This window comes from Hylobates moloch, unplaced genomic scaffold (genome assembly GCF_009828535.3).
Source record: "Hylobates moloch isolate HMO894 unplaced genomic scaffold, HMol_V3 SCAFFOLD_23, whole genome shotgun sequence".
Lineage (NCBI taxonomy): Eukaryota > Metazoa > Chordata > Mammalia > Primates > Hylobatidae > Hylobates > Hylobates moloch.
In genome coordinates, this window is record NW_026652298.1 from 6,827,542 (window position 1) to 6,899,630 (window position 72,089).

Sequence of the window (72,089 nt, forward strand, 5' to 3'; positions counted from 1 at the left end):
TAACAGAATAGGCCTTAAAATATAATTCTAGAAAGAAATTAGGGGGCAATCAAGTAACAATTCAGTGGAGAGGAACATTCAACCCAGGGTATTACTGCTGTTTTCTTCCAAGCTTTCAATGCAAGACCACCTGTGTCTTGTGGCCCTGCTGGGTAAGCTGGGGAGGGAATTACCAATAAGGCTGCCCCTCAGACCCAGGCTGCAGATTCAAAGCACTTTATTTAGGAAGAGTTGAAGGTACTTACACACACCTATTTCCCCAAATGGCAAGAAATATGATCTTTTTGAAAGTATTTGAAATACCTCTTTTGAAAATACCCCTTTTCAAATATGATCTTCCCGAGGGCCATATGCTGATGGAAAAATGACTTGAGTGTGGAGTGAATTTGTGAGATGTCTTTAGACCTCTGTCCTCAACATTGAAAAAATAAAAAAAGCAGAATAAACTTAGTACTTAACTCTAAAAGTCTGCTAACAGGTCATATACATAAAGGTGGGAAAGAGATTCAGAGACAGATGAAGAAATTCAAGAGGGACAGATTCTGTTCTAAAGATAGTTCAACTGCTGTGCCAGCCTCCTTTTGCCCCTGGTCCCTCCATCTCCCCTCCCCATTCTCCACCTTTTTGCATCTGTCTTTCTGCTCAGAAAAACTGGCCCATATGGACCCACAAAGGGTTTCCATGTCTTCATCCTCTGGGTTTGTCCAGTGAAGAAGGAATTCCAGGAGGAGATGAGAAGGAAGGGATGAATGAGGTCAAATATTGGTTCCCCTGGCTTCCTGCCTGCTAGGTTGCCTGGAACTGCTGTGTGCATCTATGGAAGGTCACAGCTCTTCTCAAGGTGTGGTCTCTGCATAGTCTCTTCTTTGGTAACTTCTCCTGTTCTTTTTAGGCCTAGTCAGTCACAGTTCTACTAACTATTAAACTGCACTATCTCTGTGGCTCCTCTATGCCTACAGCTTTGTAAGTATATCCTCCTGAGAGTATGCTATTTCAAGGGTGCCATCTGCTTCTCAGTGGAACCCTGATGTTCGGGGACCAGATACTCCCATTTTCATGGAAGATGTTATCTGCTATAGGGTTTGAGAGATTGGAATTACCCTGGTTCAGTTCCTTTAGCCCTGAATTTCAGGAGGTAAATGCAAAGCCCTGACAATGATGACCTAATTCCCTGACTTCTTCTGGGTGTCAGAGATTTGGATGAGTTTAGAACATTGATTTTTGGACTGGGCGCGGTGGCTCACGCCTGTAATCCCAGCACTTTGGGAGGCCGAGGTGGGCAGATCACCTGAGGTCAGGAGTTTGAGACCAGCCTGGCCAACATGGCAAAACCCCGTCTCTACTAAAAATACAAAAATTAGCCAGGTGTGGTGGCACATGACTGTAATCCCAGCTACTCAGGAGGCTGAGGCAGGAGAATTGCTTGAACCCAAGAGACAGAGGTTGCAGTGAGCCGAGATCACGCCACTGCACTCCAGCCTGGGTGACAGAGTGAGACTCTGTCCCAAAACAAAACAAACAACAACAAGAAAAAATACTGATTTGATTTTTGGGAATTTGGAGCGCTAGGTCTGGGACAAGGACTGTGATTTGTTTGTAAAGTGATGTGTTGGGCTTCAGTGTTCATTTGAATAAGTGACTTAGTAATGGTCGTTTCTATATCTCTTATTAGTCAGCCTCTCCAACTTACCTAAAATAACAAAATCACAGATAATTTGTAGGCTAAAATTAGTCTTAAAAACTATTTTTCGCTGGGAGTGGTGGCTTATGCCTGTAATCCCTACACTTTGGGAGGCTGAAGCAGGTGGATCACCTGAGGTCAGGAGTTTGGGACCAGCTTGGCCAATATGATGAAACCCTGTCTCTACTAAAAATACAAAAGATTAGCTGGGCATGGCAGCGCACGCCTGTAGTCCCAGCTACTCAGGAGGCCGAGGCAAGATAATTGCTTGAACCCGGGAAGCAGAGGTTGCAGTGAGCCGAGATGGTGCCATTGCACTCCAGCCTGGGCAACAAGAGCAAAACTCCACAGTTTTTTTTGTCTCCCCCAACATACTGTAAATAACAGTGCAAATTCGCTGAATGTAGAGTTTGGTGAGTTTATCTTTCCAAACAGAATTAAACTTTGACATTTCGTAGTCACAATTGCAAGTGATACCTAAAGGGAAGTTGGACTGCTGCAGACAGTTGTTGAGGATGTGCACTGATACCTGTAGGGGGCACCATTCATTTATACTGTGAATTGGCATGCAACCTGCACAACTGTGTGCAGTGACCCTAGGAGGGGCCATAATCACCTCCAGTACTGATGGGCAGAAAAAGGTGGAGTTTAACCATTGCCCACACTGCCTCTGGTTACCTGCATTTTAAGCTTATGCCTTAACCTCAAATATCTGATTCATGGTGTGAATTTTGCTTTTACTGTAGCTCTTCGTATATTGCAGCTAAATATTTCACATATGATGTCTCAATGTTTGAGAATATTCTATGGCAAATTTAATTTTGGGAGTACCAAGACGAAGAGAAGAAGCACTGGATCTAGTGCTGGGTACCTGGATTCAAACCTTGGCAGAACAATCATGAAGCAGTTCCGTCGGGACTCTCAGAATCTCAGGCTTCTTAACTGTAAAATAGGGTGAATAGTAGCTTTCTTATAGGTTTTGATGAATAAACAAAATTACATATTTGAAAGAGCCTTACACACAATAAATGCTGAGTAAATATTGGTTTACTCTTACAAGGCAAAACCTGTAAAAGTGACATTTTCAGAAAAGATTAATAGGTGAGCCTCTCAAGCACCAGCTTACAATAGATTTTTTTAATGCAGCAGAAACTGTTTGGGAGGCTGGAGAGAGTTGGTTAGCTGGGCTTGAGGCTAATTGCACATGACATTCAGTTCCAGGGGCACAGGCCTGATCCCCAGAGGGTTCAAAACTATTCTTGGCTTTTGCCCCTTTCTCTGACATCTTGAGTTTTCCTATTTATCGACAGGGCCAACTGGCAAAGAGGTATTCTTCTTTGCCTTTGAATGTTTGCACAGCATCCTCTTCTGATTAGAGAAATCAGATAGACCTGGGATCTTTCACCTCTATTCTAATTGGTACACAGCACATTGTGACATTGCATCTATTGGTGTTGAATATGTTGGGGGAGGATTAGGATTTAGACCAAAGTTTTTTTTTTTTCCAGAGTCATACTTTGTCTGGGACTACAAGTGCACACCACCATGGCCAGCTAATTTTTAAAATTTTTTGTAGAGATGAGGTCTCATCATGTTGCTCAGGCAGCTTCTGGGCTCAAGCAAGCCTCCTACCTTGGCCTTCCACCTTGGCCTCCCAAATAGCTAGGATTCCAGGTTTGAGCCACCGTGCCCAGCCTAGACATTATTTTCTATGGTGATGGGATTAGGGAGTGGAAGTGAAGGATGTTATAATGTGGGCTTTAACTTGAAAAGGGATATAATCTACTCCCTCTATTAGGTGACTCCTGATTCTTGAAGTCAAATTTTTCAGTCTTCTTTTGTGATTCCAGGAGCCAAAACAAGCAAGGAAGACCTGGTTCCAGTAATAATAGTGATATCTTATATTTGTATAATGCTTTGTACTTTGGAAAGCAGCTCTATAATCTCATTTGACCCTCACATAAACCCAGTGAGGTGGCTTGGGAGGCATTCGTTCCTTTATTTTACAGCTACGAAATCCCAGAAGATATTAAGTGTCTCGCCATGATCTCATAACATGTAAGTGATAGAGTCCAGGTCTCCTGGGTACTGGTCGAGCATTTTTTACTTTACACTGCATCATCTTGAGCATTCACATTCTTTAAAAAAATTTTATTAATAAATATATAATGTGTATTCATGGTTTCAAATTTAAAAAGGTACGAAAGGATATATAGCCAAAATTAAGCACTCTTCCTTCTTTTCTACTCTCTTAAGAATGTATTGCCCTTTCTGGATATGACCACAATTCCCTGTTTCTCATGTCTTCTTGGGGATATTCTCGGCATTTTAAAGCATAAATATATATTGTCCCCTTCCCGGATGGACTTAAAAAAATATAAGACAGTGGAAATACCCTAGAGAAGTGGGCTTGGAGAAGTTGGTAAGTAATTCCACTTGGGGTTTTGTGAGAAATATACCTAATCTTTGTGGCTTTGCTTTTGGGAATCTAAATGGTATATTTTAGCTTTTTTTTTTTTTTTTCTTGATGGAGTCTCACTCTGTCACTCAGGCTGGAGTGCAGTGGTGCGATCTTGGCTCATCACAACCTCCACCTCCTGGGTTCAAGCGATTCTCTTGCCTTAGCCTCCCAAGTAGCTGGGATTACAGGTGCCCGCCTCCAGGCCTGGCTAATTTTTGTATTTTTAGTAGAAATGAGGTTTCACCATGTTGGCCAGGCTGGTCTCAAACTTCTGACCTTAGGTGGTCCACCTTCCTTGGCCTCCCAAAGTGTTGGGATTACAGGTGTGCACCACGGCACCCAGCCTATTTTAGCTTTTTAAATATAAAAGACAATCTCTTTGCACTTTAGATCTTAAAAGTAACACAGGTGTTTTAAAAAAGTTCTTACTATAGGATTTTTTTCTAATAATAATAGATAATAGTTATTTAGTGATTTACTAAATGCCAGTTACCATTCTAAGTACTTTTTGTGTAATGTTTCATTAATTCTCACAATAAAGCTATGATAGAGGTTTTTTTTTTTTTTTTTTTGAGACGGAGTCTTGCTCTGTCGCCCAGGCTGGAGTGCAGTGGCGCGATCTCGGCTCACTGCAAGCTCCGCCTCCCGGGTTCATGCCATTCTCCTGCCTCAGCCTCCCGAGTAGCTGGGACTACAGGCGCCCGCCAACACGCCCAGCTAATTTTTTTGTATTTTTAGTAAAGACGGGGTTTCACCGTGTTAGCCAGGATGGTCTCGATCTCCTGACCTTGTGATCCGCCCGCCTCGGCCTCCCAAAGTCCTGGGATTACAGGCTTGAGCCACCGCGCCCGGCCATAGAGGTATTATTATTATCCATTTTTTATAGCTGAGAAAACTAAGTCTCAGAAGGGTTAAGTAATTTACCCACAAGCACACATAGAGTACATGTCCAAGCTGGGATTTGAAGCAAGGCAGCTAAGCTTACCCAAGAGCCACATTCTTAACCTTTGTATCAATGTGACAAAAATAATTCATGCAGGTTAAATTACTCCTGAGAATGACTTCACTAAGGAAGCAGGGATTTTGGATAGCTCGCCCTTTCATTTCTGGTTTACTTCTGGTGTTAAAGTTGTCACTTAATCTTGATCTGCTTTTGCTTTCTATCTATGGTCTTTCTCTCCGTTTTTTTTTTTTTTTTTTTTTTTTTTTGAGACAGAGTCTTGCTCTGTCACTCAGGCTGGAGTGCAGTGGAGCTATCTCGGCTCACTGCAACCTCTGCCTCCCAGGCTCAAGCAATTTTAATGTCTCAGCCTCTCAAGCAGTAACTTGGATTATAGATGCGCACAACCACGCCCAGATAATTTTTATATTTTTAGTAGAGATGGAATTTTGCCTTGTTGGTCAGGCTGGTCTTGAACTCCTGGCCTCAAGTGATCTGCCTGCCTTGGCCTCCCAAAATTGCTGGGATTACAGGCATGAGCCACCGTGCATGGCCCCTAAGTCTTTCCCTTCTTCTGCCTAACATTATGCTTGAGGATTAGGAATTTGCTTTCTGGATCATAAGGTTATTTCCCATCTTCCCCCATAATTCCTAAACCAGGGCCATGAGAGCTTTCTCTCTTGTAAGTATCAGATGTTGTTTTCTGGAACATGAAATCATCAAGATAATACTTGAGAATTGGAAGTTGGAGAAAACCACCATGTATAATAGAAATGTGAGTCCCTACATTCCTAGTCTTTAGCTCCTCTGATAGTGCCTCACTATTTCACAACATCACAACGCCTCAGCTCTTCTGATACCGTGTGTTATTTATGGCTCTGCTAGAGGACCAGGTTGGTTTTTCCCAATCTGTCACACACCAATGCTAATACTCAGTTCACCCTACCTGAAACTCACCAAGAAAGCTCCACACCTGAACTGGCCTATACATTTTTCAACAAGATGAATGTGCTGGAGTTTGTACTTGGGTATTGTGTCACGGTCTAGTTGCTGTAGACATTTCTAAGCACTGCCATTTTGCAGATCACTAGTGGGGACTGGCAGTGGTGTGAGAACAACACTTTAGGTAGCCCCATGTACAAAATGCTGTGAACTGTTTAGCCAAGTAAATGAATGCTGGCACTGGCTGCTTAATTAGGAGAATAAAGCTAGTGCTTTCATTTTATTTCTTCATAGCTTTTGATGAGCTGTTGCTCTCCTATTTATTATCCCTCTTTTTACTGTTTTTTCTTTTTCTTTTCTTTTTTTTTTTTGAGACAAGGTCTTGCTCTGTTGCCTAGACTGCAGTGTAATGGTGTGAATACAGCTCACTCCTGCAGCCTAAACTCCTGGGCTCAACTAATCCCCCCACATCAGCTTCTCAATTAGCTGGGACTGCAGGTGAGCACCACCATGCCTGACTAATTTATTTTTTATTTTTTGTTTCATAGAGACAGGGTCTCACTATGTTGCCCAGGCTGGTCTTGAACTCCTGGGCTCAAGTGATCCTCCTGCCTAGGCCTCCCAAAGCACTGGGATTACAGTCGTGAGCCACTGTGCCTGACTCATTTTACTTTTCTTCTTTTGGGATGGATTGGCGGACATAACTCGTACCTGAATCTACCAGAACAAGAAATCCTACTACAAAGATGAAACTAAGTTGCCTGTGTTTTGAAGCAAACAGTTTTCACCCTTATGCGCTGCCACATTGGAAAAAATTCCTATGTGGCAGATGGGGAAGACCAAATAGACACATAGCAAAGGAGAAGTCTACACACTAAAGAGAGACACCCAGTCGTTGTTCACCTGAGAGCTGTGGCAGGCTCAATCTGCTGCGTACTTGTTATTCATCTTGAGTTGGCCACCCTGTTGCCAACCACCAGGAAGAGAACCTGCCATTTAGTTAACAATCTAGAATCCAGTTCCTGGGTACTTAGACTCTAGGTTATTCCGTTAAAAAAGTGACATCCGCAACTGAAATTTCTTTCCCATGGGTCAGTGAAAGAATTTCCAGAAATACTGTTGATCATTTCTGAGCATCATTAACTGATCCATAGATACCAGAGACTTTTTTGCTCTGTGAGGAAGAAAGTCCTTGTGATACTTTATCGTAAGCTTGGACCACTTAGGCTATGCAAGAGATTCTGAGACCCAACTCTCTACTACTGTGAATGTTGTTGCAAATTTCCTTCTTCTCCATCAGTACATAGGGATAAGTTGAAAACCTCATCAGAATTAACAGGGGGCCTGGAACTGCTTTTGATGAAAGGCCAAGAAGAGAAAGCTCTCAAAGTACTGAGTATTGTCCAGTCCAGATCACCTGGTGCTTGTAAAAAATGCAGACACTGGAGCCCCTGAGTGGGCCTCTCTAGAGGTGGGATTGTGGAATCTAAAATGTTAACAACCTCCCTGTGGAGTCTTAAGCATGCTAAAGTTTAATAACCACTAGGTTAGGGGTCCTCATTTTAACTTAATCCTTAGCGTCTGCCTACATACTTCCAGGTGTTTCTCCAGACTCCATCATCCCAAGTGTGCTAAAACGGAGGAATCTGTGTCAAAATAACACTAGCGGCAATGAAGAGGCCTTATCTTCCCAAATGTCCGAAGTGTCCCCTCTGAAGCTGTCATTGTTGTTGATGGCTCCCAGCTCTGGCTCCCCTCACTGTCTGCTTCCTCATCTGCATGGTGCAGCTTTGCCCCTAGCCCAGGCTACCAGAACTTTCTTGTGAGTGCATCACTAGCTGGGTTGCTGGCAGCATGTAATAGCTCAGATTTGGTGGTCTGACAGACTTGGGGTAGATCCTGCCTCTCTTGCTTGCCAAGTGACTTTGCTGGTTAAATTCTCAGGCTCAGGTTCCTTATTTCTAAAAAGAGAAAATAGTTTATACCTTATAGGACTGTGTTAAGATTTAATAAGATAATTAATGTGTCTAACATATAATGAACACTCAGTACATTTTAGCTGCTTTCACATTAATATTAAATATGAAACCACAGCATTTGTCATGATTCTAGCCAACATCCCTAGCTACAGGACTCTATCTTTGAGCTTGAGCCTCAGTTCAGGTGCGGACCTCTCAGCCCAGTCCAAGGGCAGAGCAGTTCTTGCCACATGGACATTGCGTGACTTGGTTAGAACACTGCTCATGGACACACAAGTCCACTGATTATTCAACTGGCTACTCAACATCTTTTGTCTGGAGCTCCTAAAGGATGCTCAAACTCAAATGTCCAACAGTAAGCTTAGCATCTTCCTCTCCCAAGCTGTCCCCTGCCAGCTTTCCTTTCTTAGAGAAGAGTACCATGGTTTCTATGGTTGCATAAAACAAAAAAATCTGAAAGCCATCCTCGACACCACTTTGGAATCTATCACCAAGGCCAGTCAGCTATACTTTATAAATTTATCTCCAACCCATCTATTTCTCTCATGTCCACTGCCAATGCTCTGATTCAAGTGGTTATATATATATCTCTCTCTTTTAAAACACACACACACATATATACATACGTATTTTTTTAAACTGGGCCACCACAACAATCTCTTAACTAGTTTTCTGATCTCACTAGTATACCCTGTGCTATACAGAACAATTAAAACACAAATCTAATTATAGCATTATCCACCCCTCTCTAGTCATTGATTCTAGCACATTCTTTTTGATATTTATTTTGCTTGACAGACTTGACAAATATATTAGTTGACATTATGTTGCATATTTTTTGGTTATGGTCTGGCTTTCCCACTGGAATATAAGCTCCATGAGGGCAGGAACTTTATTTTATTCACTGTAGATGAGTGTCTGGTGCTGGTAGGCATGCAGTGAGCATTTGTTCCATGAAAGGTCTTACTCCCTTTCCGTGCTTTCCCACTGGTCTCAGGATACGGAGCAAATCTGTAGCACAACCCATGAGGCCCTGTACACGCTGGCCCATATAATCTCTCTAGCTTTAGCTCCTCTCCTCTTCTCCTGCTTGAGCACTGGGCAAAAGCCAGCTTGACCTTTCTTGAATAGGTTAGGCCTCCTCTGCTTCAGGGCCTTTGCACATGCTGCTCACTCTTCCAGGAAACCTGCCTGACAACTACTCCTCAATTGCATCTTAGCTTTGTGGGGATGTCTATGCCAGTTTTTTCAACCCTATAATTTTTTTGTAGCACTCATCACAGTATGCAATTATATACCTGTTTCATGGATTATTTAATTAATATTTAATTTAATATTTAATTATTTAATTAATATCTCTGTTCTGGTAGAACAGAGATTGGCAAACTATGGCCATATGCCATACTGGGCATCCCATCTACTTTGTGTGATCTGCAAATATATCCATGCTTGTTCATCTATGTATTGTCTATGGATGCTTTCATGTTACAGTGACAGAGTATGTGACCTCATGGACTGCAAAGCTTAGATATTTACTAACTGGCTCTTTATAGAAAAATTATGCTGACTCTTCTCTAGATTGTAAACTCCATGACGGCAGGGGATATTTTTGTTTTATTCATTAGAGCATATATTATGTGTTCAATAAATATTACTTAGATGAACAAATGATTTCGAGTAGGCCAACATTATTTTCCTACTGCTTCTCTAGAAAGTAATAATAGCCTCCATTACAGGTATATTCCTAGACTTTTGATAATTGGCTTACATTAGTAATTGCAAAAGGTAAAATTATGACTCTCAGGCCTTCATTGTGATTAATATTGCTTAAAAGTGGTAAATTGTGGGGCTGGGTGTAGTGCATGTTCCACAGTGGCTAGTAGGATGGGTATGTGAGCAGAACTGTGAACAGTATTTACATATGGAGATCAACCAAAGACAATAGAATAAATATCTATTGTCATTTATTTCTAATGAAAGTCTCATATAACTTTAAGATAAATGTTTTAGGTAAAGTAGAAGGGAGTGTTTGAATGAGAGGCAAAGGAAAAAAAAGATATGTTGTCTGAATACTTAAAATTCTATTCCATTAGTTCTTTGCTTACCTTGCTTTGTGACACCGAACTCTTCAGTAATGGCTCCAGGCTATAGAAAACACCACTTATTGGAAAATGAAGTATCCAGTGGCCAAATACTAGAAAGTTTTTTGGGTCAAACTAATGTTTTTTTTTTCTTTTCTTTCTTTTTCTACCTATTTTTATAGAGAACAATGACATCTAGTAAATTCTACTTGGGTGATTTCCTGGGATTACATAGAATAGTATATATGATGTTCATTTTACCAATTAGAATACAATGGGCTACAAGTAACACAGTATCTTTATTCAAGTCGAGTGCTTTGATAAAGACAGGTATGACTTCACAAATGAGAAGTTCAGAGGTGAGGCAGTTCTAGGCATGGGACATTTGCTTATTAAACAAATATATCTACTATGAGCCAGGCATTGTAGAAACATGGCTAGAAACATGGAAATAGATAAAATAGATAAAACTGACAAAAATCTCTGCTTTCTCAGAGATCATATTCTAGTGGGGTGAGGGAAGATCATTACTGGCCTCAGTAGGCCATTGTAAGACTTTGGGTTTTACTCTGAGTGAAATCGGGAGCCACTGAAGGGCTTTGAGTGGATGATGAACATAATGAACTGATTTAGTTTCTAGGGGACAAAATGACAAGGGTAGAAGCAGGGAGATGAGTCAGATGGCTATTGCAGCAATTTAGGTGAGAGATAACCAGGGCTTGGACCAGGGTGGGAGTGGTGGAAGTGGGAGGAGGTAGTTGGAATCCACATACTTCAAGATAAAATACACTCACATTTCAAGGGCTAGAGATGACCCTACGGCTTTGAGGATAGTGAAATGAGCCTGGGAGAAATGTTTGGCAATGAAAATCTTTGTAGACATAGAAAGGTTTTCATTAAAACAACAATAACAACAGAAACATGAAAAAGAGACTCAAATTCTACAAACCTCTGAAGGGTGTTGGTGGAAGTTATCAACTTATTGCTTCTCAGTTCCATATGAGCCCTTCATTACCTGCTCTGAGATAATGAACCTGGACCCTTTTTAGCATTTCTCCCCTGCAGCAAACATGATGATGCTGAGCCCTGGAGGGGCATTGCTGGAGGAAGGGGGTTTCTCTTGCTGGTTCCAGTATACTTGGCTCATCAGGCTTCCACCCTGACAATAGCTGATGAGTATTGATACTGTGTGCCTGAAATGACGTTTTGGCAAGTTCACCTGACATAGGGACCATAGGCAGCACGGTGGATGATAAGGTAATGTCCATTCTACTCCTAATGATTAGAATATGCCAGAAAACAACCATATGTTCACCTTATTTGGCTCAGTCATGATGATGATCTGGATGCTATGACCCACTGGCCCACATCAAATGGTCTCTACCCCAGTCCTAGCCTTTTCTTGTTGTTCAGAATGAACGCCAACTGTATTTGCTCTGCCCTTTTCTCAGAACAAGTAGAGGGCAAATGAGCAGGTATTCGCAGTGGTGATTGTGGATTTAAAAATATTTATTCTTTTTTACTCTTTTGTGTTAAATTTTCTACAATACATATACATTACTTTTGTTATAAGAAAAAAAGTTGTTTTCATTTTTTTTTAATAAAGAAAAGATTCATTTTTTACAGTTTTGGAGGCTGGAAATTCCAGGGTCAAGGGGCTGCATCTGGAGGGTCTCTTGTTGGTGGGGACCTTCTGAAGAGTCCTGAGATGGTGCAGTGCATCACATGGTGAGGGGACTTATGATAGGCAGCCACACTGGCTTTACAGCGGACTCACCCTCTTGATAACCAGTCCACTCCTTTGATAACCCCTTCACATGTCAACCCACTAATCCATTAATTCATGAATGGATCAATCAACTGGTGAAGACAGAGTCCACATAATCCAATCATCTCCCGAGTGTTCCACCTCTCAACACTGCTGCATTGGGGATCAAGCTTCCAACACATGAACTTTTGGGGGACACATTATTTATTTAAAAAATATTTTTACTTTTATTTTAGTTTCAGAGGTACATGGGCAGGTTTATTGTATGGGTAAACTCGTGACTCAAGGGTTTGTGATGAAATAATCTGTACGGAAAGTTATTTTTAGTTAAAAAAAATGTGTAGCAACTCTTCCTTTTCTACAATGAGAAACAATGGCATGCATTCCTGATTCTTTTTTTATTTTTTTGAGATGGAATCTCGCTTGGCTAGAGCGCAGTGGTGTGATCTTGGTTCACTGCAACCTCCACCTCCTGGGTTCAAGTGATCCTCCTCCCTCAGCCTCCTGAGTAGCTGGGACTACAGGCAAGCACCACCATGTCAGACTAATTTTTGTATTTTTAGTAGAGACAGTGTATCACCATATTGGTCAGGCTGGTCTCGAACTCCTGACCTCAGGTGATCTGCCCACCTTGGTCTCCCAAAGTGCTGGGATTACAGGTGTGAGCCACCGCGCCCGGCCACATTCCTGATTCTTAATGTTACAATTTCCATAACACAGAAATAATTTGGAGATAATGTCATTTAGCTACAATTAGGGAAGGGAAAACTTTTCAAGCTCTCTAAAGGAGGTAAATCTTATTTTTATAATTTTGCCTTGTTTAATTTTCATTGCCATGTGCATAGTTCCAGGGAAAAGTTATCTTTTTTGGACGTTTGAACTTCCTGAATACAGCCTAGTTGGAATAAATGGCTTTCATTGTTAGAGGGACCTCAGGGACTAAGTGTTACTGAGAATTTGAATATGTCCTCCAGTTTGGAAGACAGGCTATAATAAGGACAAGCCTACAGTCGTCTTGGGATCTCATTTGCAACACTTTCTTAGCATGCTTGCAGTTTGGACAGGGTTCATGTGCCAAGGTGTAGGAAGAAAGATAACCAGACCCAAAATAAACCAGGCAGTAGGACAAGTTTTGAATTTTAATGAGTATTAAAAATGTTGCCCTATCCTGGGGCTGCATTTCAAAGAAAGGTATAAAGATAAATGTAGGTATTTGAAGGTCTGTTTTACTAGGAGATGTTATAGTGCAATGAAAGTTGACAACAGCTGCGCTGGACACAGCTACTTAGAGACTCAGTCACCATGAGTTTAGTTCTAAATTCGTGGAATTCAGGGGTTAAGAGCATGGATTCTGAAACTAAACTGCCCGGATTTGACTCTATCACTTATCAGCTGAGTGACTTTGGGAAAGCTACTTACCTTATCTGTGCCTGTTTCTTCTTCTGTAAGTTAGGAATAGTAATAGACTCCATCTATCCAGTTAGGAGGATTATTCTTTGGTGAGCTCGGTGGATGAAGAATTGCTGGGGACTACAATATGGCAGAGGTTCTTTGGCTACACTGGCAGTCATTCTCCATCCCTTTCTTTCCTCAAGCTTTTCACCACAGAGGCAAGACAAGCTAACATTTACCCATTTGTTTGCCCTTGCAGCTGGTGATGGCTATTTACACAGCCAATGAAACATAAGTGAAACTCTCCCCATAAAAGGGACAGTTGCAAGCTGCACTGCTTGCTCCTCTTCTTGCCTTGAACATGATGTGATGTCTGGAACTATGGCAGGCATTTATCAACCATGAGATGACAAGCAAACAAGAAGCCAAGATAATCTCAGAGATGCCAATCCTAACATCCATGAACTGCTGAACCAGTGCCAAAACCTAAATATTACATACTCCTTGCTTCAGTAGGTCAGGCTTTCTGTTACTTACAGCGGAAAGCATGCTTCTTAACTGATGTGTATGGTAGATACTCCAGAGTTACCACTCTTTTTGTCCTAGTCCTGTGTTTCTCAAAATGTGGTTTTTAGAACACCTGCCTTAAAATCACTTTGGGCTCCAGCCAGTGACTCAGAAATCTCTGGGAGTGGGGTCTTTGAATCTGTATGTGAAAGAAGTTCCCTAGGTGATTCTGATGCACGTTCCAATTTGAGAATTCTTAATCGGGTGTTGGCTCACCGAGTTCGTTTTTGTTGGGCAATCACTGAGCATTTACTAAAGGCTAAGCACTGCATTAGGCATTGTGGATGCAAAGATGAATAAAACCACTTTGCTCTTGAGGTGCTTACATTCTGATGGCAATTTCAGCACAAGGTGGTAATTGCTTTAAAAATAAAAAAAGCTTAGCGAAGCAGTAGGCCAGTCTGAGAGATCAAGAAACTCTACCTGGAAGGGAAGGCTATGTGAGTTACACAGTTTCAATCGAATATATGTTTTTATCCCGCTAATTTGACTTCATAGATGTTCCTTTTCTGTATTTGTGAATGTAAACTTTTAAACAGCATTACACCAATTTTGATAACATTTCGTGACCACATACTTTGTGGAGCTAATTCTGTAAAGCTACCTCAATGCCTTAATCAATTTAATTTTCTGGACAGTTAAAATTATCCATTATTTTCAATTTTTATTATGATTTTACCAGCATTATTTTTCATGGGAAATTCACAAGGACAATTTACCAGTTTATAGTTATTGTCATATTGTTTCATTTTGTGGTTATTATGACAACGAAGCCCAATGTGCCCACTTAAAATGTTACAGATCCAAATTTAGTCAAGAAGGACTTGTCTGTCAACTGTTTACCATATGAAGTTTTAGTTGTGGCTAGTTTCATATTCTTTTGATGAATATTTCCCCATGTCAGTTTTTAGTTATTAAGAAAATGTGATTATTCAACCAAGCTTAAAAATAAATCTGTTCTCTTGCTCTCCGCGCCGCCGCCGCCGCCATGTTGGGTTTGGAGCTGCAGTGAGGCCGCCGCCGCCGCCGCGGGTGAGGGAGGCCGAGAGCGGAGCCCGCCCCGCCCCGGGGCCCAGGGAGCGGGGCCGCCTCGGAGCCCGGCCTCTCCCCGCCAGCCGCCTTCCCGGCCCGCCGTGCAGCCAGTGAGCCAGCGAGCGAGCAAGCACCGGACTCCGGCCGCGCCTTCAGCTACGGCCCGAGCGAGCCCGCCGCCGCCGGGCCCGGCCACAGCCTGCAGCGGAGCCCACGAGAGGCAGCGCCATGACGGAGCAGACCTACTCGTAAGTAAGAAATGAAGAATTCCAGCACTTTGGAGCACTTTGGGAGCCTGAGGCGGGCGGATCACCTGAGGTTGGGAGTTCGAGACCAGCCTGGCCAGCATGGAGAAACCTTGTCTCTACTAAGAAGATACAAAATTAGTCAGGCATGGTGGCGCATGCCTGTAGTCTCGGCTACTCGGGAGGCTGAGGCAGGAGAATCACTTGAACTTGGGAGGCCGAGGTTGCGGTGAGCCAAGATTGCACTCCAGCCTGGGCAACAAGAGCGACACTCTGTCTCAAAAATATAATAAACATTCTCCCTCCCTCCCTTCCTCCCTTCCTTCCTTCTTCCTTTTCTTCCCTCTGTTGCCCAGGCTGGAGTGTAGTCGGCTCGCTGCAGACTCCCTACCTCCGGCTCCCGTGATTCTCCTGCCTCGGCCTGGCGGCTGCGGCTCCCATGATTCTCCTGCCTCGGCCTGGCGGCTGGCTGGGATTGCGGCCGCGCGCCACCACCTCTGGCTGGTTTTTGTACTTTTGGTGGAGGCAGGGTTTCGCCATGTTGGCCGGGCTGGTCTCCAGCTCCTGACCTCGAGTGGTCTGCCTGCCTCGGCCTCCTGAGGTGCTGGGACTGCAGACTGAGTCTCGCTCACTCGGTGCTCGGTGTTGCCCGGGCTGGAGTGCGGTGGCGTGGTCTCGGCTCGCTGCAGCCTCCGCCTCCCAGCCGCCTGCCTTGGCCTCCCAGAGTGCTAGGATTGCAGCCTCTGCCCGGCCGCCGCCCCGTCTGGGAGGTGGGGAGCGTCTCTGCCTGGCCACCCATAGTCTGGGATGTGAGGAGCACCTCTGCCCGGCCGCCCTGTCTGGAAGTGAGGAGCGTCTCTGCCTCGCCGCCCATCGTCTGGGATGTGAGGAGCTCCTCTGCCCGGCCGCCACCCCATCTAGGAAGTGAGGGGCATCTCTGCCTGCCCGCCCCGTCTGGGAAGTGAGGAGCGCCTCTGCCCGGCCGCCCATTGTCTGGGAAGTGAGGAGCGCCTCTGCCTGGCCGCCCTGTCTGGGATGTGAGGAGCGCCTCTGCCCGGCCACCCCATCTGGGAAGTGAGGAGCACCTCTGCCCGGCCGCCCATCATCTGGGATGTGAGGAGCGCCTCTGCCCGGCCGCCACCCCGTCTGGGAAGTGAGGAGCGCCTCTGCCCAGCCCCCCCGTCTGGGAAGTGAGGAGCACCTCTGCCCGGCTGCCCCGTCTGGGAAGAAGTGAGGAGCATTTCTGCCCGGCTGCCCTGTCTAGGAAGTGAGGAGCGTCTCTGCCCGGCCGCCCATCGTCTGGGAAGTGAGGAGCACCTCTGCCCGGCCGCCCCGTCTGGGAAGTGAGGAGCGCATCTGCCCGGCCGCCCATCGTCTGGGAAGAAGTGAGGAGCGCCTCTGCCCGGCTGCCCATCGTCTGGGAAGTGAGGAGCGCCTCTGCCCGGCCGCCCCGTCTGGGAAGTGAGGAGCACCTCTGCCCGGCCGCCCCGTCTGGGATGTGGGGAGCACCTCTGCCCGGCCTTCCCGTCTGGGAGGTCTACCACGGAGGCCAGACGCAGTGTGGGGGCTGGACGTGGTGGCTTGCGCCTGTAGTCCCAGCACTCTGGGAGGCAGAGGCGAGTTGATCACTTGAGGCTAGGAGTTCGAGACCAGCCTGGCCAACATGGCGAAACATATGAAAAATACAACAAACCAACCAACCAACCAAGCGACAACAAAACAGGTCTACCCTGGAGTCATACTCTAATTTTTTCTATTTTCCTCCCTTTCTGATCCTTTATCCCACTTTCTTTTTCTTCCTCTTCCTTCTCCTTCTTTGTCAAAGACATAGAGGATTGAGTTATTATCATTGATCCATACAAAGTCCCTCTCTTATTTATTTTCTTTAATTCCCACCCCCCATTTCTATTCCCCGTCTTCCCATGTGCAACCTTCCTAATATGTTTGATATGCATCTTTTTGTTTGTATGTATTTTTAGAAAATGTTTATTGTTTTGTGTGCAAAAAAAAAATTAAAAAAATCTGTTAAAAATTCTCTATGTACATTTTTAGTTTGTCAGTTATGTTGAGTTTACTATTTCTAGTGGTCATATTTATTATAAATTTAATGCAAATTAAGAGTTTATATGATATTTTTCTCAGCTAATCCATGAAGACACTGGAGCAATACTTCTCAGCTATTCCAAGGCTGACCTATTAGGCTGATTGGCCTATTATTTTGAGAATCCAATCATTCTGTTCATTTTGAATGACTTTATGTGCTGGATACCAAAGGTCCACACTTGATGGAGAGAAGAGAAAGTGGTAATGCCAAAATGGTGTGGGTATTAGAGAAGGTGGGTTGAGAGTGGAGAAGTGCTTTGCGTGATTCAAGTCCCTGGAAGCAGATGGGCAGTGGTTACAGAAGCCAGTTTGCTCTGACATTGCGGGTACAATGAGAAGCAAGTGCAGAGAGTAAGGATTGTACCTCGAAGAAGCCTGACAGAGAAGAGGAGAGTAAATACACACAAGAGCTAGATGTTTGAAACTTTTTAGGATGGTGCAGATTTGACATGTTTGTGGGCTAGCAGGAGAGCATCAGCTGGGAGAAAAGACGAAAATGCAGGAAAGGGAGATTACCAACAGAGCAGTACCAATGAAGAAAAATGAAGGAACAAGAGCAAGTGCTCAGGTGGAGAGTTGGCTTCGAGTTGGAGGAAAGGAGATTAAAACTGATGCAGGTGTAGGTAAAATAGTCTTAATTTTCTCAGTGAGCCAGGAGGAAAAAGTGGCCTGCTGAGTGATGGGCTTGACAACTCTTGCTTTTGGTTTGCCCTGCAGACTTTCCCATCTCCCTTCTGGTAACAACATCCTCTTTCATTGGGGGAGCTCTCCCCTGTGGATCACAGGATTTGGTATGTGACCCAAACTGGGTCATTTGCTGAGTGGAGGAAGCCTGCTGTAAGAGTAAGTGAATAGAATCAGAAGGTCAGTTTGGGTCCTATTAGATTTAAGATGTCTGTCACACATCCAAAAGGAAATGTTAAGTAGGAAGTTGGATATATAAGTTCAGAGCTCAGGGGAGAGGTTAGATGTCATCTGAGTAAATGGCATGACCTAGAACTGGATGAGATCATCTATAGGGTTAGTCTCTGTTAGCTGGAGGGAGGGCCAAACAAGAAGTCCCGGGGAGTTCAAGGCTGCAGTGAACTGTGATTGTGCCACTACACTCCAGCTTGGGTAACAGAGCCAGATGCTGTCTCTAATAAATAAATAAAATTTAAAATGAAGGAAAAAATAAGTCCTGGTGCATCATTCAGCACTAAAAGATGAGGAAGAGGAGAAAAATATTCTGAGCTAGGAATAAACCTGGAGAGTAGGTTGGGTGTGGTGGCTCAAGCCTGCAATCTCAACACTTTGGGAGGTCAAGGTGGTAGGCTTGCTTGAGCCCAGGAGTTAGAGACCAGCCTGGTCAATGTAATGAGAATTCGTCTCTACAAAAAACAAACAAAAAATTAGCAGGGCACAGTGGTGCATGCTTATAGTCCCGGCTACTCAGCTACTCTGGAGGATGAGGTGTGAGGTTTGCTTCTGCCCAAGAGATTGAAGCTGCAGTGAGCTGGACAGCACCACCGTACTCCAGCTTGGGTGACAGTGTGAGACCCTGCCTCGGTGAAAAACAAACAAGCTTGGGTGACAGTGTGAGACCCTGTCTTAGTGAAAAACAAACAAAATAGCCTGGAGAATATGGATTTTATTGAAGGCATGTGAAGAAATCAAAGAGGGAGGTCAAGGGGAGAGGATAGCTTGAAGCCAGGAGTTGGAGACCAGCCTGGGTAATACAGCAAGACCCCCATCTCTAAAAAAAAAGCAAAAAGAAAATTAGCTCAGTATGGTGGCACATGGCTGGAATCCTAGCTACTTGGGAGGCTGAGATGGGAGGAGCCCCCCAGAAGTTGGAAGTTACACTGAGCAGATTGTGCCATGCCTCTGTACTCCAGCCTGGTGGAGGGATCAGCTGTGAAAATGTTGCTGGAGGTCAAGTGAATTGAGGACTGTATTAATGATTGGATTTGGCAAGGTGGAAGTCATTGGCTTCAATAAGAGCAATTTTGGTGGAGAGGTGGAAATTAAAAGCCTCCCTAGAGTGGATTGAGAGAGTGGGTTGAAGAAGAGGAGGCAGGAAGCATAGTTATCTTTTAAGGAGTTTTGCTCCAAAGGGGAGCAGAGAAATGGAGCAGTAATTGGAAGAGGAATGAACACAAAGGAGAGGTTTTGTTTTGTTTTGTTTTGCTTTTTAATAAGGAGGTATTACAGTATGCATATATGCTGCTAGTAATGATCCCATAGGAAGGGGGAAAATTGAAGATGTAGGGCAGAGAGGGAATAACTGTTATAGTAAAGAGAGGATGGAATCAGTATCAAGTGGAGAGTTTGGGCTTAGGTAGGATTAAGTATGGCTTATTTTTTGTCACTGGGATGTGTCACAGTATACACTACAGTTGAAGCCAGGTTGATAAATTTGCTGATAAGAAAATGAGGCAATTTTGTATTAATTGCTTTTAGTTTCTTAGTGGAATAAGAAATAAGATCACTGGCTGTGGGATTAGCTGTGGTGCTTTCCTAGGGTAAGGTAGACAGTCAGTTTGGATAATGTGAGGAGCGTAAATAGACCACTGGATTTGGAAAAGTGGAGGTCATTGGTGATGTTGGCCAGAGACTTCTCTGAGGCAGTTTGTAGGGGTGAGGCAGGTAGTGTTGAGGCTGGGGAAGGAACTATCCCTCCAGGAGCAGGGGCTCTGTGCACTTCTCTAATATGTTGATGGTAGAATTAAGGCTGGAAGAGGGGGCAGGTGCTGGTGGTGACAGCAGTGGTTGAGGATATTACCAATGAGAGAAACTGGCAGAGGAGAGTTCTTTTTCTGATCTGGTTCTTAAGTTGTAAGATGTAAGTCTGGTACTTTGCACACCTACTTGGAAGAAAGCAGACTCTAGAAGGGGAGAATAGCACTGATACTCAGAGGCAAGCAATGGAGAGAAAGAGTTTTGGGGGCCTCACTTGAACTGCTGGATCCAGGGGAACCCTAGCTTCATCCTTCCATCGATTTCAAGCTGTGGGAATAAAGACTACTCAAATGAGAACAAGCAAAGACTGTTCAGTGCTTGCAAAGGAGTCAGCTACCATCATTTGTGTTTGGCAGAGACTCACAGGCAGGCAGAGGAGTGGGAAAGCTTTACAATGGAAAAATGACTTCCTGATTGGAAGTTGCTGGCATGGGGAAATTGGAGGCAGGCTAACTAGAAGTGGGGCCTCCTTTGAGGTTGGCTAGGGGAACATATATATACACATATTTTTTTTCCTTGTTGGTCCTAAGTTGGAAGCAGGGTGAAAGAAGGAAAGCTGGAAGTTATTGAACAAATGTTGAATGTTTTGGGCTGATTGCTGCAGAGGTTGTGGTTTGGCTTTCTAGGACGGTTGCTGCAGAGGTTGTAAATCAGAGTTCATCTTTTATGTATGATCTGTTTGTATATTCAGTCTTTTACAGCTGTATGTTCTTTTTTTTTTTGCTTAAGTTACTCTGTGTTGAGTATCTGTTGTTTGCAATTGAAGGAGTCCTGTCCTTCAATAGAGAGACAGAGTTTGAGCATAATTTGAAAATGAGTCTGCAGATGGAAGCCTGGGTGAGTAAGCAAAAGAAACCCCACAGAGGATAATCAGCACATTTGAACACCTACTTTCTGCCAGAACCCTACATAAACCATCTCATTTAATTCTCAACAACCTATGGTTTAAACCTCTTCACTTTCAGATGGAGAAAGGGACTCACAGTGGGCAAGTATGTTGCCTCATGTGGCAAAGACAAGGATTCAGTCTTGTGTTTTGAGGTTGAGTATCTGCTCTCAGGTTGTGCCACTTTGGATCAAACAGGAAATGGATTTTCCTCCTTCAAGGTCACCCATGACACCTACATATTATCTTTATGTTTACTGCATTCTATATACGGGGTCCCCACGAACATGTGTTCACACATCCCTTGAGGCTGATTCACTGGACTGATGTCTGCTTTGTGATCATGCCTTTTAAAAGAGTAGTTGTGATTTGGATGAAAACTTAATTTTGAATCCAGAGATTTTTTCATCCTCATAATATTATTTTGAAAATCACACAGTGTTCAAAAATGAGTTAATGATGTTAACAATGATTATGATGGATAATTAATTCTGCTATGCAAGTTGATCAATAAAACTCACATCTTGTGGCCCAAAAGAGATCATGTCTTGATGTTGGTAGGTATATATTAAAATAAATAAACAAACAATAAGAAAACAAATGATCTCTGCATTATTGAAGGAATGTTTGTTTGGTGGGAAAGTTATTTTCAAATGTCCAGAAAAAGTCAATGGGGCGTTGGGGCTTAGGCCTGTAATCCCAGCAGTTTGGGAGGCCAAGGCAGGCAGATAGCTTGAGCCAGGAGTTTGAGACCAGCCTGGCAACATAGTAAGATCTCGTCTCTATGAAAAAGAAGCAAAATTAGCCAGGTGTGGTGGTGTATACCAGTAGTCTCAGCTACACAGGAGGCTGAGGTGGGAGGATCGCCTGAGCCCAGGAGGCAGAGGCTACAGTGAGCCAAAATTGCTCCAATACACTCCAGCCTGGGTGACAGAGTGAGACCCTGTCTCAAAAAAAAAAAAAAAAAAAAGTATGTCCCTTTGGATGGCTGTGGGGTAGTGAGAGAAACAATCTTTATGAGGGTGGGAGAGTTCAGTAGAACCAATTAGAAATTGCTTGGTCTGATTTGAGGGCCCTTCTCTCCACTAGAGCCAGATTGCTTTGGCTTAGCAAAAAAGAGTCTGCTTTTTTCCCCCGCTATGGATGGCTAGGAAAGTTCACTGCTTTCTGGATCTGGATGGAATAAATAAAACAAATTCACCTTTCCTCTTATGTAAGATCCTTGTTCAGAACTCAATTTTTCACTTATTTAATATTTCCCCCTTTCTATCATTCTCCCTTAGAAACTTGTTGCAAAGCTAACATGCTTATTATGTGCAGGTGATAAAATTATTGATGTCCCTAATGAGGCACTCTTAGTCTATAAGACATACAGGACATTTCTTTTAAGATTTGTATGCATAATAGATTTTGGTCGTTTGGCACATCAAAACATTATAGGAGGGGGAGAAGAGACACACCTGGATGGTTATAATCGTCTGCAGGGTGGTCCAGATTCTCAGACCTTGTGAATTTGTTGTGGTCTATCATGTGTGAATTTGGTTAGCACCTCATTAATTTATTAAAGCCAAAGAACAAAAAACCAAATAAAATAATGGCTGTGTTCCCGGAAAAATTTTCCACAGATGGCTAAGTGAGTCTAGTAAACAAAATAAAACAAAACAAAAATCAAGGGTATCATTTGGCTTGTCTGTTGATAGTAGCCTCTAAAATTTTATATTTCCTCTTTAATGCTTTGGAGATAGAATGAATAACCAGCCAACGTTTTGGTAGTGCTCAGTATTGGTTTTAGCAGTCGTCAAAGTAGCCGTTTTGTGATAATGGACAACCAGGAGCCTTTACTGGGTTTTGTCTGCTCAAAGCCACAGTGGCTTCTTTTGGGGAGATTTTACCTGATGACCATCTGGGTAGAAGTGGTTTCAAGATGGTGACATGTAAGCTTCCGTGTAAAGGGTAAATATTGATATTTTTCTTGCAGTGAACAACTTAGTGGCTTGTTTTAAAAATTATGAATTTTTTGTACATACAAGCAAATATTGACAATATAAAGACTAGCAAAATAGCACTCATGTATTCAATATTCAGCATAAAAACTAGAACATTACTGATAAGAATTAGTTCCTTCCATGTCAATTTTTCACCCCAATCTCATTTCTTTTCCATTCCACACACCTCCGCAGGAAACCACTATCCTCAATTCTGTATTTATCATTACATCGATTTTCTTTGTATTTTCCCACATATGTATCATTTGTAAACAATATATTATTTAGTTTTGCATTTAAAAAGTTTTATACAACAATATCTCTTTTCTATAATTTTCTTTTCCACCTCTCGATATAATATTTTTCAGATGGTGTTTGTGGGTCATTCTGGGATGTGTACATCAAGGGCTATGAACTCCATGGAGAGGGCCAGAAGCAGATACACAGATGACTGAAGTTTTGGAAAACAGAATCTAGGAGAAAAGAATAAAGGTATTGGACTGATATATATACAAACTAAAAGGTGGTTGGCAAGATATGTGTGTGTGTGTCTATACATAACAAGTGCTTTTATAATGGATTGTTTTAGTTTTAAAATGATTTTACTCTTGATCTGTATTAAATCAAGTCAACTCATGTGGTATCCTAGCAAATACTCTATCTCAAGTAATAGTCAAGACTATAGATCTTCTGAATCACACTCAAGAAGCTGATGATATGCATTTGGTAGTTTCCAAGAAACAGTGGTCAAACTGTAATAAAATTTCAATGTATCAGTTAATATTTACCAAGCACCCCTCTTGCAGCTAGCATTGGACTAGGTGCTTAAGGACAAGTAGTTTGATTCAATAAATTTAAAAAATACACACTTAAGGCTTATTCTTTGCAGATTCATGGTAGTTTTACTTAAGTTTCTACTGCTGAGAAATGTGAGGTTTTGTTGTTGCTCTTTCAGTCCCCAAAACTCCATTTTGAGTTCTCCAGGCTTTGGTGGAATTTCAGGTATTATCAGATCTGGCGGGTGGGACCTGTAATTCAGCCCCTTGTGCACATGGCCCGGAGGCTGGCTGCAAGCATTTTCAGATGGACAGAGACATGCCTCAGGCATTGTCAGTGGGTGTGAAATGCACAGGAGCTGGGCAGCAGGCCAGAGGGCGGGTGGAAGTCTGTAACTGATTATTATAAGACTGAATTCAAGCAGACCTAGATTCAAATCCTACTTTCACCACTGCAGGGGAATTCTAAATATATATATATACGTATATATATATATATGTGTATATATATATATATACGTATATATATGTGTACATATATGTATATATACACATATATATATATATATATAATTTTGCCTTTGGAAAAAGTAGGGTGAAAATCATTCTGAAAAAGTTTAGGTTAAGATATTGAATATGGTTTGGATTTGAGTGGTTTATTTTGAATAAATAAAATCTCACCTACCTCACAGAATCTGTCGTGGAAAGATTGTTCAGAATGAAAGTATTTTGTCCTGGGGTCCTGGTAGGATGTTTGGGGCGAGGTGAGGTGGGCACAAGTGGTGGGATGAAACACTAAATACATTTCTTTCCCTTTTTCTCCTTTGACCTCTTTCTTTTTTGAATGTGTCTAGTAATAAGAGCTCGATTCAGCTGGCCTTGGTGATGAGTTAGGGAAAATCTGGATGTGCCCCAGTTCATGTTTCTCTGGCTAGTTCACTGATTTCATTTAGAAGAACCACATACTCGCCATGTGATCCTTGTCAAGTGTCTTGCCTTTTCAAAGACTTAGTTTTCTCATCTGTAACATGGAGATCTTATCTGAATTGTTACCGTGACAAATGAGATGATACATGTGAAAATGCTTTGTCCATAGTTGGGCTATTATTACTATTATTATTATTTCTATGACTTATTTTAAAGACTCAATTCAGGAGTCATTGAACTATGGAAGTCTTCCCTGACTTTTCTCTGTCCCCCATTGGGACAGATTGTCTTCCCAAATCTTTTATGTGATGTGTCTTTTAAGCACTTAGTTTTTTTTTTTTTTTTTTTTTTTTTTTGCATTCATTGTTTATGCCATTTGTAGTGCAAAGCTTGCTTACTGGTTGTCTTTCTCACTAGACTGTGAGTTCCTTGAAGGGAGCAATAGTACCCAATGCCATATCCAGGATATCAAGTTACTCAATAATTTTTGCTGCATGAATGATAAAAATTAATATTCTTCAAGATATGAATATTTACTAAATATGAACTCAAAAGATGCTCTCATTTTCAAACAATTTATGAGTGACAGTTTGTTAACATTTATTTAGGGTCTATGTGGTTATTTATTTATTTTTAGATATAGGGTCTCACTATGCTGTCCAGGCTAGCCTCAAACTCCTGGGCTCAAGTTATCCTCCCACCTCAGCCTCCAGAGTAGCTGGGATTACTGGTGCATGCCACCAATCCTGGCTTATGAGCTGTTAACTCTCCTCAACACTGGAACCAGAGAGCATCAGGCAACATAGTAGCCTTGTATCATCATGAATAGGGAGTCAAAATAAGACAAAGAATACAACACTGGGACAATATATATTACCCTCAAAGAGTGGCTAACGCACAACAATGAAAACAACAAATTAGGGCTCAAAACACACTCTTCAAGTGAAAACATCTATCTGCATTTTCTAAAAGTCTGAAAGTTTTAAAACTTGTATTATTAGTTTAATTGAGAATCTGTTAAACAAATCGGGGGGAATCATCCTCATCTCTGATGAATTGCTTCTATGATCCCCAATCCAACAGGATAGCTGTAGATAGGAGGAAAATGCTTACCAAAAGAAGGCGTTTTAAAACCCATTTTTGGCCACCCTTTTCACAAGCTCTTAGACTCTTCCCTTTTTAAAGAACAAAGACCTGAAGCTCAAGGTGGTTCACAAATTTATCCAAGAAAATTTTCAGAGTGGCAAATTATAGTTTCAGGTTTTACATTACTTTTCTTAATTTGATTAAAAAGTTCCAGTCTGTTCTAATGTGCATGGGCCCCCAGGCACGATGGCCCTTGGAGAGTCCTGGAGCATCTGCATCTGGTGTCATTAGCAGGGTAAGGTACTCTAGGCCATAAGTCACAGTTAAAATGTTCCTTACAGTTAGAAACTTTCTTTGTGTGATTTTTTTTGGGGGGTTTAACCGAATGGCCCTGGAATATGGGTCCACTCTCCCTTTTGGATTGATTCTCTCTGTTCGAGCCTGATAACTGTCTTGAGCAGGAAGAGGAGGAAGGGGAACCAGCCACCTGTAGGAATGAGTTTAGGTCCTATTTACATAGCGGGTCAAGAGCGTCAAGTCCAAGGGGAACTCTAGCAGGGTCAGTGAGATAGGTGGAGAACCTAGCTGGTCTGTTTGTTTTTCCACAAAACATTCCAGGAGCAAGACAACATCCGCTGAGGAACAGCATTAATAAGTGGCATCTTTCATCAGAAGCACTCAAAGCATTCATGAAGACTTACTCATTGAGCTGTGAGCCACACCTATGTTGTATCTGTGGCTCACTTAAAGATTAAGAAACCAAATTCCGCCAAGTTTGACCTTGTGGCTGAAAGGGAGGCTGGGGAATGAACAGATACAGACCCCAGGTTCCAAATCTCCCTCCAAATTAACCTGGCATAGAATGGGATGTTGAGAAATGACAGCACCATTGTTATCGCTATGACATCAATTGGCCCTTAATTTTGGGTATGAGGATTCTACACAGTGAAGGGGCAGAGTTTCTGCTATAGGAGCTTCTGATCAGTTTGGGAGTTTTGTCTCACATGCAAAACCGAGAAGTACGTGAACCTACCCTATGTTAGGTGCCAAATACAAAAATGCAGATAGGAAGTTCAGAGGAGGAGCCATCACCCAGGCTGTGGTGGGCAGTGGAAATTTCATAGAAAAAGACCTCGAGTTGGACTTTGAAGAAAGATAGGATTCATGCATGTGGGAGGTGTAGGAAGGTGATTTTCAGTCTGAAAGACAAGAGAGAGGTTGGGGAATGCATGGAGTAATTGGGGGTACTGGAGGCACCCAACTGTGGTGGACTAGCTATGTGGAAGATTCCCTGCAAGGATCCATGGAATGTCACCCTCACCGGTTTTTAGAGTCTGTGACCAAGGGAACAAGTTCCTTTTTCTCTGAATTCTGTGACATTTAATTTGCTTCAGTCAGAGGTAAACATCTGACCCTGCCTGGCAATCCCTTCCTAGGTCGTTATGATGACCAGTCAGAGGTTCAACTTTACCGCCCAATTTCTTACTGATCAGAATTCCAATTAGAGATGTAGTTCCTTCACTGTTTCCTCCTTCTGAACAGTGAAATTGTTCTTGCCTACAAGAAGTAGCCTGAAGCAAACTGGGACAGTACAGTTTTGTGAAAATCAAAAGAAGAAAGGATATTAAAAAGGAGAGAATGGTCAACAGTTTTCACGGATGTGGAGAAATCAGGGAGAATCAGGTTAGATGTGTCTAATCTTCTATGGTCTGTAAAGTAGAACTACATATTAGCTTCTTCTTGGATTAAGGGAGAGCAGATACTATGAGTCAGCCATTGTCAGCTCTCCTTCACAAGCTCGAATACACTCTCCTATGATTCCTGTTTATGTGATTAAGACATTTAACTGTCGTCTATACATATGTTAAAAATTAAACTCAGCTGTGGTTTTCCCTCCCCCGAGATGCATATAACTGGTGTATGTGTTCTGTAGGATTTTATTATGTTAAAGCGTTACTGCCGCCTCTTATTAAAATTGAGTGCCTTGTTTTGATATTAGGCAGAGGAGTTTGATGGATGTTAGCATTCTAAGAGAAATTTGTGGGAAACAATTTTGAGGTTGAAATATTGATGCAACTGATACTAATTGCTAACATCCCGGTAAAGCTCTTAAGAATCTATTTGTATGGAAATGGAAAAGAACCATCAAATGGAAGAAGGACTCAATTTATTTGGAAGTTTTAGAAAGTCCAGTAATAAAGAAATGATTTGATAAGGGAGGTAGAAGAAAAGCAAAATGAGCAGATTATTTTGAAAATATTAAATTGTAGTAGAAAAACATTAAAGAAAAAAAGATACAAATCCTACCATAGTAGTATCCTAGCAATTATTATTATCTTTTGAATTTTTAAAAAAGAGATAGTGTTTTACTCCCTTACCCAGGCTGGAGTGCAGTGGTGCAATCATCACTCACTGCAGTCTTGAACTCCTGTGCTCAAGTGATCCTCCCATCTCAGCCTCCCAGGTAGCTGGGGCTACAGGCGCTCGCCACCACACCTGGCTGACAGCAATTATTTTTGCTTTTTGAAAATATCCTGTCCTTGCCTTACCAAGTTTTAAATCCAAATCACGCATTTTTCAGAAACATTGTTGCAACATGAGAGACAAAATGAAGTATTTTGCATCATTTTATGCTGCATGACTTCAGGCATGCCTAACACATGTCACTATTCCTACTTGGTCTTCATGATTATCTTTTGAAATTACTCTATAATATTCCAGTAGGGGTTTCTTCTCGTTTCTTGCAACTGGCCACTGACTTCTGATTCTCTCTGGATGGTTATCATCTTGCAGTCTAGAGGTAGAGCCAGTGGGAAGTTTGCTTAGGATCTTGAAGATACTTGCTTGTAGATGTTCTTGCCAGGGGTATGCTGTCACTGGGTGTCTCATGCCACCCTCAGGCTGGGGGTGATAAAGGAGCAAGAGGAGCAGTGCTGTAGAGTGGGAGAGAAGGGGGAGAGACGGAAGGCTGGGGAAGACGACTTCCCCTCCCAGCCTTGCCCTGACTCTTTCTTCCTTGGCTTTCTCCTTCTGCCCATATACAGTCCTTCTCTGTCTCCATCATAGCTTATCCTCTCTTTTGTTCTGGTCCCTTCTTCTGCCTCTCTCTCCAGGGACCTCCCCTGAGCTTGCTGTAGTTCAGAGATTCTCAACCCTGTCAATGCCTACCCTTTAAAACATATTTGTAATGACCCCTTTATCCTGAAATGAAATTTGTAGGTTATAGATTCTCAATACATATAATTTAAAAATTAATCTAATAGTCTAGTTGTAATATAAAGAAGAAACAAAAGGAACCACTGTAAAATAAAATGATGTAAATGCTCAGGGACAGATGTATTAGAAGTCATATAGAAGGAAACAGATGTTGGCACATAATGAATATGCTTGTCAGAGAAGCAGACAACATTCGACTGGATATTGTTGATACTTAAAAATATATGTGACAGTATACACCATGGAATACTATGCAGCTATAAAAAATGATGAGTTCATGTCCTTTGTAGGGACATGGATGAAACTGGAAATCATCATTCTCAGTAAACTATCGCAAGGACAAAAAACCAAACACTGCATGTTCTCACTCATAGGTGGGCATTGACCAATGAGAACACATGGACACAGGAAGGGGAACATCACACTCTGGGGACTGTTGTGGGGTGGGGGGAGGGGGGAGGGATAGCATTAGGAGATACACCTAATGCTAAATGACGAGTTAATGGGTGCAGCACACCAACACGGTACATGGATACCTATGTAACAAACCTGCACATTGTGCACATGTACCCTAAAACTTAAAGTACAATAAAAAAAAAAGAAAAAAATATATGTGACAGTGTGTAATGAGGGCTAGAGAAACACGGCACCTTCCTATCCAGGCATCTGTGTTCGGGTAAGCAGTCTGTGCTGCACCAGGGCACCTGGCAGAGGGACCAGTGGTCGATGCAGCTCTTGCTTTTCTTTCAAAGCTGTGGGCCCCTGGGACTTTGTCTACTGGAGCCTTCTTAAAATGGTCACAAAGCATCTACATAAGTGACTGGCTGTCCTGGCATGCCTTGTCCCCACACATGCACGTACACTTATACACAGTGCACTTAGATTAATGGTGGAGTGAGCCCTACAAAATGCAGAGTAATACAGGTGTGCTATTTTCGTGACTCAAATACTATGAAAGTTGTTGCTATTTGTGACATAATCTTCTGAAATGAATAATTTTTGGTATAGTTGGGAATAAAAGCAAGCACAATCTTCCCTGGATTTATGTGGTAGTTGTATTCCTGGAAAACTAAATGTATATGCAAACATTACAAACATATTTATATAAACTAGAGTTAGATTCTAGGCTCAGATAATTAGAAACAGATTTTTTTTTCATTTTAATTCAACAGTCATGGTGACCCAGAAAAGTTCTTAGTTTTCAGGGGTTAGCATCCCTGACTCCTGCTCATTAAATTCCAATAGCACCCCCAGTCATTGTGACAATCGAGAACACCTTTTTAGAGTATGATACAATTTCCATTGAAAATCACCTATGTATTGAAGAGAAAGCTGAATTCTCAGCTGGGAAACCTGGATCTAAGTTTTATCTTCCTCCAGTTATTATTTCTGGGTGAACAGGAATAGTGAGTTTTTTATGGTGCTGCACTTCCTGATTGGTCTCTGGGAAGGGCTGCTTGAGTGGGAGCTGATCTTGTAGGGAGAAACCCTCCACCCTGATCTCTAAAAAACAGTGGCATGGTGTTCTTGGTCTAGTATGCATGCCTCTCCCCCTTTAATGGACTTGAGTCAATAGGTTAATTTCAGAGACTCATATACCTGAAGAGATGGGCAACTCAAATAACCCTGGCTAATATGACTGCATTTCCATACAATTGTATATGCAGATTCTGATTTATGAGTGAGCTTTTGGTGCTGTTTACGAGTGGGCTTTTGCGGGACTGAATGGATTTCCAAGAACACACAGAGGCTCAGCTTCTCGTTCCTCATAAACACCTATGTCTGAAGTGGCAAGCAGTGCCGTGGCTTAACAATCCTAGTTAATGACACGCTGCTGGTTTTCAGCCAGTAGTTAGTAGTATTTTTCTATGAGAAGAAAGAAGCCTATAATCTATGCCCATCACATCATTGACATTTATTAGAGCTTTTCAAAAAGCAACACATGGAGCTGTATTGTCCAGAGAGAGAGAGAGAGAGAGAGAGAGAGAAGCAACACAGATTAAGGAATTCAAGTTGCAGGTGCAGTTTCCACTGTATTTTACAGAGATGTTGATAAAACAAGAGATTTTATGTGGCTGTCAGCACCTCCAGTTTAGTCACTAAAAGTAATTGTGGGGTTCATGAACATCAGAGATCCTTAAATTATAGTTTGACACTTCATACAAATTTGGTCCTGATTAACCCCTGGAGGAGTTTGGTGGTAATTTATTGAGAGAGGTGATTTGGTATGTGCACACATGCATGCACGTGCGTGCGCACACATACACACAAACGCATATATGTGTGTATTTATACTCCAAAATGTTCCTCCTTCCTAGAAAATGATTGAGTTTTTATGAGTAAGCATATTTAGTCTAGATGCAGATGAATTCACTTATTCAGAGAACATTTATTGGGGTTATGAGCATTTATTGAGGGCCCCAGAGCTAGGCAGAGTGCACTGATTAGTATACGGCTGTTTGGGGACTACTGAAAGTAATAGTCCTTTTTAGAAGACTTATATGTAGGAGTCTGCAGAACCACTAACCTAGCAGAAAATGGCAAAATGCAGAAAGATTTTTTGAAATAATTATAGTATAGTGAAAAGAATGTGAAATACTGAATTATAAGACCCTAGAATTCATCATTTACTAGCTGCTGTGACTTCAGGGAGGTTGATTAGCATAGTTTTCAAACCTATAAAATAGTAATGGTGTTAATAAAATAAAGTAATAATCCCCAACTTACAGGGTTGTTTTGAGGATGAGAGATGACATATCTATCTAAAAGCAATTTTGTTATAGAAAATTAACTCCAGAATATTAGATTAACACATTTTATTGTGATGTGGTGCCAGCTTCATTTTATTTGCAAGCACTAGAGGGTCCCAAATTTATAAGTTAGTCTGTAGCAATAATCAGGACCTTAGATTTCCTACTTGAAGCATGCCACTTTATTTTGAATTAACGCATAATCTGAAATGAGGTAGAAGATTTAATAGTATAATGCAATAAGATTTAGTATAATGAAGGAAATGACTACACAGGTCACAAGATCGCATACATTTGAATGATACAAAGCTTAATTAAAATGAATTTGTTTTATCCTTACTGACGAGGCCAAAGCATAACATTGTTTTTATGCATTTTACAAGTGATGTCAAATAACTAATTCTGAGGCAAGAATTAAGTTAAAAGTAAAATTTACCGAAATCTGTGAATTTGATAGGGAAAACAATGTCTTAATATTGCAGTATTGAAGTTTATAAGAATCAGACTACACTTTATACTTAAATTTTTTTCCTTTGGTTCATCTAAGGCAGTTACTTGCTGGGACTTTGCATACTTTTATTTATCTATCAATCAGCCTGCACTCTGGCTTTTAAGCAGGTTGGTGAAAATCCTTACCACGTGATTATGAAATGATTTCTTTTTTTGATTAAAATGGTAGGAAATTTAAAAGAAAAAGAAAATTAACTTCATAAATATTACTTAACTTCCTAATTAATAAATAACTTGGTTATAGAAAATTGTCATTTATAGCATAATGTATACATATAGGGTGGCAATTTTCCAAAAATTTGAACACAATACAGTTCATTAATAGAAAAACCCCACTGAGCATTTAATGTTTTTGGATTATTCTGAAGGCATGTTGGGGTTTTGGCATGTCTTTAAATTGCCATACCAACTACCCCAGTAGATATGGGATAGTAGGATAATCAGTTAACCTTGTGACGAACAGAAAAAGACTTTTCTACATAGTGTTTAAAAATAAACCTTGTCCTTCCTATGAATTCCATAGATGCTCTGATGATCATCTTTAACTAAAATCTAAGACCCATTATAATTTGCAACATTGTCCCTTCTCAATGATTATGTTTTAAAATATAATTCCCTTGAGACGGCACCAGCATATTATTGGGAATTAGTTTTTATCTGCTTTTTAGACTTCTTCCATAATGGGAACACCCTCATTCTCTGTGGGGTGAAATGAGGTTTAGAAAGACGGAGACTTTCTAAGTGGAAGTAGAAGTATGAAGCAGGTGAACATGTTTGCAGTAACTTCTACTTACTGGAATTGTTGCACATTAATCTTCCCAGATCCCAGATCCTGCCATGTTACTCACCCACTCAACAACCTTCAATGGCTCTGCATTGACTCCAAACTTTCCACTCTCCCATTACTCCCCTCTACACATTATCCTATCCTTCATTTAAACTGGATACCTTATTCTTTCTTAAACATGGCCTAGTATCCTTCTATTTCTTTGCTTCTCCATTATCTCCATCTTCCCTAATCTAGTTTATGTTTCATGACTCCACTCAAATCCACTTTCTTCATGAGTTTTACTTTCTCCTCTCCCTCACCCCATCCAAATAAATATATTACCTTCCCTCTCATTCCCAAGGCACTTTCTTTGAGTCTTTTTCACATCATGTGTCATAGTGTGCCTTTTATCGTAATTATTTTCATGTTTGACTAATCCAGCTACACTCTGTAAGCTTATTGAAAGCAGAAAGATACTGTGTCTTCCTCAACTTTTTAACATATTCATAATATGTTGCAATTGTAATCCAGGTGAAATGGATTATAAATAAATTTTCACTGATTATTTAAATGTAATGTACATATGTTTTATCTCTCCCATTAAAGGAGATGTTCCTTGATGGTGGGGATCATATCTAACTTACTGCCATATCCTCCACAGCATTTAACCAGGGTTCTGCACAGGAGCACAGTTCTCAATATACATTAATGAAATGAGTAAGGTGGTAGATTGGACACATGAATGAAATAATAGATGAATGGACAGATAGATAGATAGATGGGAAGATGGATGGATGGTTCAACAATGATAGACTGGATTAAGAAAATGTGGCACATATACACCATGGAATACTATGCAGCCATAAAAAATGATGAGTTCATGTCCTTTGTAGGGACATGGATGAAGCTGGAAACCATCATTTTCAGTAAACTATCGCAAGGACAAAAAACCAAACACTGCATGTTCTCACTCATAGGAGGGAATTGAACAATGAGAACACATGGACACAGGAAGGGGAACATCACACACTGGGGCCTGTTGTGGGGTGGGGGGAGGGGGGAAGGATAGCATTAGGAGATATACCTAATGTTAAATGATGAGTTAATGGGTGCAGCACACCAACATGGCACATGTATACATATGTAACAAACCTGCACGTTGTGTACATGTACCCTAAAACTTAAAGTATAATAAAAAAAAGAAAGATAGATGGATGGATGGATGATGAATGGTTGGAGAAAATTTATCAATTTCTCTATAGTTCCTTGGCTATTAGGTCTTCTAGTCATTGGCCCAGTTGCCAACTGAGTTTGAAAGAAGCAATACTCAGCAGTGACTGTTGATGCAAAAATGGAGCATAGAGGAAATTTCTGACCCACTTTTGGCAAAGTGGGCACACATAGACCCATCCCTTCTCTCTGAAAGATGGACAAACTGTTTGGGAGGGGATGACCTCCCAGCAAGGTGAATGTGGCTCAGTGCCTGACAATGGTGACCAACTGAGGGAGAGCAGCTGGGCCAAAGTGACCTGTCCAGCCATTGCTGTGAACAGGCTCTAATCCTCACTGTGAACAAGTCCACTGAGTTTGCTAGTGGAGGGTAAATGCAGGACTGCCTGTGTAGAAAGCTAAAGAAGCATCACCTTGGCCAGGGAGTCCCTAGACAAAATCATGAAGAAGGTGAATGTGTTTGCAGTGACTTCTACTTATCCTTTTTGCCCAGTGTCTCTACCTTTCTAAACTTCATTTCATCCCACAGGGAATGAGGGTGTTTATCCTGCCTTGTTCCCATTATGGAAGAAATCTAATAAAGCAGAATAATGCTAAGCATTCATTGTTACTCTCATGGCTTTGCAGGTTGGCTGCAGCCTGGCTGAGCTAGGCTGGGCTTGACTGGTTGGCTCTGCTTCAGCTGCAAGCCTGGCTAGGCTTGAGCCTTTGCTGTGAGTTGGACTCATGTCTACACCCATATGATCATGATAGGCTCAAAAGGCAGCAGTCACCTGAAGGAAGCTCTTGTCAAGGTAATGGCAGAAGCATAGGACAGGTATTAGTTTCCTAGGGCTGTCATAACAAACTACTACAAACTTGGTGCCTTAAAATAATGAAAATTTATTCTTCTACAGTTCTGGGGGCTAGAAGTTTAAAATCAATGTGTAGGCAGGGCCGTGATTCCCCCAAAAGTTCTAGTAAAGTGCCCTTTCTTGTCTCTTCCAGTTTTTGGTGGCTGCAGGTTTTCCGTGGCTTATAGCAGCATTACTCCAATCTCTACCTCTGTCCTCTGGCATTCTTCTCATGTTTCTGTGTCTTGTCTCATACAAGGGCACTTTTATTGTCTTGTCTCATACAAGGGCCTTACTTTAGTATGACAGTATGATCATAAGGTCCTTTCAATCCTTACCTTAATTACATCCACAAAGATCCTATTCCCAAATAGGGTCATATTCTGAGATTCCAGGTGGACACAAATTTTTAGGAGACATGGTTCAACACACTACGGGAGGGAAAACCCAAACAGGCAAACACATTAGTCTGCTCACATCTCATGGGCAAAACCAAGTCACATCAATTGGTAATTATCTTCTATCTGGAGTGTGAGGAGCTGTAAAGTCACATGGAACACAGGGAGGGAAAGAAATGGGGCCAATAATCCAACCTACCACAAAAGCCTACTTTGCTGTGAACCCAGAAGAGGAGATGGTTGGTGGTTCTGCAGTGCTTCCTAGCCCTCCAGACTCTCATCTGTATAAATGGGTTTGCTGAGAAGTCCGTGCCTCATGGGGTTACAGTAATGATTCAATGTTAATACATGCAAGCTGCTTAGCACAGTATGTGGCACACAGTAAGCACAGAATTAATGTTAACTGCTATGATCCTTATGAACCCACCATCCTTTCTCTACCATCCATTTCACCACTCTCTGTTATTCCTTATGCTTTCCCCCATTTTCCTGGTTTTCAACGCACGTAATTTCCATTTTGCATAATTCACATAAACCAGCAAAAAAATTCTCCTGGTGAAGAGTCTTGTTATACTAGAATTTGGAAACAGGGGGTCCCAATTATAGGGAAAGATAACTATTTAGGACATTAACTATTAAGACAGTGGATAGTTGTGGGCAATAAGCAAGCTAAACTAGTGCTTTGATCTCCTGAAAGAGAACTTGCTGTAGGTTGAGGGATTTCTGTGGCTTTCATCAAAGGAGTGGGAATCACGCTGGGCCATTACCTTTGCAGAGCGGAAATGATCCAGCTCAGTTTTGAAGCAAAAGCTGATCAGATAAGGGCAAGACAGCAAAGGATGCTGCATCATCACCCAGGCTGGCCTCTTGGCCAGCAGGCGGAGAGATAAGAACATTGCTCTGGGGAACAAGTTCCCCAACAGTAACTGCAGTCTCTGTTTGGAATATGAGTTGTTCCATGCTAGTGAGTCACATTTCATCATTTCCGGGAGTTGATGCCCCAGAAGGGACTGTTGTCACATAAAACCTTTTTATAAAAACTGTTTATTTGGTGGAGTCTTTATGTTTAGCTTTTGCACCAAAATAATTTCTAAATGATGATTCACTTCCAATCTACATGACATGCATAGACGCAGCTAATGCAAAATAGTGTTGATGCACGTTTTTTACATTTTTTTTTTTCATTTTAAAGAACCATTGTACAGTTTTTGCTAAGGTCTCAGGATTTCTTGTGATTCCTGTGGACACAGTGCTGCAGAGCTGCACCTGAGGCAGCATCTGATGGGAAAGAGTGCTGACCTGTTAAGGGCTGGATGATCGTTCTGGATGGAATGTGCAGGAAGCTCAAACACCGAAAATGGACTTAGGGACTGTCTTTGCCTCTGTTGGCTGTTAACGATCTTTGCAATCATGAGAATTTTAGAAAAGAGAGCAATAATTTCTACTAGCTGTATGGTTACTAATTTCTAATCATCTAAATATAACCTTTTATATTAAAATAGGTGTGATTACAGGCACAGAAAACCAAACACCACATGTTCTCACTTCTTTTTTTTTCATTTTGTATCAATAAATTTATTATTTGCAAATTTTACCCATTTATAGAGATAGCTGACTTTCCTTCCTTCCTTTCTTTCTTCACCTAATATAAACAGAGCACCTGCCACATTCTAGGTAGTATACTAGGTATTAAGGCCACAAAGATGTCTAAAATGCAAGACCTTCCCTAAGGAAAAAAGTCTTCTGTAGCATAAACACTCATGAAATATCACACTTTAAGCCAAAGGCTATAACGTACGAATGTAAATTCTTTTAAGAGGAAGCTTTGGTCCTTCAGCAGAACCCAGGCTTATGTTCACACCAGAGTAGGGAAAGAACTGCCTGTCTCCCAGGGCTCTACTTGGTGCTCAGCAAATATTGGCTGAGTTAATAAAAAGGAAACTTTCAGGATCAGAGATGTCTTTGGATATCATTCTTGCCTGAGGTCTCCCTTTGAGGTCTTGCTATTCTAATAATATATCCATCTCATTTTGGATTCTTCTTTTTTATTATTATCATACTTTAGGTTTTAGGGTACATGTGCACAATGTGCAGGTTTGTTACATATGTATCCATGTGCCATGTTGTTTTGCTGCACCCATTAACTCATCATTTAGCATTAGGTATATCTCCTAATGCTGTCCCTCCCCCCTCCCTCCACCCCACAACAGTCCCCGGAGTGTGATGTTCCCCTTCCTGTGTCCATGAGTTCTCATTGTTCAATTCCCACCTATGAGTGAGAACATGCGGTGTTTGGTTTTTTGTCCTTGCGATAGTTTACTGAGAATGATGGTTTCCAGCTTCATCCATGTCCCTACAAAGGACATGAACTCATCATTTTTTATGGCTGCATAGTATTCCATGGTGTATATGTGCCACAATAAACATACGTGTGCATGTGTCTTTATAGCAGCATGATTTATAGTCCTTTGGGTATATACCCAGTAATGGGATGGCTGGGTCAAATGGTATTTCTAGTTCTAGATCCCTGAGGAATCGCCACACTGACTTCCACAATGGTTGAACTAGTTTACAGTCCCACCAACAGTGTAAAAGTGTTCCTATTTCTCCACATCCTCTCCAGCACCTGTTGTTTCCTGACTTTTTAATGATGGCCATTCTAACTGGTGTGAGATGGTATCTCATTGTGGTTTTGATTTGCATTTCTCTGATGGCCAGTGATGGTGAGCATTTTTTCATGTGTTTTTTGGCTGCATAAATGTCTTCTTTTGAGAAGTGTTTGTTCATGTCCTTTGCCCACTTTTTGATGGGGTTGTTTGTTTTTTTCTTGTAAATTTGTTTGTGTTCATTGTAGATTCTGGATATTAGCCCTTTGTCAGATGAGTAGGTTGCAAAAATTTTCTCCCATTCTATAGGTTGCGTGTTCACTCTGATGGTAGTTTCTTTTGCTGTGCAGAAGCTCTTTAGTTTAATTAGATCCCATTTGTCAATTTTGGCTTTTGCTGCCATTGCTTTTGGTGTTTTAGACATGAAGTCCTTGCCCACGCCTATGTCCTGAATGGTATTGCCTAGGTTTTCTTGTAGGATTTTAATGGTTTTAGGACTAACATTTAAGTCTTTAATCCATCTTGAATTAATTTTTGTATAAGGTGTAAGGAAGTGATCCAGTTTCAGCTTTCTACATATGGCTAGCCAGTTTTCATGTTCTCACTTCTAAATGGGAGTTGAGCAATGAGAACACATGGACACAGGGAGGGGAACAACACACACTGGGCCTGTCCGAGGGCGGAGTGGGGGGGCATCAGGATAAATATCTAATGCACGTGGGGCTTAATACCTGGGTGATGGGTTGATAGGTGCAGCAAATCACCATGGTGCATGTTTGTCTATGTAACAAACCTGCATGTCCCACACATGTATCCTGGAACAAAATAAAATAAAATAAAATGAAAAAAATTAAATAGGTGTGATTAGTAAGATGAATTCCCCTGTGAAGCCTGGAGCAGGCTTCACTTTTTTCAACACACATCTGTGCATCAACAACAACATCAGACAAGGTGTGGGGGCTCACGCCTGTAATCCCAGTGCTGTGGGTGGCTGTTGCAGGAGGATCACTTGAAGCCAGGAGTTGGAGACCAGCCTGGGAAACATAGCAAGACCCTGCCTCTACAAAAAAATAAAAGATTAGCTGGGCATGGTGGTGCACGCTTGTAGTCCTAGCTTCTTGGGAGGCTGAGGCAGTAGGATTCCTTGAGCCCAGGAGTTCAAGGTTCCAGTTATCTATTATTGTGCCACTGCACTCCAGTTTGGGTGACAGAGCGAGACCCTGTCTTAAAAAAATGTCTTCTGGCCAAAAGAAGTGAGTATGGGTCAGCAAACATGAAGTTCTTGCCCAGAGATGGAGAGAGGCTGTTGGCCTTTGCAGGGGGAATTGCCCTGCCCAGCAGAGGGTAGAGCTGTAAGGGACCCTGCCAGGAGATTTTGCCCATGGGTCACTTGGAGAGTGAGGAGTCACCCTTGTCTCATTGACCACGTGCTTCTTGGTCCTTTCTCCACCAGCCATGAATGTGTGTATGCATATAGGTGTGTGTGTATGTGTATGTGTGTAGCAGGGGCGGGGAGGAGGCTGGGACACCAAGGTGTCAGCGATCCACCCGTCTTTGTGCTCTGCCACTGCCAACAGCATCCAAATTCTCATATTCGGCCTCTCCACCCAGACATAGCTACATAGGTCTCTCCCACTTCTACATTCTGTGGCAGACATTGCTTATTGCCTATACAGAGCCTTATTCTTCCTCAACTCCCTTCTTTCCTGCTCACAGAACCTGATTTATTCAGGGAGCAGGTGGAGTGTAGCAGGTTGATCTCGAGGAGCATAGGCCCTTATGTCAGCCATATAAGATAAAGCATTGAAATCAGTTAAGGGACTCTCATTCCCTTTAGCCAGTGATTGCTCCAAGAGTTTGCATATAACCCTGTTCTGATGAACAATGTAAGAGAGATAGATGAAGGGGAAAATTCAAATAAAAGCTTCATGAGAAGGGGCCTTTCAGCCTTTCCTTTTCTTCTCACCTGGAAAATATATATGAAGCCTGGAGGTTTGGTAGCCATGTTGCAGCTATGAGGGCAAAACACAGAACACTAAGGAAGTTAGAGCAGAAAGACCACAAGAACCAGCCTTGGTTAGCCTACCTTCAGACTTTCTTATTATGTAAGAAAAATGTCTCCTTACCCCAGTAAGTGCAATCCACTGTTTGTTACTCTATTTTTATGATACTGATAGCCAAATGCTTTGTCTTAGTTTCACTACTGGCTAGTTTTCTAAGCTCTGCAAAATGTGGGACTGCCACTGATGCAGGAAACAGGTGGCAGTGTTGAGGATGAGAAGTAAGAGGGGGTCCAACCAAATGGTGCCCACCAAAATTTCAAGGTGCTACCCTTGAATTATAACACTTTTATAACAAATGTGACACCAAAGATGCATGTGTACACTGTACCAAGCAGAATGGGGCTTTGGACTGCTTATCAAAAGCTTCTAAGGGAGCCTAGAAGTGACGTTCTTATTGCCAAAATGTGATGGAGTGAAAAATCAGAGAAACTGAGGATTAGATATCTACGTAAAATCTCTTAGTTAAAGAATTTATCCTTTTTGATTGAGACTGATGGGTGGTTGAGTAGACCCATGCTCATAGATAGACACGTGTGTAAATAGATCAGCAGGTAGGTACTGGGACTGGATAGATCCTAAAATAACTCTAAGAATTAAGATTCTCATGGCCCTGCTGGGCAAAACCAGGTATGAATTTCTACCTTCATTTTTTTTTGTATGTGATATATGTTATACTTATAAGGTCCGATGCATAGGGAAAGAACTCTGTCTGGTTAAGTGCAACAGTCCTGCCTCTAACAATAAAACAAGGTGGAGATTGATAAAATTATAATTTGGGCTTTTCCTTGATAGCAATATTCAGAATAAGCAATATGTAATCACCACATCAAACCCTTGCATCTCCTTCTCTTTCTACACCAGAGCCTGTAAAGTCCTTCCTAACCATAACTAAGGCAGCCTGGATGGGACTATGCCTAACTCATGTCAACAGCATTCTCTGCTTTGCTACAGTTATGTAACTACATTTTAAAAGTGTTTATGGCCTCAGTTTTATTGGTCATTAAAAAAACCCTTTTTTTTTAGAGCAGTTTTAGTTTCATGGCAAAATTGAGAGAAATGTGCAGGATATCTCATATACTCTAAATTCCACACAAATGGCCTCCCCCATATCAACATCTCCCATCAGAGTGGTACATTTGTCACAACTGATGAGCCTATGTTGATATGTCATTATTAACCAAAAGTCCATAGTTTACATTAGGATTCACTCTTGGGGTCTTATATTGTGTTGGTTTGAACCAATGTATAATGACTTGTGTGCACAATTATAGCATCATACAGAGTATTTTCCCTGCTGTAAAAAATCCTCTATGTTCTACTTATTCCATCCTTCCCTCCCTAGTAATCCTGGGCTTTTCACTGTCTCCACAGTTTTACCTTTCCCAGAATATCACATAGTTGGACTCATACAGTATGTGGCCTTTTAAAATTGACTTTTTTCATCTAGTAATATGTATTTGAGGTTTTTCCAAGTCTTTTCATGGCCTGATAGCTCATATCTTGTTTGTAGTAAATAATATTCCATTGTCTGGCCATACCACAGTTTATTTATCTATTCACCTACAGAAAGACATGTTGGAAGTAACGAATGAGGCTGCAATAAGGATCTGTGTGCAGGTTTTTGTGTCACATAAGTTTTCAACTCCGTTGCATAGATATCAAGGAATGCACGTTGCTGGATCATATGGTAAGAGTATGTTTAGTTTTATAACAAACTGCCTAAGTATCTTCTAAAGTTGCTGTACCATTTTGATTTCCACCAGCAATGAGAGTTCCTATTTCTATTGCTTCACATCCTCACCAGCATTTGATGATGTCAATGTTCTGGGTTTTGGCCATTCTAAATTGGCATGTAGTGACTTCTTGTTTTAATTTGCCTTTCCCTGATGATATGTGGTGTGGACCATCTTTCATAAGCTTATTTTCTATCTGTATATCTTCTCTAGTGAGATGTCTGTTAAGATCTTTGGCCCATTTTTTAATCAAGTGGTTTGTTTTCTTATTATTGAGTTTCAAGAGTTATTTGTATATTTTGGATATGAGTCCTTTATCAGATATATCTTTTGCAAATATTTTCTCCCAGTCAGTGGCTTGTCTTTTCATTCTCTTGACAGTGTCTTTTGCAGAGCAGAAAATTTTAATTTTAATAAAGTCCTGCTTATTTATACCTTTTTTTTCATGAATTGTGCCTTTGGCGTTGTATCTAAAAAGTCATTATTGAACCCACATAATCTAGAATTTCTCTTATGTTATCTTCTAGAGTTTTACATTTTAAATTTAGGTACATTTTACTTTTATGATTAACTTTCAGTTAATTTTTGTGACAAGTGTAAGATTTATCTCTAGATTTTTTTTACATGTTTAGATGTCCAGTTGTTCCAGCACCATTTGTTGAAAAGACTTTTTCTCTATTGTATTGCCTTTGTTCTTTTGTCAAAGAGCAGTTGACTATATTTATGTGGGGCTGTTTCTGGGCTTTCTTTTATATTCCATTGATCGATTTGTCTATTATTTCACCAATACCACACTGTCTTGATTACTGCAGCCTTATAGTAAGTCTTGAAGTCAGGCAATATTCATCCTCTAACTTTGTTTTTCTTCTTCAATCTTGTGTTGGCTATTCTTTATCTTTTACCTCTCCATATAAACTTTAGAATCAGTTTTTTAATATACACAAAATAACTTGTTGGTATTTTGATTGAGATTGCATTGATCCATAGATCAAGTTGGGAGAACTGACATCTTGACAACATTGAATCTTCCTTTCCATGAACATGGGATAGCTCTCCATTTAGTTAGCTCTTTTCTTTCTTTCATCAGCATTTTCTAGTTTCCTTCATATAGATCTTATACACATTTTGTGTAAGATCCCAAATGAAATACCCAAGTATTTCATTTTTTGGGGATGCTAATGTAAATAGTATTATGTTTTAAATTCAAATTCCACTTGTTCATTGCTGGTATATGTGAAAGTGATTCACTTTTGTATTTTAACCTTGTATCCTGAAATCTTGCTGTAATCAGTAATTAGTTCCAGGATTTTTTTTGTTGCTTTTTCAAATTTTCTATATAGACAATCATGTCTTCTGTGAACAAAAACAATTTTATTTCTTCCCTCTCAATCGGTATACCTTTTCTTCCTTTTTCTGTCTGACTGGATTAGCTAGGACTTCCAGTACAATGTTGAAAAGGAGTGATGAGAGGGGACATCCTTGCCTTGTTTTTAATCTTAGTGGGAAAGCTTCCAGTATCTCAACATTAAGTATGATGTTAGTAGTAGATTTTCTGTAGCTATTTATTTTTTTTAAAATCAAATTGAGGAAGTTCCCCTCTATCCTAGTTTGCTGAGAGCTTTTTTTTTTTTTGATGGAGCCTCACTCTGTTGCCCAGGCTGGAGTGCAGTGGCACGATCTTGGCTCACTACAACCTCCGCCTCCCGGGTTCAAGCGATTCTCCTGTCTCAGCCTCCCGAGTAGCTGGGATTACAGGCGTTCACCACCATGCCCGCCTAATTTTTGTATTTTTAGTAGAGATGGGGTTTCACCATGTTGGTCAGGCTGGTCTCGCTCGAACTCCTGACCTTGTGATCCACCCGCCTCAGCCTACCAAAGTGCTGGGATTACAGATGTGAGCTACCACGCCTGGCTGCTGAGAGCTTTTATCATGACAGAGTATTGGTTTTGGTTGAATGCTTTTTCTCCATTTATTTATTTTTACTTGCTTTCTATTTTAAAAAAAAAATTTTTATGGAGATGGGGTCTTGCCATGTTGCTCAGGCTGGTTTCAAACTCCTGGCCTCAAGTGATCCTCCACCTTGGCCTCCCAAAGTGCTTTTTCTTTATTTTTTTAATGTGATCATTTGTTTTTTATTATTTAGCCTGCTGATGTGATTGATTACATTGATTGATTTTTGTGGTATCCTTGCATACTTAGGATAAATCCCACTTGGTTGATTTTTGTGCTATTGATTGACTTGTGTGCTATTGATTGATTTCTGTGCTATCCTTGCATACTTAGAATAAATCCCACTCAGTTCTGGCGTATAATCCTCTTTGCATATTGTGGGATTCAAGTTGCTAATATTTTGTGGAGAATTTTGCATCTATGCTCATGGGAAATGTTGGTTTTTAGTTTTCTCTTCTTGTAATGTCTTTGATTTTGGCATTAGGGTGATACTGGCTTGACAGAATGAGTTTAGAAGTATTTCCTCTGCTTATACCTTCTTAGAAGTACTTCCTCTGCTTCTATCTTCTTAAAGAGATTGTAGAGAATTGGTATAATTTTTCCTTAAATATTTGGTAGCATTCACCTGTGACCCCATTGTAGGCCTGTTGCTTCCTGTTTTGGAACGTCATTAATTATTAATTCAAGTTCTTTAATAGGATGACCTTTTCAGACTGTCCCTTTCTTCTTGTATGAGTTTTGGCAGATTGTGTCTTTCAAGAAATTGGTTCGTTTCATCAAGGTTATCAAATTTGTGAGCAGGGTGTTGTTCATAGAATTCCTTTATTATCCTCTTGATATCCATAATGTCTGTAGTAATGTTGCCTCTTTCATTTCTAATGTTAACAATTTGTATCCTCTTTTGAATTTGAATTTGCTAGAGGGTTATCAATTTTATTTATCTTTTCAAAAAATCAGCTTTTTGTTTCATTTATTTTTCTCTATTAATTTTTTGTTTTTAATATGCCCTCATTTTCATTATTTCTTTTTTTCTGCTTACTTTGGATTTGACTTGCTCTACTTTTTCTGGTTTCTTAAGGTGGAAGCTTAGGTTGTTAATTTAAATCAGAAAGATTTCTTTTCTAATGTATACCTTCAATGCTATAAATTTCCCTTTAATTACTGCTTTTGCTGTATTCCACAAATTTTGATAAACTGTGTTTTTATTTTTATTTACTTCAAAATATTAAACAATTTTTTGGGGAATTTTTTTCTCTGACCTATGTTTGTTTAGAAGTATATTGTTTAATCTCCATGGGTTTTAGGATTTTCCTGTTATTATTTTGTTACTTATTTCTAGTTTAATTTCATTGTGGTCTGAGAGCAAATGTTGTCTGATTTCTCTTCTTTTAAATTTGTTATGGTGTGTTTTATGGCCCACAATGTTATCTATCTTGATGAATGTTCCATGTGAGCTTAAGAAGAATGTGTATTCTGCCGTTGTTGGATAAATTAGTTTATAGATGCCCATTATTCTAGTTGATTCATGATGTTGTTGAATTTGACTATGTCCTTACTAATTTTCTGCCTGCTGGATCTGTCCATTTCTGATAGAGGAGTGCGAAAGTCTATAATACTGGGTTCATCTATTTTTCCTTACAATTCTGCAAGTTATTGCCACACATAGTTTGGTGCTTGTTGTTAGGCACATACACATTAGGGACTGTTATGTCTTCTTGGAGAATTGAGTTATTTATTATTAGGTAATGCTCCTTTTTAGCCCTGATGACTTCCTTGCTCTCTTCTGTCTGTAATTACTATAGCTACTTCCACTTCCTTTTGATTAGTGTTAGCATGATATATCTTTCTCTATCCCTTTACTTTTTCTTCTTCTTCTTTTTTTTTACAATAGTATTCTGTACAAGAACATTAATGTATCCCTTTACTTTTTTTTTTTTTTTTTTTTTTTTGAGACGGAGTCTTGTTCTGTCGCCCAGGCTGGAGTGCGTGCAGTGGCGCGATCTCGGCTTTACTTTTAATCTATATGCATATTTACATTTAAAGGAATTTCTTATAAATAACATATGAGTTGATCTTCTTTTTTGATCCATATTGACAATCTCTGTCTTTTAATAGGTGAATTTAGACTATTGATATTTAAGGTGATTATAGATCTAGTTGGGTTAAAATCTCCCATATTCGTTTCTGTTTTCTATTTGTTGTCCTTTTCTTTGTTCCCAGTTTTGTCTTTCACTCTTTTTTTGCCTTTCGTGGTTTTAATTGAGCATCTTATATGATTTCATGTTTCCCCCTTTCTGAATATTTTCGTTATTCTGCTTCTTTTTTTTCCTTTTATCTTTATACTTTTTTAAGTATTTGCCCTAGAGTTTGAAATATACATTTACAATGAATCCAAGCTCACTTTCAAAGAACACAATACTGCTTCATGGATAGTGTAGGTACCTTGGTCATGTTCTTTTAAACCATGTAAAGATGCTTCAAGAGAGAAAAGATTTATGACAGTAGCCTTTTGTGTGCTATACCCTTTAGAAAAAAACATGTTTCTAAAGGATGATAAACCTACTTCTTCTTGTTGGTGGCTGGTGACTGCTTGAATAGTGCTCCCTTAGACTTCATGGCCACTGAGAATCACAGGATGTGGCCATATTTGGAAATAGGATCTTTGCAGATGTAATTGGTTAAGATGAATTTGTACTGGATTAAGGTGCGCCCTAATCCAATGACTGGTGCCCTTATAAGAAGGCCAAGAGATCACACAGACACACACAGAAGGGAGAAGGCCATGTGATAGTGGAGGCAGAGACTGGAGTGATGCAGCTACAAGCCAAGGAACACCAGTGATTGCCAGTAGTCTCCAGAAGCTAGGAAAAGGCAAGAAAGAATCCTACCCTAGAATTTCCAGAGGGAGCATGGCTCTGCTGATATCTTGATTTTGGACTTCCAGTCTCTAGACCTGTAAGAGAGTAATTTTCTGTTCTTTAAGCCACTCAGTTTGTGGTAATTTGTTATGGCAGCCTTAGGAAATGGATACAGTAGTGGTGGGGGAGTTTCCTTCACTCTGATTGCTGTCATGTGATTGGCGTTCCACTGTAACACACCTGGCCACTCACTCACTCTGGGGAGGAAGAATGACTTAAATCTGCTTGTTGACCTGGGAAAGATAAACTGGACACTTGTAGATCAGCCTTTTCCCTTCTTTTTTTCTCTTGGGTGTGAACTCACCCCGGAGAGCATGCAGTCTACGTGGGGAGGCCTGCAGAGGATCAGTATTACGAGGCCCCTGGATTGCAATATAAGCAACATCTTCCAATATCGGCCTTAGCAGTGATAAGTTTACAGTTTAATTGCCCCAATGTATTTTTTAATCTGATTTCTCAATTTGTTCAGTACTCAGCATGTATATGGATGGATTGAGGTGGGGAAAGGAAAGCCCCTTTAAACTGGCAATACCATCCAAGTTCCTTCTGTTCTCAGTAAAGATTTGTTTAGTTTCCCTTGAGAGGAACATTGTATGGAGAAAGGACACCCTGAGGGATGAATTAGTCCTTCTGTCTGCCTAGCCAGGATCATAATACCTCAGTCATACCCCACATGCAAAAGAACACATTCAGTTTTCATATCTTCCAGGAGAATGACTTCAACACCTTCTGAAAGACCCCTGGAGTACTGAATACACTTTTTGTTACTTATCTTCCTTAAATGGCTGAGTTGATGAAAAAAAAAAAAGGTCTGGGATAGGTTAAGATTTTAAAAAAGCTTTTCTCTTTAAATTTTATTTATTATTATTATGTTTTGGTTTTACCTTTTTATTTTGAAATAATTATAGTTCCACAGAAAATTACCAAAAATGTAGGGGGAGGTCCTGTGTACCCTTCACCCAGTTTCCTCTAATGGTAACACTTTGCGTGACTATAGAACATTATCAAAACCCAGATATTGGCATTGGTACAATTGGCAGAGTTTATTTAGCTTTGAAGAGTCAGTCTCTTCCTTCATTTGCCCCCGTCAGGAGGATCTTACTCTCCCAGACTTGTTCTCAGCCTTTCTGGGGACAAATGAATGAAGCAACTGCGGAGAAGAAACTAACTAGAGGTTTGCAGATGTTTCTTAGTTATTTTGAGAACAGCAGATCTGGTAGGTGAGAGAAGTGGGTAAGAAAATAAATGGAAAGATTTTAAGTAGTGCTCTTGAGTGTGAGTAAACTCTGTTTTTCCTTTTCTCTCACACCCAACAATTAACACAGAAGACTTCTGTGACCAAATGTGGTGGTGGGGGTTCCCTTATACACCAAGCAAGCAATCGCTTCTGCAGCAGGCACCAGCTGGGCGTCCTCCAATTCAAATCTGACACTGTCTACTGGGAAGTACCATCAGATCCCACAGGTTGAGGGCTCAGTCCCACAAGACCACTCTTTCCTTCTTACCAGTCATAAGTCCGGGCCTTCTGAACTTCTGACTGACTGGCATCAAGTTGGGGTTCCCATGACCCCCTCTTTGAGTTTAATTAATTTGCTGGAGTGACTTACAGAAGTCAGGGAAACACTTACTTATGCTTACCAGTTTATTATGATGGATATCTGAAAGGATGCAAATAAATAGCCACATGAAAACATGCATAGGGTGAGGTCTGGAATGGTCCTGAGTACAGGAGCTGCTGTCCTGGTGGAGTTGGGATAGGTGCCCCCGCTCTAGCACGTGGACGAGTTCTTTGCCTTCCTGCCAGCCTCCATGTGTTCAGTGCCTCAGAAGCTCTCGAACCCTGTCCTTTGGGCCTTTTTTGGAGGCTGCATTGATTGTCCATAATTGAAGCAGAGACAACTGTGTCAAAATGTGATTGGATAAGAAGAGTATGCTTTAGACCCAGCAAGGTCTGTCTGTTCAGATTCTTTTTGGCCTCTCTGTGCAGCATTCCTTCCTCCTGGGAATGGGGCAGGACCTCTTCTGAAATGGGGTCTTATGACCTACAATCAGTCAAGGTAGGTCAGAGAATTTCTTTTTGGCCAGTGCAAGACAGAAAGGTAGGGAACAATTAGAGTATATTTTTAGTTCCTAAGGCCTGCCTTGGGAAAAAAAGGGAGCAGGTGAAAGGAGGGCAGGAGACGGTCAGAGACAGATTGTATTTTCTCAGGCCTGCTTCTGGGATCTAAAGTGCTCCAACATTACAACAAAACACTGTCACAAGGGCTATGGAAGTTATGAGCCAGAAACCTTGGATGAAAACATATACATAAAATAGTGTCACAGCTGTAGTCTCTGGGTGCGCCCCTCCCCAACCCATAGTGTTAGAGAATTTCAAGTAATGACCTTTATTTTGCAACCTCTTTCAGGAGTTATAATATTGTTTTCTAAAAGGTGTCTTGACCCAGTTTTGAGGACCTGTCTGGAGGCCAGTTTCCCTGCCTAGACAGGTGACTGGCTCACGCTTTGACTACCTCCACTGGCTACTGTCCACCCACCCCGATCACCCCAGGGCCAGTACCAGACAAGCAGGGCCAGCCCCTGTGCCCCAGAGCCCGCTGAAATTATTCCAACTAGTCCATCCTATGCCTTTTGACCCTGGCTGGCAAGTTCCTTCCCTGTAAGCCACAAAAAAGGCGTTCATCCACAGATCCCCCTCCCTCTGCCTCCTGAGGGGGTCCTGGTTTCTTGTGTGTCCTCTGTCTTTTCAGTGATGTCGTTTCTTGGCCTTATCACACTTAAATAATTAGAAAGCTATTAAAACAGGTGGGTGGACCCTTTCACCACACCACTTCTTTGGAAAAATAACTTTATTTGTTTCAGGTCAAGTATGGCAAAAAAGAAGAGAAAGGATCACTCTGTGGGCAGCCTGTGGCTTTGTTATCCTGTGCTGTTCTGTAGGATTATAGGGGGTAGGGAGGAGGTGTGGGTGTGGCAATGTGTATGTGTGTGTGTATATGAGGTTTGCACTATTTTTTTCATGTAACTTAACTTTAATGGAACTTAAATATATATGAATAATATACTATTGCAATTTATCCATACTAACAATTTTAACTACTTTATAATATTGTATTTTACGAATGTACCATCACTTACTTAACTGTTGCTCTGTTTTTGTCACTTTGAGGTTTTTTTTTTTTTTTCCAATAGTTTTCTACCTACAATACCACATAATGAGGCAGATGTACTTTATTTGGATTTTGCGTTGGGGAAGGTCTAGCCTGGCAGTTTGATCAGAGGTCAAGTTTTAGAAGTTCGGAGTTTTATTTTATTTAATTTATTTTATTTTATTTAATTTTTTACCACTAAAATAACTTGCTCATGAGCATCTTTGTACAAAACCTCTGTGTGCTCTTGGGATATATTTTCTTGGAATATTTGACTTAAAATCACAGTAGTCCCCCCTTATTGGAGGTTTTCATTTTGAAGTGTTAATTGCCCTCAGTCAACTGCAGTCTGACAATAAGCGAGTATAGTACATTAAGATATTTTGAGAGAGAGAGAGAGAGAAAGAGAGATGACATTCACATAACTTTTATTATAGTATATTGTCATAATTGTTTTATTTTATTATTAGTTATTTCTTACTGTGTCTAATTTATAAATTAGACTTTATCATGGGTATGTATATATATGAAGAAACATAGTCTATATAAGGTTCAGTACTACCTGTGGTTTCAGGAATCCACTGGGGGTCTTGGGGTGTTTCCCCCGCAGATAAGCAGGGACTACTTCCATATTACGTTAAAAGGTATTTATATTTTTTCTCTTTTTATGTATGTTGCCCAAATCTATAGCTAACTTTTGCATACTTTGTCAATAGAAAATGTTTATATTACATTCCATAATATTTAAAAATTAAGGAAGAATTATAGAGATAGAATTTTAAAAATTACAAACAAAACCTCTCCATGGACCCCATAAATACATACACCTACGATGTACCCATAAAAATGAAAAAGTTTTAAAAAATCAAACAAAACCTCATGCACATCTTATGTTGTGGAATGAAATTTGGAAAGTATATCTAGAAAATAAGATTCCTGCTCAAGACCTACTGATCAAAATCTCTTGGAATGAGACCTGATAGCTTACATTTTAAACAAACTCCTGAAGTTATTATTATTATTATTATTTGAAACAAGGTCTCACTCCATCACCCAGGCTGGAGTGCAGTTATGCGATTATGGCTCACTGCAACCTTGACCTCCTGGGCTCAAGTGATTCTCCTATCTCAGCCTCCTGTGTAGCTGGGACCACAGGCGCATGCCACCACGGCTTGCTAACTTGTTGATTTTTTTTGTAGAAAAAGGGTCTCACTTTGTTGCCTAGGCTGGTCTCGAGTCCTGGGCTCAAATGATCTGCCTGCCTCAGCCTCCCAAAGTGCTGGGATTACAGGTGTGAGCCATTGTGCCCGGTCCCTCAAATTGTTCTTTTGTGCACTGAAGTCCAGTTTATTTTACAAGTAAGGAATGGAGGCTCAGAGAGATTGAATGTCTTGCTCAGGGACACAAGTCCTGGTTTATAATGCAGATGGTTTTGAGCATACTATGAAAATGCTACGCCAGAAGTCATTTAAGAGTCATTAATTCCTGCAGTCTCCTGTTCATGAGAGCCATCTCCTGATCTAACCTGCTGTAGTTATAGGTCAAGGGTTAGTTCCATTATAATCTCTTTTTAACGTGGGATTGTCATTCAACTTATTTTTGCCTCACTCAGTAGAGAAAGCCTATTTGTTAAGCCATTAGTCAATTTGCTCTTTTTGAAGGCAGCTCATGTCCTTTGTTCTTTTCTAGTGCCTGTGAAGTCTCTATTTTCCCATTAGGAAATGTATTGTCATGGCCTGGCATTTAGTTTAGTAATGTGGAGGAAATTAAAAAGCAGTTGGTGATGTGAGGCAGAGACCTCCAGGCCTCAGAGTGAAGGTTACATGGAATCCTCTGAGGGATGGGTCTTGTCACCCCAGCTGTCTTGTGACAGTGAGAGAAGACCTAAATTAGCAAGCGTGTTTGAAGGCACGAATTTCCAACTCTGTTTCTGAAGTTCCACCCTGAGCCCTAATCAGGTGCATTTTCTGGGAAATTGATGCCGAAGAGAATGTGCTTTTTTGGTGTTAATTCACAGAAATGTCAAGTTTTTCGAGAACTTGTAGTAGAAAATCTAGGACACAACCTCTACTACGATGACATTTTTTAAAAAAATAAACATTCATCTATACCTCCATTGACATTTCATTTTTTTTCTGATGAGAGAAATACTGCCAAACATGTATGGATGGTGATGAAACCTCTAAGAACACCAAGGATTGTATGGCCAGGGCACAGATGAGCTAGCTTCTCCACCTCAGGCCTGCCCTTTGTCAGCTTTGTGATCCAAATCAGATGAAGCAGAAGAAACTAGAGTGCATCATTTGACAAGGAGCTGAGTCCCAAATCTTTTCTCTTACTTCCACTTACAGGTCTTTTTGGCAGTTAACCATCTTGCTCCTTTTCCTCTTACTCCTGAGATTCTACCATATTATGGAAATAAAAGAATAAATGAATACAAGTTCCATGAATCTACTCATATAACTAAAGTTCCTTTCTTTTATTTTTTTAATGGATATATAATAATTGTACATATTCATGGGGTACATAGTGATTTTTTGATACATGTAATGTATAGTGATCAGATCAGGGTAATTTAGCATATCTGTCATCTCCAACATTTATCATTTCTTTGTTTTGGGAATGTTCAATAGCCTCCTTCTAGCTATTTGAAACTATATAGTATTTTATTGTTAACTGTAGTCGTTCAACTGTGGTATAGAACACTAGAATCTATTCCTGTTATCTAGCTATTATTTTGTGTCCTTTAACAAATCTCTTCTTATCCTTCCCTTCCCCCTACCCTTCCTAACCTCTAGGATTCTCTGTTCTACTTGTCACTTCTATGAGATAATTTTTTTTTTAGCTCCCACATATGAGTGAGAACATGTGATGTTCAACTTTCTTTTCCTGGCTTATTTCACTTAACATAATGTCCTCCAGTTCCATCCATGTTGCTGTGAATGACAGGATTTCATTATTTTTTTATGGCTGAATAGTATTCCATTGTGTATATACACCACATTTTAAAATCTATTCATCTGTTTTTATATGCATCGGTTGATTCCATATCTTGGCTATAGTGCTGCAATAAATATAGGTTCAGATGTCTCTTTGATACGTTGATCTTCTTTCCTTTGGATAAATGCCCAGTAGTGTGATTGCTGGATCATATGGTAGTCCTATTTTTAATTTTTTTTTTTGAGGAACCTCCATACTGGCTTTACTAGTTTACACTCCCACCAACAGTGTATGAGTTCCCTCTTTTCTGCATCCTCATCAGCATTTATTTTTTCTCTTTCTGATAACAGCCATTGCAACTGGGGTGGGATGGTACCTCATTAGAGTTTTGATTTTCATTTCTCTCTGATAATTGGTGATATTGAACCTTTTTCCATGTATTTTTTGGCCATTGTTATATATTTGAGAAATGTCTGTTCAGATCATTTGCCCACATTTTAATTGGATTGTTTGTTTTTGCTGTTGAGATGGTTGAGTTCCTTGTATATTCTGGATAGGGATCCCCTGTTAGGTGAATAGTTTGCAAATACTTTCTTCCATCCTGCAGGTTGCATTTTATTCTGTTGATTGTTTCATTTGTTGTGCAGAAGATTTTTAGTTTGATATACTTCCTCTTGTTTAATTTGCTTTTGTTGCTTGTGCCTTTGAGGTCTTAGACTTCAAATCTTTTTTCACGCCAATGTCCTAAAGTGTTCCCCCTACGTTTCCTTCTAGTAGTTTTTATTTATTTATTTATTTATTTTTTGATACAGAATTTCGCTTTTGTTGCCCAGGCTGGCGTGCATGGGCATGATCTCGGCTCACTGAAACCTCTGCCTCCTGAGTTCAAGCTATTCTCCTGCCTCAGCCTCCCAAGTAGCTGGGATTACAGGCATGCACCACCCCGCCCAGCTAATTTTTGTATTTTTAGTAGAGATGAGGTTTCACCGTGTTGGTCAGGCTGGTCTCAAACTCCTGACCTCAAATGATCCACCCACCTTGGCCTCCCAAAGTGCTGGGATTATAGGCGTGAGCCACTGCTCCCGGCCCTTCTAGTAATTTTAAAGTTTCAGGTCTTACACTTATGTCTTTGTTTGACTTTGATTTGATTTTTATACAGAGTGAGAGGTGTGGGTCTAGTTTCATTCTTCTGCATATGGATATTCAGTTTTTCCAGCATTATTTATTGAAGAGACTGTCCACTCCCCAATAAGTGTTCTTAGCACCTTTAGAAAAGTCACTTGGCTGTAAATATGTGATTAATTTCTGGGTTCTCCCCTCTGTTTCATTGGTCTATGTTCTGTTTCTATGCCAGTACCATGCTGTTTTTGTTACTCCAGTTTTGTGGTATATTTTGGAGTCAAGTAGTGTGATGCTTCCAGCTTTGTTCTTTTGCTTAGGATTGCTTTGGATATTTGGGGTCTTTAGTTGGTTCCATACAAGTTAAAACTTTTACAAAAATTTCTGTGAAGAATGTCATTGGTATTTTAATAGGGATTGTATTGAATCTGTAGATTCCCTTGGGTAGTAACAATTAAGGTTTTTTTTTTTTTTTTTTTGACAGGGTCTTACTCTGTTGCCCAGGCTGAAGTGCAGTAGTGTGATCTTGGCCCACTGCAACCTCTGCCTCCTGGGCTCAAGTGATTCTCCCACCTCAGCCTCCCAAGTAGCCGGGACCACAAGTATGTGCCACCATGTCTGACTCCTTTTTTTTTTTGTATTTTTTGAATAGAAAGGGTCTTGCCATGTTTAAGTCCTGGACTTGAGCGATCCATCTGCCTTGGCCTCCCAAAGTGTTAGGATTACAGGCATGAGCCACCACACCTGGACCACAACTAAGGTTCTTAATGTGACTACAAATATTTAGATTTTGCAATGGTTATCGTGAAAAGAATGGTCGCCACTTTGAATAGAGTTGCAACGTCAATGGATAAAATTTTAATCTCTGCCTGCAAACATACAAATAAGAAACAGGCATTTGTATTTACATCTCTTGGAAAGTCTTTATTTGTTTTTTGGATACATGAACTATACAAATCATGCATGAGCTCTTCTAAATTTTAAGGAGAATGATAAACAAAATGATGGTAAATTAATGTTTCATTACTATTTATTATTTCAGATAAATGTTTGTTTGGGCCAAATTAATGATTCTATCAGTTTTACTATTTTTTTCTAACCTGTATACTCATCCATTGGAATCACTTATGTGACTATTTCCACTGTGTGTGTACCATGTCTCACAGTAGAGGACTCAAGCTTAAATTATAATGTGGTTCTAGTGGGAACATGTACGCTGCTTTATAAAGATGCCCTTGGAAATGATCTACCTTATACTACTTGCCTTTATAATGATCTGCTTTGCTGTGCTCTTTTAAGGCATTACACTAGAGAGCAGAACAGTAGAAAGATCATAGGCTTTCAAAACTTCCACCTGTCATTCATTGCAAGTCCTTGCCTTTGGCATTTTCGTCTTTCCACATCAGTTGCTACAATTTCTTTCAGGGTATAATTACATCCACGTTATTTTACTTCCGTTTTCTTTAGTCAGTTTAGGGGAAGAAATCCTTAGCAAAATAACATTTAAAACAACTGAGAGGTTTCAATTTTGAAGAAAGACATTATGAAACTGCATAGTAAGGGAATATAATCTTTTCAATTTAATTTAGTCCATATGTTTTGACAAAAGATAAAAAGAATTTCATATCATAAAAGAAAATAAATGTAACTCTGAAAATAGTGTATTCCCCCCCCCCAAACAGTTTGTTCACTATTCTTAGAATGTATTTGATCTTTGATATTTTTCCAAAATCAGAGCCGAAGTGAATATTGTCAAAGACCATCCGGTTAAATGCATACATGGCTCCCTGTAGGCCTTCAATTTAGTGCGACAAGCATTTGTTAATCATGTCTGCATGCAGGACAATGAAGCAGATGACAATCAGTGCTTTGATTCTTTCTGAGGGAAAAGGACACTACAAGGATATATGCAATAATAGAACCATACAGAGTTTAATTCTAGGCCCAGTAGCAAGTACTATTCATTACAACGTGGGAAACACTGAGCTAATTACTGTAGCTACAAGGGAGAATAAAAAGACATTATCTTTGCCCTCAAGGAGTTTACAGTCTAGTGGTGGAGAAAGGAGAAAGAGAACAAGAGCGAGAGTAAGAGAGAGGGAGAAAAAATTAATTGCAGAAATCGATATAATTGCAAACTCTGATGGATGCTATAAATCCATAGTCAGGGTACTATGTTATACAGGGCAACCTAGTCTGTGGATCCCATCACCGAACAAGTGACAGTTAAGCTGAGATGATGCCCCTGTCCTAGCTCACACAGATGATAATATTTGAAGAGAGTTTAATTCAGGCACCCTTTACAGAGATGTGGTGGGAGTAGGAGAGTCATGTGGGATAGTGAAGCACCTAAAGATAGTAACACTGGGATCATCACATTCCTTGGGCTGAAAGGATGAGGGAGCCACTTCAGAACCCAGAAGGAGAGAGCCCTGTGGAGAGGAGCTGGGATCTTTGGTTGAAGGACCAGAAATCCTGAAGTAGCCTAGCAGGGAAAGGAGCTGAGGAAATAAATACCTCTGTCCCCTGCCAGCTCCTGCTGGGCTTCCTATTGGCTGAACCTAATGGGAAGCCAGTGGGCAAGGGAGACAGACCCCACCAGGTTTGCTTCTTGGGGCAGAGAGTAGAATGGGGAAGGGTGGTGAGCAGGTCTGGGGAGGAAATAGGAACTATCCAATAGAGATGTGTAGAAATTGATAAGGGAAAGAGGCAGGGACAGAGGTCTAGGGTGTGAGGAGGAGGGCAGACGGAAATACATGCACAAAGGTGAGGTGGTGAAGGAGGATTGTGTGAAATCCAGGAACAGGAGAGGATCCATGGTGACCATGAGTTGGACTTGGGTCTACATATTTAGAGCAGTGGGAAGAGACATTGGAGAGCTTCATAAGGGATGGGGCAGGGGAGGTGAGGAGGAGAGAAGATGAATAAATAGTCTTTGAAAAGATCAGGAGGGACTGGACAATGCCAGAGTGGATGACAAGGGTCAAGGTCAAAAGGTGTTAAAGTCGCTTTGTAATATTCATATGTTTTGTAGTCTAATATGCTGTGTATATGGCTCTGTAATTTGCTCTTGTTAAACTAATATATAGTGTATATCTTTCCAATTTAGTACCTCCTTTTAATAGCTGTATAGTATTTTGTTGTGTATATAAATATCTTTAATCTTATGAAGGATATTTATATGTTGTCAGTTTTTTCTCTTGTGTGCGGTGCTGCTGTGACTGTTCTAGTATCCGAGGGGCAGATTCCTAGGGAAGAATTGCTGAGGGAAGGCATGTGACCTGTTTGTAGGTGCTGCCAAAGTGACCTTGAAAAAGGTTATACTGATTTTCACTTGGGAGGACTATTTCTAACTAAATGGAACTTTATGTTTTCATAAACTAGAAAACTATACCTCACTTGTAAAATGTATTTTATTTTTTTTCAAAAACAAATCCTGACTACTCACTTGACATTACCTTAGATGTGGGCTCCTCTACTCCTATATCTAGTAACCATTATTCTTTTTTTCAAAAAAGAATTTTTTTCTATTTAAAAATAATAGCTTGAAAAATAGTAAACAATTAAAAATATTATTCAATATTTGTTAAAAATCTCTAGATCTAATTTAAATATTGAAATGTGACTTTGTTATGGAACTAAAATTGTTGAGGAAAAATACCATGTTGTGAAAAACTTCAGATATATCACAGATTGGAGTAAATTCCAATGGGAATTTTAATTTTTTAAATGAACTATATTATTTATTCTATCAGATAAATTGATACTTTTTAGTAGCCAATAAAATTTTGGGTAACTTAACACACACAAAAAAACCAAAGACAAACAACCAAATCAAGGAACTTATAAAACTCCTGAAAATACCACGCAAGTGATTTAATGTTAGATATATTTCTAATTACAAACTAAAACCACAATGTAGCTGCATTACTTCATTAATCATAGTTTCATAAACACCAAAATGAAAAGAAAAAGAGAATGAAAGGTAGCAGTGATTTTCTTGAACAGAGGGACATATTAGTCAAAACTTTGGGTTGCAAGTGACAAAGCCTAACTCAATGAGGGCTGAGCACAAAAAGGGAATTTGCTTGCTCCAAAACTAGAAAATACAGAACAGAAGTGGCCACAGGTACTTGATCCGAACACTCAAAGGATGTTGACTGATCGTGTTCCGTCTTCCACACTCTATTCTCCATCATTTCGCCTTCCCTCATATTTTAACTCATTTCTCTCAGTGTTTCATTTCTTCTGCATGTGGCAGGCAAGATGGCTACCAACAGTCCAGGACTAGAAGATCAGAGCTTAGCACCCACAAGGGCAAGAAAGCTGCTTCTTTTTAGAGGAGACAGGGATGATTCCCAGCAAAATTGGCCCTAATCTTAAGAAATAATTTAAGCTCTCTGAAATACACTTTCCAGATTTGTAAAAGCTTTGTGAGTTTAAATGAATGTTGTATGTAACATATGAGTGCAGTGCCAGGTACAAGGCAGATGTCCAATAAATGGTAGCTCAAAAGAAAGAGGAAGTTGGGAAATGGTGTGCTTTGGAGAGGAAGACAATGAGTTGTCATGTTCTAGTGGTGTCTGAGGTGCTCATGAGAGACTTGGAAAGAAATGTCTAGCAGGCAACCAGTGACAGGGACCTAACACTTGGAGGCAACATTTGGGAGAGATTGTGGTTAGAATAATGGGAGTTTGTTACAGATTTTAAGGCCTCTTTGTGCTATCCAAAGAAATCCTAGCTTGTAGTTACAAACATGGGTTCTGTGCTGGGAAGAGCTCAAGGGGTGGCCTATGCCCTAGAGGTGGGTTGGAACAATATCTCTCCTGGGACTCTTGTGCCAAAACAGAGTTGTGTTTTTCTATTGTTCTTTCAGGAGATTCTTGCCTAGAGCTTGGGTTGTTCCTTTTTCTCATTGCTATTTTTATCCCCTTGATGGTGTGGGGTTTTTTCTGAAATTTCACTTCATTTATTTCAAGACAGTGCTTTAAAAAATATCATGCCATTATTATTTCCAAGTACTATGTGAAGTCACAAGAGTGAACATTACAAATAGCAATGAAGCAGATTAGAGCAGTTCTTTCTGGGATCAGATTCAAGATTTATCTACAGGACAGAGGTCTCTGGAGGAATCTTTGATATCCGAAGGGTACAGTCAACTCCTAGCAGTCATGGGCAGAATTCAGGGCAGAGAAACAACTGTGGATATATTAAGATATATGTGTAGTGTCCTGTTTGAGGCTGTAAACTACTGATTCTGAGGGGTCATGTATAGAATCTGCATAACTTTTAGTTTAATGTGGACCCCTAATTAATGGTAAATAATAATACCTACCACTCAGAATGCTTAGGTGATGTAAGAAGAAGTTTACTCCCAAAAATAAAAATGGAAGGAAATTACATTTAATAACAGGACGGGTGTAATAGTTCTTATCACTACTGTAAAAAATCATCACAAACTTAAGAGTTTAAAACAACACAAATTTATCATCTCATACTTCTGTAAGTCAGAACTGTAGGTTGGCTAGGCTGATTTCTCTGCTCCAGGGCTCACAAAACCTAAATCAAGGTGTTGGCCAGGCTGCGTTCCTTCCTGGGTGCTCTAGGGAAGAGTTCACTTCTAAGCTCATTGAGGTTGTTGGCCAAATTCAGTTTCATGTGTTTGCAGGACTGAGGTCCTCACTTTCTTGCTGGATCTTAGCCAGGGGTCTTTGTCAGCTTCTAGAGGCCACCTGGATTCTTTGGCTCATGGCCTCTTCCTCCATCTTCAAAGCCAGCAATGGTGGGTGGAGTGCCTCTCACACTCTGCATCCCTCCAACCTCTTCTTAGGTCTCCTCCATCCTGCAGCACTTCTCTGAAGGACTCTTTTGCCTTCCTCTTCTGCTTCTAAGGGCTTATGTGATCATAATTGTGCCTACCTAGGTCATCCAGAATAATCTCCCTATTTTAAAGTCAGCTCATTGGTAACTTTAATTCTGTCTGCAACACGCCTTCACAGTAGTATTTAGATTCATATTTGATTGAATAATCAGAGATGAGAATCTTGGGAGGACATCTTTAAAAATCTGCCTACCACAGTGGGTTGAATGGGATTGATAGAGCTTCTTCCCCAGTGGATCTCTATAGGGCTTTTTAGAGGTTCTTATGGTTCTTTCAGAATTTAGGACATTCTCTATGATTATATTAACGGAATTGAAGAGTCTGATCTACGTAGACCTGCAAGAGAGTCGATAAAATTCTGTGTATGTGTATGTGTATGTTTGTGTGTATATGTGTGCGCACGTGTGTGTGTGTGTGTGTGTGTGTGTGTGTGTGTGTGAGAGAGAGAGCGAGAGTGGTGTGAGCGAGAGAGAGAGAGAGAGAGAGAGAAAGAAAGAGGAGTATGCCCGAACCGGGAAGCCAGTCAGGCAGATGGTGTAATTTTAAGGCCTGGCTGGGTGGTCAGCACCAGCATGAGTCTGCATCTGCTGCAGTTAGTAGAAGCAAGAGCTGTAGGAAGGAAGAAAGCCAGTGGATTTTTCTGGTTGGTTCTTGGATATGTTCAGGAGGTGTTACGGGCTGAACTATTTTATCCCCCTATTCATATATTGCAGCTCTAACTCCTGGTCCCTATGAATGTGACTATATTTGGAGATGGGGTCTTTAAAGAGGTAACTGAGTTAAAATAAAGTCATTCAGGTGGCCCTTAATCCAATACTGCTTGTGTTCTTTTAAGAAGAGGAAATTAAGACACAGAGATGTACAGAGGAGACCATTTGAAGACACAGAGAGAAGATGGCCACCTATAAGCCCAGGGCAGAGGCCTCAGAAGAAATTATCTCTTTGATCTTGGACTCTCGGCCTCCAGAATCATGAGAAAATAAATGTCTGTTAGTTATTTAAGCCACTCAGTATATGGTACTTTGTTATGGCAGCCCTAGTGGACTAATAGAGGAGGCTTCGTTTCCACAAGGAAGGCTGAAATCTTGACCAGGGAGAAGCTGGTAGCTCCAGCCTGCAGCAAATATCTTTCCTTCATCTGGTGGCAGCTGGGGTTTTCTCAGCTAGCATGGCCCTAGAAAGAATTCTAGTGGCTGCCCACATCCACTCTGGGGTTCATAATGGTGGGCTGTGGCCATTCCCACTCCAGACACCTGTCACGAGTATTTGGGTTGAGGGCACGTGCTCTGAGTGGATGTAGGATGGAAGTGGTGTCTTTCTTGGTGATTTCAGGGCCTGCCTAGCAAAGGGGTGTGGGCAACTTGCTGTGCATTCTCTGGCTTCTTTATTGTCTTGTCCTCCAGGGCCCTGCAACCCACCGTTTTGTGATTTTGGCAGAAGGGCTGTGGCATGCCTAGTTTTGGAATAAAAGGAATACTGGGGTAGAAGGTCAGGTAGTCTGAGTTCCTATCCCAACATTGTAAATGATTAGAAATTTTACCGTGGGCACATTGCTACTTTTCTTCATCTGTAAAACGAAATGGTTGCATTCCAGAATTCTGTGATTCTGTGAATCATTGGTAGACATGGATTACCTAGACGGTTTAAAATATGAAATCTGAGAAACACCACCATATAAAGTTGAAGCTCAAACTCAAACTTCACTTCCTAGGAAGTGTGGAGAGCTTCTTAACTTCCATGCTGTGGTGCTTCTATTGGTGAATTTCATTTAGTTATTCATTTGTTGTAGCTAAAAAGAAAGATTTCACAATAACCACTTTTTGGACAGGATTAAAGTTCAACTCAGGAAATCTCAAAGTTTGGCTACTAATTTGCTTTCTATTTTTAACCACACTTCATTTCAGAGAATAATATTTTCCTCTGTGTCTGTGTGGTGCTCTAGAAACAGAATTTAGTAATGAAAACCTGCTTCTCAAAAGCCCTGTTGCTCTAATGAGCCTACTCTGAAGGGTATGCCCAAGTTCAAGATATGAAACTCTGAGCATGTAAAATTTTCATCTGTTGTTAATTATTGCTGTATGTATTCAGTTTTCTGAAGTCAGATGGTTTGTAGTAAGACATTGAAGTTTTACGTCCAGTAAATATTTGTATACACATCCCCCAAATGTGTAGAATAAACAGAATAATTTTCAACTTCCTGTAAATTAAGGTTATTTTGAATTTGAAAATGCTTGAGAAGGAAAACAAGCCTCTTGGTGAAACTGCGAGGCTTAATTTGTACTCAGCTTCCTTAGGATTTCCTTTGCAAAGTCAAGAACATGGAGTGCAGGGTCTGGATGTGAAACTATAAGTTTTTGCTTGGGTAAAATTTCCATGAACTTTGGCCTACTCTCTAATCGGAATGTGAAATTTTGAGCAAGTCCACCCAAATTTTATTAATTTGGCAGACCATTATACCTTAATGAAAAATGAACAAAATTTGCGTTTTTGACATAGAAAATATTTTACCTCTAGACCATGAACCTCTTTGGAAAAATTTTATTTCTTCGATGAGGTGTACTTGATGATAAATTTGGGAGCTCTCACACACCCAAATGTATAATTTGTAGTTGGTCATCTTTTGTTTATTGATATTATTCCAAAACTTCTCAAATCTTTCTTTTTTTTTTTGGTCACCATGGAGTGGTTCTCATAGATTTTAAACAAAAGTTGAAGATAAAGCTGTGATTTCTAGTGAATTAAAAAATAATTGTTAAATTTTTTTTTGTAAACAATTATTAGGTAAGAGCTTATAATTAAGAACCAATTCCAAGAGCAGGAAAATGAGGGAGAACTAGCCATTTACTATAGCAACTGGAGTAAAAACAGAAAATGAAAAGGTTTTCTGTAGCCTCAAGTACAATTGAGAGAAGTGTTGTCAGCAGGGGCTTAGATTTGAAAATCGAGGACTTTCTTTTGATCCTCTGGTACTAAATTGAAAAAGTTTAGCTGGAGCCCCAAAAGGCCTTACATTAACAGGAGGCTGCCACTCACGAGCTTGTGAGTGGGGTGGGGGTAGGGGTTGGGGAAGAGTTGGGAGGATGTACCTATAAATAATGAATTAGAATGCAAAGTCATGTGAAAAATGTGCTATCTTGAGTGACACACTTATTGATGAGACGTGGAAGGAGGAGCTAATGATGGTTTTTGACTAAGGCAATTGAGGAAATTTCTGTGGGGAGGTGGCATTTTATTGGGGCCTTAAAGAATGAGTAGTAGTTGATAAATATAGGTAAATTTAAAAAAATAACAATGACAGGAACTAAAATGTGCACATTAGGCATTGTGCTAAGCTCGTTTAAATGTATTATCTCTTAAACCTTACAAAAACTCCATGGTACATGTAATTATTGTCCCCATCTTAAAGGTAAGGAAACTCAGGTAAAGATAATTTGACCAATATGACACAAGTGCATTTGAATTAAGATATGTTGATTCAAGCAACTGGGCTCTTTCCAGGAGAGGGGGCAATTTACAAGGAGGAGACACCTTCATCAAAGAGCCAGATGAGCAATCTTTTATGTGGCTTACACATAGGAAATTTGGGGTGACGAAGTGGGAGAAAGAGTTAGAAGTGAGATTGAGGCCAGATGGCGGAGCCCTGAATATTATTCTAAGGATGGTTTTTTTCTTCAGGCAATGTGGAGACACTAAGGGTTTTTGAGTGGGAGGGTAATGTGATTTAACTGGTGATTGTAGGATATGTCTGGTAGCAGTCTGAAAGATGGATTTGAGAAGGGAGAGTTTGGAGGTTAGGGAGGCAGTTCCACAATAACTGTGGCACGCATGTGCAAGGACGAGGAAAAAAGCCAAGGCATGGCTAATGGGAGGGGGCAGAGGCAGAGCTGAGGGCCATTGTGGGAGTGGAGCTGGCTGGGTATTGTAATTGCTTGTGTGAAGGGGTGAGGAGGGACAGTTTCAGTTTCCTCTGTTTGGAATATAGTGATACCATTGACATAAGGAGTACAGAAGGAAGAACTGGGGAGGAAGAATATGTGTTGGGTTTGAAGTGTGTTGAGCTTGGAACAAATACCCAGATAGAGATGTCCAAAGGGAATTTGAAAAATCTGGGCCTAGGGCAGAGTAAGAAAATTTGGCAGACGTAACATAAACATAAAAGTTGAACCATGGAACAGAATGGAGGACAAAACGGAGGCAGACCAAGCTTAGATCCCAGCAAAATGCCTGGATTTAAAGGAGTAGGTGGAAGAATAGAAAACAGTGGGGGAAAATGTAAAAGGTGTGGCCAGAAGCTTAAGGGCAAACATCCTGAATTTATGAGTGCCTAGTGGGCAGTGACAATGTCTTAATAATTTGGCTCCTTGGCTTCAGTTAGTGGTGCCTTCTGCATAGTGGGAGTCCTAAGGGTACTTGTTGGATTGAGTTGCATATTTCTGCTCTGAGAAGCTAAGAATGGAATAGGCTCTGTAGAAAGGGTTATGTGTGTCCCTTGAGCTGTCCCAGGAGTGACACAGTGAAAGACAAACCATCCTCATGACCAATTCCATATTAGTGTCATTCGTATGCTTTCGAATATTTACCTTTTACAGATTTAACAATAGGGATTATCAGGCCCAAGGCAACAAACAAGTGGTATCAAGGCAGGAAACACACACATGCCCAATTATGGCACCAGATTTTAAGAAAAGAAGCATCCCAGGGGGTTGGAAAGGCAGGTGGAGAGAAGTAAGTGATGGACTTAGAGTGAACTATTGCCTGAGAAAGCCAGTGACTCTTCTGTTTCTTTAGATATAAAATGAAGACTGTAATGTCCTTTTCATGACATTTACTTGACAATTGCAGTAATTGTTTAATAACACAGGGGGTGTATTTACACAAAAACTTGGTGGTGATAGTTTTAAAATGGCCTTCCTGTCACTGGAAATCATCATGAACATATTTATATAAGAGAGCTTGAAATGATATGGTAAACAGCTTTTCAATGTGATATTTCTAAATCAAATGAGAAATTAGGGAGGACTGATACAATCCACCAGGCTGGTCTAGGCTCCAGACCTCATGGAGAGCTGAGCTAATGGGTAGGATGGAATATAACTTAACCCTAAGGCTGAGGACAAGCGCTGAAGTGGCAGATTTTGGACATATATTGACTATTGAATAGTGGGAGAAAATAGCTGTGACCAGATCTGTGCTTTATTTTCTGCTCTCTACACTAGAAGGTCTGATAACAGTGTGGTGTACGCCTGAGTGCAGCTGACTCAGGTAGCGGCAGATTTTGAGTCAGTGTTTAAAGGCGAGAGATGATGCTGTTGGCCAGAAGCAATTTCATTTAGGATTAGTGTTGTCAGATAAAGTACAAGATGCCCACTTAAATGTGAACTTTAGCTAAACAACAAAAATTTTTAGTGTAACTATGTCTCATGCAACATTTAGGACATACATATACAAAAAATTATTTATTGCTTACCTAAATTTCAAATTTAAGTGGGTGTTGTATGTTTTTATTTGCTAAATCTGGCAATGCCACATAGGACTGAGTCTCATTACTGTGAGGTTGCTTTTCTTTTCTATTAGTACAAACCAGGATCTGGCCTAGGGTGCCAGGAAAACTATTTTATTTTTTGGGTTGGTCCTGGAGAACTTCTGTGTATATCAGCTGTGAAGGTGAGAAATTGACTGAGAATTGGCAGGTTTGAAGATAATTAAGATACTCCTGGCTTTGACTTTATAGAAATTTTTTTATTGTGGTAAAATATACATAACATAAAAGTTTACCATTTTAACCATTTTTAAGTGTGCAATCCCTTGGCATTAAGTACATCCACATTGTTGTGCAACCAACACCATCATCCATCCCCAGAACCTTTTCACCTTCCAAAGCTGAAGGTCTGTACCAATTAAATAATAATTGCCCTTCCCTATTCACCCTAGTATCTGGCAATCACCATTCTACTTTCTCTCTCTATGAATTGTTTGACTATTTCAGGTGCCTCATATTACTGGAATCATACAATATTTGTCCTTTTGTTTTGGGCTTAATTTATGTGTTTGGCTTAGCATAATGTCTTCAAGGTTTATCCATGTTATAGAATTGTATTGGAATTCCATTCCTTTTTGAGGCTGAGTAATATTCCAATAGATACATATAACACATTTTTTTTTTGTTTATCCATTCATCTGTCAATGGTCATTTGGGTTGTTTCCACATTTGAGCTATCGTGAATAATGCTGCTGTGAACTTTGGTGGACAAATATTTGTTCAAGTCTCTGCTTTCAATTTGTTGAATATATATCTAGAAGTGGAATTGCTGGATTATATAGTGATTTTATGTTTAGTTTTTTTAGGAAACTCTACACCTTTTCCCACAGCGGCTGCACCATTTAGGTTGTCACCAACAATGCACAAGGTTTCCAATTTTCCCACATCCTCCCCAGCACTCATTATTTTCTAGTTTTTGAGTAATAGCTATCCCAATAGGTCTGTGTAGATGTAATTTTTTTTTTTTTTTTTTTTGAGATGGAGTCTTGCTCTGTCATCAGGCTGGAGTGTAGTCACGTGATCTCAGCTCACTGCAACTTCTGGAGACCTGGGTTGAAGTGATTCCCTTGCCTCAGGCTCCTGAGGAGCTGGGACTACAGGCGCATGCCACCATACCTGGCTAATTTTTTGTATTTTAGTAGAGATGGGGTTTCACCATGTTGGCCAGAATGGTCTCAATCTCCCGACCTTGTGATCCGCCCACCTTGGCCTCCCAAAGTGCTGGGGATTACAGGCATGAGCCACTGTACCTGGCCATAGATTTAATTTTTAAGGATGGTTTGTGGCTTCTGCTCCTAGTTTAAGTAAAAATAGTTCACTCCTTCTTGCTCTGGAATCACCATGGCCATTGGCACTGGCATAAAATTATGTATTCACTGCATAAGACGTGTCTACAAGGTTAGGAAATGGATTTCCCAGAGTGGCTTTTAAAGGGGCTCTGAAGATAATATCAAAAAGAAGAGTTCTAGAAAATTTTCCAACAGCGATAGCAGTGTTGGACTAAGCACATACCCCTCATTTGCTTTGCAAGACACAGAGTGCTTTTCTTTATGCAAGTTCTGGTTTGTTTGCTGAAACACGCACTCGCACTCTCATGATTTTGTCGTCATATCTCACAGACCCACACCAAGGAATCTGAATCAATTCTTGGAATAGACCTAGTGTCTTTTTCTGGATGTTAGTTCCCAACATATTCTGAATTTTCAGCAATAACACCCAGAGTGGCAGTATCAGAGACAGAAGTGAGCTTAATTCAAGTTTGGGACAGAATCTGATTACTCTCATATCCAGTTATTAACCACCTTTCAGAAAATAGAGGATGACTGTTCCCATGGCAACAGAAGCCTTAAAGCAAGAAATCACTCAGCAGCCTGAGGTTTTTAAAAATCTCCACACTGATTCAACCTGCTGGTGAAGGGAACCAAGAACCAAGGTCAAATGTAGCCTCTGTGGCAGGGATTTTTCCTTTTTACTCCATCAGCGCTTCCTTTTCTGCATAATTCTTCAAAAGAAATCAGTCTAGTGCTATCTTCCCTGTCTTCTGGCCTCTCCCAGGCCTGTTTCCCAACATCCTGTTGTGTGCATATGTGTCTGTATATCTGTTCGTATTCTGTCTGCCTTACTCATCTCTATGTCAATCTAGATTCATGTCCTTCATAGCTATTAATGCATCATTCAAGTTGCACTTTTAGCTCAGAATTGAATAATCCACCAGCATAAAAAAGATTCCACTATTAAACATCTTTTCAGCAGGGCTTTTTGGATTGCTTGTTAAGCAGAAGTCAAATTTTCTTAGCTGCTCTTTCTTTTGTTTCATCATGAAAATATTTTTCATGAGTGAACATTTCTGATTTGGATTGGTACTAGTGACATGTCTCATTGTTGTGTCTTTACTTGTGAGTGAATATTCTGAGCCGCCTGCTTGCAGATTCCAGTGACAAATGCCATGTTATTTTTAGTACCCTCAGTCCTACTGAATAAATCCAATCTTATTTACATAATATATGAGGCTGAACTCATGGTTTGCTTTATGCTTTTAATGTCACAAGCAGACAATGATATGAACAATTGCACACTCAGTGTATGTGGACACAGTTTTTGTTGAATCAAATAGATTTACTAAGAGAACGGATCTGATGTGTTAGAGGTTTGCCTAACAGACATTTGGCAAATACTCATAAATGATTGCCAGTGGCATTACTTTTACCTAGAAAATGTTAATTCTTTGACACCTGCAAACAGTGACTCTTGCGTTTTTCTTGAGACCGCGTTCTCTTTAAAGTGGACATATACAAATGAAATGTGCATGAAATCTCTCTCTTTCTCCTTCCTCTCACAGCATGCATGTATTCCAGAAGCACTTAGGCCAGGTAAAGAGCAAGGATCTTGATTTTAACTATTCAGGCCTTAGTTTTTTCCTGACCATAGAAGTAGGAGGGAGAGCATGAAGCCATGATCTTGAGTCATTTGAGGGATAAGGACGTGCCATGTCTCCCTTCATGAGAGATACTTCCTTCACTATACACTCTCCACTATACACTTCCTCCACTATACACCCTCATAGCGTTTACTCAAAGACAAGGCTGAAGTTTTTTTTTTTTTTTTGAGATGGAGACTCACTTTGTCACCCAGGCTGGAGTGCAGTGGAGCCATCTCAGCTCACTGCAGCCTCCACCTCCCGGGTTTAAGTGATCCTCCTGCCTCAGTCTCCTGAGTAGCTGGGATTACATGTGCCCACCATCATGCCCAGCTATTTTTTTGTATTTTTAGTAGAGACAGGTTTCACCATGTTGGCCAGGCTGGTCTTGAACTGCTGACCTCAAGTGATCCACCTGCCTCGACCTCCCAAAGTACTGGGATCACAGGTGTGAGCCACTGCAGACACTATCTCTAGCCAAGCCTGCAGTTTTAAAATGAACTGGGTTGAGTCTTAAATAATGAAATAAATCTATCTTCATGACAGTATGTGACTGAAAAGTTATGAGGTAGTCTAAGATATTATTTCAGGAGCTTCTCATCCCATAGGAGATGGGAGCTTGACAGGATTGTTGGTCACATTTACTGGAAATAGAATTGTATCATGTTCAAGTCTAGTGTGGAGACTCTTCACCAACATCCTCTCATCTCTTTGTCTGGGTCCACCTTCCCTCACCTGAAAAATCTCTTAGTAGCATGTCTAGTTATTTCATCTTGGTCATCCAACCATGAAGGACTTGAGGGACTCCAGTCCATGGAAACACTGAGATTAAGCACTGTTGATGAGATAACAGATCTGAGTTCTGGAAAACAAACATTAATTTATTAAACTTGCCAGTCAAGTGAGCCCTGCATTTGGGAACAGTTCCCCGCAGCTATGCTTGAGCAGAGCTAATATATGTTACTAGGGAAGCACAGATGGTTCTGATTAACAGAAGTGGTGACAAGGAAACTGATGGACTCCTAGACCAAGACAGAGCTGCTTTAACACACTCAGCATTCCATCTGTCTTAGGTTAAAGCTGGTTTATTTTGGTTTTGCAGGTCCTGATATGATTTCAAACAGCAAAGTTTCTCGAGGGAGGGGATTCTAAGGCATAAGGCTCTTCAATACGATGGCCTTGATGCTGATTTGATTTAAAGAACATGATTATTAAGGCTGTGTCCTTGATGCTTGCTAGCAGAAGCCCTTTAACAGTTTCACAGCACGACAACTGTATGTGAAGGAGGCAGGATATGCAGGGGAGGTGGGGGAAGCCTGGCTAGGGATGGTGGCAGGCAGCAGAGAGAAACATGTTGAAAAGAGATCCTAGACCACAGCCACATAAATGTGCTTGTGCAAAAGAATGGAGAGGGGAATGCTTGCTCTTGCCTGAAGGCAGGGCAGACATGGGGTCTCCACTGCATCCCCCATGCTTTGCATGGTTCCTGGCACGGGGCAAATGCTCTCTAAGCGTTCGCTGGATGAATGAACGAATGATAGGAAGATGGGGAAAACAGTCTGACAGGAAAACAATTGAAGACAGTGAAGGGTTCAAGGCCTGAGGCTGTGGCTGGGAGAAGATGATGAGAGCTTAGGTTCCCTGGCCTGGGTCATTCCTGAGACACAGATTTCATAGCCCCTTGCCCCTAATACATTCACACCAAGTGGTGACTGATGTCAGGGTGAACTTTGCTCTCACAGAGGAGTTGTAGGGAAGGGTGAGGAGTGGAGAGGAGAAATCACCAGATTCTAGGCTCCTGAAGGGGTTGATGGAAAATGAGTGAAAACAAGTCCCCCTGTCTTTTTTGAACCACTGTACACTTAACCTGCTCCAGGTACTCTGCTAGACCCTTCAGACACTATCTCTAGTCCTTATAGCAAGCCTCTGCAGTTACAGTAGTGAAACCCATATTACCAACCAATGAGGGAGGGGCCTGTGACTTCCCTAGGCTCGCATAGACGACAGGGACAGGCTGACGTCATAGCCCACTCTGTCTTGCTCCTTGAGACCCTTGATGCCACTCTCACCTGAAGTCCACAGGCAAGGTGGGATCCAGAGAGCCAAGCTGGGATCCAGAGAGCCCTTTGGCCAGGCTGCCCTGAGCGTGACATTAGGTAAAGAAGATGAGGCTGGCCTTCCCGACCTTGGTGCCCACCAGGTCAGAGGTCTGCTGTTCCAGGGTGCTGACTGCTTCTCTTACAGGGTAGAAGACACAGTGAGTGCAAGCCCAAGGAACCAAGAACTTCAGTTCTTCATTCTTTTCTTGCTTTACAAAAAAATTTAGTGGAACTTGAAAGCCTGATCATAAAGTTGACTGAATGAGAATTGCGCTAAGGTAATTTTGAAAAGGAAGAATACTCCACAAGGAATGCAGGAACTCTTGGCTTATCTTCTTACTTCAGATAAAAAATATCCATAAAGCTAGAGAATGAAACAATAGTGGCACATTTTTAGGTGGCAATTTGGTATATTTGTCAAAATTGACAATAAATAAGAATTTTGTTTTTAAGAACTATTCTGGAGAAAAACTAAAAACGTGTATATAGATCTATGTATTAGGGTATTCATTGCAGCCTTGTTTGTAAGAGTTTAAATGTGGAAATGTTCCAGATTTCCATCAGTACAGTAGAGCTTAAATTAATTAGGATATGGTCACACCATAAATACCATGAAACCATGAAAAGAAATTAAGCAGAGCCAAATATGCTGACTTGAAAGGATCTGAAATATATTTGGAATGGAGGAATGAAAAAAGCAAGTCACAAAACAATATTATGCAATTATGTTACAAACACATTGGAATATATTTGGAAGGATGCACACAAACAATTTTTAGTGACAAACTTTGCAATTAGAGAAAAAGTCAAGGGAGGGTCTTACTTTTTGATATACTTCTGTGTGGTTTTCCTCTTTTATAAAGAGCATATTCATGTGTCAATTGTGTATTTAATAAAATTATAATGTGGGGAAGCAGAATCTGGACATTTAGGAAACGAGAAAGACAGACAAATTAAAGATAATTTCAGGTTTAATCCTACAGGTGAGTTGACATTAAATTTAATGGACTAGATAGAACCCATTTCTATCACTGGTATGGGCCACTTATTTGAAGGCAGAATATCTTTGAGTCCTAGTTAGAGTCAAATTTTTGTGGCCAAAGAGATCAGAGTGCCCTGAAGTATTCTGGGAGCGTTAAGAATATGTTTATTGCAGCTAAATTAAATAGGGTCTTAGTGGCTATGATCGAAGAAGTTAGTGCATGAAGAAAGGAAAAAATGCAATAGGCTGAAATTGCTCCAGCAGCAGTAAGGAAGGGAGTATCCCCTGGAAAAGTATCAGGAGGCTGTGCAGCACTGCAGATGGGTAAGAGGAGAGAGCTACCTGTCATAGCTGCAATTAATATAAGATCATTCTCTTATCCAGCAGAAACATGAGCTAGATGCCTTTTAAGAAAATTAAAATTTGACTTAATTGCCTAGTAAAAATTATGAGTATGATAGAAGTATGAAGCCTAAAAAGAAACATTTCCTCTTAATTCTTGCTTCTAATTCTATACCCATTCTCATTAATCACCACTGTTAGAGTTTGGTGTGAATTCTTCCAGAGCATTTAGGCTCGTATATATGTACACAAACACACATAGAAGCACACTCACACACAATGACACGTGTGCAGAATTAAAAAAAAACTAAATATTTTACTAATGCATTCTCATTCTGAGCCTCAACAGGAGGCTATCGCACAGAGCTGGCTCACCACATTTTGGAGCTCTTCTTTGCATTTCTTTATGGAATACTCTGTGGCTGCCCTGGAGAACTGACTCTTCCCGAGTGTTTTCACCAGAACACTTGGGAAAGCAATGCAGGGTGGTTGTAAGTGTCACTGAGGGGGCAGATGTTGATTTGGATTTAGAAGAAATGGGATGCAGGAATTTTAGATTTAGGTAATTTGTA

The 72,089-nt window shown here is 40.6% G+C and overlaps 1 protein-coding gene across 1 annotated transcript; it reads left to right on the forward strand.

The window, feature by feature from the left end:
• The first annotated feature begins 13,196 nt into the window (after window positions 1-13,196).
• On the forward strand, window positions 13,197-54,351 carry LOC131382404 (atherin-like). The gene is made up of 4 exons (XM_058434240.1): window positions 13,197-13,310; window positions 14,753-15,091; window positions 23,152-23,275; window positions 54,242-54,351. The coding sequence occupies exons 1-3, from the start codon at window positions 13,197-13,199 to the stop codon at window positions 23,236-23,238; spliced, it is 540 nt and encodes a 179-aa protein (XP_058290223.1). The 3' UTR covers window positions 23,239-23,275; window positions 54,242-54,351.
• Window positions 54,352-72,089: the final 17,738 nt, after the last annotated feature.

What these genes read in the sequence shown, in the direction of transcription:
- LOC131382404 (XM_058434240.1), top strand. Translation starts at nt 13,197, where the DNA reads ATGGATTCTGAAACTAAACTGCCCGGATTTGACTCTATCACTTATCAG. An exon ending in TCTTCTGTAAGTTAGGAATA is followed by an intron (nt 13,311 to 14,752) that starts GTAATAGACTCC and finishes TATTCAACCAAG; the next exon opens with CTTAAAAATAAATCTGTTCT. An exon ending in ATGACGGAGCAGACCTACTC is followed by an intron (nt 15,092 to 23,151) that starts GTAAGTAAGAAA and finishes AATATTTTTCAG; the next exon opens with ATGGTGTTTGTGGGTCATTC.